A 72,089-nucleotide genomic window follows, 5' to 3' on the forward strand; every position below is an offset into this window, starting at 1 on the left:
ATTTAAATTCCAAAACTTGAGGGCAAGTTTTGAAACCTTTTTCAAAACATTAGGGTTTCAACTATTTAAATTTCAAAACAACAAAACTTTTGGGTTCAAATTTAAACTATAAAACCTAAAGGGGAAAATATGAAACATTTCATAACAACAAGGATCAAATAACAAATAATCTAAATTAACAATTAATCACGTAATTATCCATATTTGATTTATTTAATGATTTCTTGCAAAACAATTTATCAATTTAGTCAAAATAATTAATCAATTATCTTATAAGGAAAAAATTATCTTATTAATTGATAAATATCTTCAATTAGATAAAAATTATAGTCAAATATATCATATAATCAGATTAATATTGATCTAACATGATAAGGTAACTATCCATAAGCAAACACAACAAGAAATCACGAAATACCCTCCATCTGACGAGTTGACTCGTCGAGTCTGCATGGACTCGGCGAGTTCAGCCATGGACTCGGCGATTCCAGCCTCCAGAAACCCAAAAAACGAATTTTCCAGTTATACAATGCATCAATACAATTGAAACCAATCAAGTCTCTGATACCACTGATGGGTTTTGGTCATAAGACATCCTATGTGCTCATACAAACCCTAATGCTTGGATCTAGGTTTCTCTATTGTACATGCTTTGAATCCAAGACTATAAACCCTAATTTTAGCATATGGGAATCAATATTAACATATAATTAGGTTTATGATATTACCTTGATTGTTATGTAGCAATAACAATCCCAATTCCTCCTTGAATTGACTTTGGAAGGCTTAGAGTCACAAGTGTCACTCCTCTAATGGTTCACAAACACCATAAGCAAGATGATGAAGAGGAGAGATGATGGAGGCTGCCCAAAACGTGTTCTAACCCTAGAAAAGAAGTTACCCCACGTTTTTGAGCCTTAAGGGTTCTATATATAGTGAGGCTATTAGGGTTATCTAACAAGCAAACCCTAATTTGGTTGCTTAAGCCCTAAGCAACCCATAGACTCCTTTAATCAAGCCCTTGGACAATTTCCTTATGGGCTTCCCCATAGAATTCGTCCACCCCTTGATTCAAGGCAATCCATGGCCCAAATTGCAATTATCTTATAATTACAATTCCAGTCCCTTAAGTTTAATTAATCTCTTTTAGTCACAAAACTAATTACCAATTAATTATTGACTAATATTAATTTAACAATATGATTTCTCCTTTAATATATTATTCTCATAATATATTAATAAATCATATTTAATCCTTTCTCTCCATAATTCATCCTATCAAGTTGCTTTGGTGAAGGCAACCCAAAAGGACCATGCACCATCGGGTCAAGTACATACCAAAATAGTTATGGACTTAGACACTAATCCAACAGGGGCCTCCATGTAACATCCTGATTTCCCAGGTATATTATTGTATTTTATTATTTTGGAGTTTGTGGAGGAACTCGACGAGTTGGTGCCAAGACTCGCCGAGTAGGGTCGTAGATGTTCATCCGGGTTCACGTCCGGACTTGGCGAGTCCATTAGTGGACTCGGCGAGTCCACGCTGTTTAATGAAACCCTAATCCCCCGGGTTTGGAGCCTATTTAAGGGCACTTATAGCCTCCTATTGTGGCTACCAGTCCCTAGAGAGAACCCTAAGTGAGCCAAATCGTTGTGAGGGAGAATAAGTCACTTTTTGATCCTTGTACCTTTGGTTTAGCAAGAAGAAGGTGAAAAGAGCAAAGAGGAGGTGCGATTCAAGCAGTTCCAGAGTTCGGAGACTTCATTTTGAGGTAACAGTTCGAACCTCCTTCAGTTTTGGTGTTGATCATTAGAGTTAGGGTTTTCTAACCCCTTTGGAGAGTGATTATGTGGAGCAAATGGTCCCTCTTCGAGTTTGTGCCTTGGATCTGGACTCAAAGAGGTCTAGAGACCTTAAACCTTGGAGCTTTAGGGATCAGTTTGGGAATAGAGTTATGTGACAGAGTACTATAGAGTTATATGCCAGTGTATTTGCGTGTTATTTATGTGTTGTGATTTATTCTGATATGTGATATGCATGATTCAGGGTTACAGAGTTGGGCCTTTCGGGTACCTAGAGTTAGGGCCAGAGGGCCCGCAGAGAGTTGGGGCTGGAGGGCCCCACTAAGACACATTGACCAGAGGGTCGACAGAGTTATAGCTCGAGTGGCTATTATAAGTTAGAGTGGTATTTTGGGGAACTCACTAAGCTTATGCTTACAGTGTTACGTGTTATGTGTTTCAGGTACCACTGATGACCGCGGGAAGGCGCTGGCTTGATTCGTACACACACATGGGATTTTATGTATTTTGATCTTGGGAGATATTTTGTGAAACAAAGACATGATACTATGACATTTCATGAATGAATGAGTTTGTAAAAATGTGTTTGAAAATGCGAAAAATTGTTTTAATTTTTACGGTGTTACAAGTTGGTATCAGAGCCTTGGTTTGAGGGATTCGGGTGCACCTTCGGGCGTATCTGAACTCAAATTGAGGATTTGAGGAAATTTTGATCATAAAAAAAGTTTTCAAAAAGAAGAACTTACGAGACAAACAGAGCAGAGTCGTGTGTACGAACAGCAGCGCCCGAACAGTGATTTCCCAAAATACCATTACGATAAGTGTTATAAGATATGATGTGATATGTTATATGATGAGCTATGATATGCATGCTAGAGTAGACTAGGTATTCTTGTTAGGACTAGAGTGGCCTGATATGCGATGCCTGAGTCTAGGAGTCTTGCTGCTAGGAATACATTCAGAGTGTTTAGGTAGCAGCGAGGAGGTTATGAGAGATCTGCTAGCGAGTATCATATGATTAGAGAGAGTAGAGTACATGGGATTTGGGACTCTGGGAGGAGGACTTGGGGTGAATGCTGATGCGGTGTGGACGGTAGTATTGGGCCCGTACTACTGAAGACACCGGGTCAATGCACAGTCCAAGTAAGAATCCTTGGAGTACCAAGGGACAAGTAGGGTGGAGTATTCGAGTGTGAGCATACTCGAGCGAGTCCCTGATATTTATTCTTGTGTTGTATTTCAGAGAGAGGGAGATCATGGTTGGGACGCGCCACACACCAGGGACCAGCGGTACGAGTGATGAGGAGATACGTAGTGACCTCTCCCAGGTCACTGCTCTTTCTGAGGCTGTTGTTGCTGTAGCCACTGTAGCTATAGTTACGACTAGGCCGCAGGGTGGTGATGCGTTGCTGTTCTGAGAATTCAGCAACACAAAACCACCGGAGTTTGACGGGACCCAGAATCTGATTGCGGCGATGAGATGGATTTCAGACATAGAGGGGTGTTTCTTTACTTGCTCATCTCCAGAGCATTTGAGAGTTCGGTTTGCGCTTAACCAGCTTTGCTTGGGAGCGAAGGATTGGTGGAAGTTTGTGACGACACACTATAAGCCTGCTGAGCTTTCTGCAGTGACCTTGGAGAGGTTCACTGCTATGTTCCGAGATGAGTACGTTCCCCAGGTGGAGAGGGAGCGTTTGGCCCAGGAGTTTCTGACCCTCAAGCAGGGTACTGAGTCTGTTACGGTGATTACGAGGATGTTTCATGAGCGTGCGATGTTATGCCTAGAGCACGTGTCCTCCGAGCAGGCACGTATGAGCCAATATCTGAGCATTTTGAGGAGGGATATAAGAGAGTTCGTGGCAAACTCGACGTATCAGACATTTTCTGAGCTTCTGGAAAATGCCCGGAAGAGGGATATAGAGCTGGAGACCCAGGCTAGGGAGGAGGTTGAGTCTTTGGGGAGAGATCGGCGACCGGTACAGTCTGAGCCGGTAGCCAAGCGGGCTAAGCCCGCTGATTCGAGATCAGGGAACCAAAGGGGCTGCACTTGTGGCAAGTGCGGCAAGAGCCACGATGGGGTGTGCAGAGCAGGGTCTTGCTACAAATGTGGCAAGGAGGGCATATGGCCAAGGATTGCCCCAAGGGGTTTGCAGTATGTTTTCACTGCAACCAGAGCGAACATCGGAAGGTGGAGTGTCCGCAGCTACGGGGATCAGCACTGGGAGCATCTCAGGGATCTGCCCCTGCTGCCATCAGAGCTACTGAGAGCCGGGCAGTGAAGGCCGAGGCACCGAAGGCACGAGGGAGAGCCTTTCAGTTGACCGCGGAGGAGGTCCGCGTAGCGCCCGATGTCGTGATTGGTATGTATTCTTTCGTGTATTTATTTTGATGTTGAGATATTGTGCTTATATTATGTTATGCGTAGGTACTTTTCTATTGAATCGGGTGCGATTCGGTCTTTTGTATCTTTGGCTTTTAGTCAGCACATCAGTGTTAGTCGTGAGGCGTTAAGTCGACCTCTGAGGGTTTCCATAGCTGACGAGAGGGCGGTATATGCCACAGAGGTGATCCGAGGGTGTGAGCTCGAGATTTTCGGTGTCGGGTTCCCGGTTGATTTAGTTCCTATTGCGATGGGAGATGTATGTGTCATCGTGGGCATGGACTGGTTGAGCTGATTCAGAGCGGTTATCGACTGCGAGCGACAGCTGGTGACCATACGAGACCCTAGTGGGGGAGTTATTACGGTGTACGTCGAGGGTACACGTTCTGGGTCGGCATTTTGTTCGGCCGCTAGGGCAAGGCAGTGTCTACAGCAGGGCTGTAGGGGTTTTGTAGCGTACGTGATGTATACGTGGGTTGATTCAGAGAGACCGAGGTCAGTTGACGAGGTTCAGATATTGCGTGAGTTCCCAGACGTATTTCCAGAGGAGTTGTCGGGCGTGCCTCCCGTGAGGCAAGTGGAGTTCAGTATCGATTTGGTTCCGGGGGCCGCGCCTATCGCCAAGGTGCCCTATTGCCTAGCACCTCTAGAGATGCAGTTATCCTTGCATCTTCAGGAGTTGCTGGGAAAGGGGTTTATTCGGTCGAGCAGCTCGCCGTGGGGAGCGCCTATTCTTTTTGTCAAGAAGAAGGATGGTTCACACCGGATGTGCATTGATTACCGGGAGTTGAACAAGCTGACGGTCAAGAATTGTTACCCGTTGCCGAGGATCGACGATTTGTTCGATCAGTTGCAGGGAGCATCTTGATTCTCCAAGATCGATTTGAGGTCTGGGTATCATCAGGTAAGGGTGCGAGATGAGGAGATCCAGAAGACATCGTTCAGGACTCGTTATGGGCATTACGAGTTTGTGGTGATGCCCTTCGGACTCACCAATGCCCCGACAGTGTTCATGGATCTCATGAACAAAGTGTGCAAACCGATGTTGGATCGCTCGGTGATCGTATTCATCGACGACATTTTGGTGTATTTGAGATCTAAAGAGCCACATGAGGAGCATTTGAGGGAGATCCTCGGAGTTCTGAGATCGGAGAGGCTTTATGCCAAATTCTCGAAGTGGGATTTCTGGTTGCGAGAGGTCCAGTTCCTAGGGTACCTCGTTAACCAGAAAGGGATATTGGTCGACCTGGCCAAAGTTGATGCAGTGATGAGTTGGGAGGTGCCGAGGTCACCCACCGAGATCAGGAGTTTCTTAGGGCTGGCAGGCTATTATCAGAGATTTATCAGGGATTTCTCCAAGATCGTCGTGCCACTCACCATGTTGACCCGGAAGGGTGTCGCTTTTTTTATGGGGCCCAGAGCAATAGGCCTCCTTCGAGACACTTCTCTAGAGGCTATGCGAAGCCCCGTGTTAGCCCTCCCAGAGGGAATGGAGGACTTTATGGTGTATTGTGATGCGTCGATCTTGGGTTTGGGAGTGGTGCTGATGCAGAGAGGGTGTGTGATAGCATACGCATCGAGGCAACTGAAGCCTCATGAGACGAGGTATCCCACCCATGATCTCGAGTTGGGGGCAGTGGTGTTCGCCCTTAAGATCTGGCGTCACTACCTGTATGGGGTTCGGTGTACCATATACACGGACCACAAGAGCTTGAAGTATTTGATGGATCAGCCCAACCTGAATATGCACCAGAGGAGATGGTTGGATGTGGTAAAAGATTACCACTGCGATATCCTATACCACCCAGGTAAGGCTAATGTTGTAGCCGATGCACTGAGCCGAAGGGTGGAGAGTGCCCCGATGCGAGATGTTTGTTTGAGGTTGATCGTGATGGCTCCAGTGTTGGACACCATTCGTGGGGCCCAGGCTGAGGCCGTGAGATCAGAAAACCAGAAGAGAGAGCGAGTTGTTGGGTTGGTATCAGAGTTCATTACCGATAGCCGGGGGCTTATGACATTTCAGGGTCGTATCTGGGTACCGTTTGTGGGTGGGACGCGTACCATTCTGATGGAAGAGGCTCATCGGTCTAAGTTCTCGATCCATCCTGGGTCCACTAAGATGTATTTAGATCTGAAGAGGGAGTATTGGTGGCCCTGTATGAAGAGGGATGTCGCGTGGTTTGTTGAGAGGTGCTTAACCTGTCGTAGGGTTAAGGCCGAGCACCAGAGACCGCATGGTAAGTTGCAGCCGTTGGAGGTTCTCGAGTGGAAGTGGGAACAAATTACCATGGATTTTATCACCAAATTGCCAAGGATTGCTAGGGGAGTCGATGCAATTTGGGTGATTGTGGACAAGTTAACAAAGAGCGCCCACTTCCTTGCTATCAGTGAGAGCTCTTCCGCATAGAAGTTGGCAGAGATGTACGTCAGGGAAGTGGTATCACGGCATGGAGTGCCGATCTCGATTGTCTCAGACCGAGATGTGCGTTTCACTTCCAGATTCTGGAAGAAATTTCATGAGGAACTTTAGTACCGCATACCACCCCCAGACTGACGGACAGAGCGAGCGGACGATTCAGACGCTCGAGGATATGCTCTGGGCATGTGTGTTGGATTTCGGTGGGAGTTGGGACACATATTTTCCCTTGGAAGAGTTTTCCTACAACAACATCCATCATTTGAGCATTGGTATGCCACCCTTTGAGCTGTTGTATGGGAGAAGGTGTCGGACCCCCATTTGCTGGGGAGAGGTCGGGCAGCGTGTTATGAGTAGAACCGAGATCGTGCTTCAGACGACTGAGCAGATACAGCAGGTTTGGCAGAGGTTATTGACCGCTCAGAGTCGTCAGAAGAGTTATGCGGACAGGCGCCGGTCCGAGCTCGAGTTCCAGGTCGGCGACTTTGTACTCCTGAAGGTCTCTCCTTGGAAAGGGGTGATCCGATTCAGGAAGAGGGGTTAGTTGGGGCCCCGATATATCGGTCCTTTTCGGGTGACCGTTAGGGTAGGCAGGGTAGCCTACCGTTTGGAGCTACCTGCAGAGCTAGGTCAGATTCATGACACTTTCCATGTGTCCCAGTTGCGAAAGTTTATAGCCGATGAGTCGGCAGTAGTGCCATTAGAGGATATTTAGGTGGATGTGGGCCTGAACTACGTTGAGAAACCGGTGGCTATTCGGGATCGAAAGATCAAGGTTCTGAGGAACAAAGAGGTGCCTCTGGTGCAGGTCCAGTGGCAACACCGGAATGGGTCAGAGCTTACTTGGGAGCCGGAGCGCGAGATGCGTGAGCAGCATCCGGAGTTGTTTCAAGAGTGAGACTTCGAGGGCGAAGTCTGATTCTAGTGGGGGAGAATTGTAACATTCTAATTTCCCAGGTATATTATTGTATTTTATTATTTTGGAGTTTGTGGAGGAACTCGGCGAGTTGGAGCCAAGACTCGCCGAGTAGGGTCGCGGATGTTCATCCGGGTTCACGTCCGGACTCGGCGAGTCCATTAGTGGACTCGACGAGTCCACGCTGTTTAATGAAACCCTAATCCCCCGGGTTTGGAGCCTATTTAAGGGCACTTATAGCCTCCCATTCCAGCTACCAGTCCCTAGAGAGAACCCTAAGTGAGCTAAATCGTTGTGAGGGAGAAGAAGTCACTTTTTGATCCTTGTACCTTTGGTTTAGCAAGAAGAAGGTGAGCGATTCAAGCAGTTACAGAGTTCAGAGACTTCATTTTGAGGTAAGAGTTCGAACCTCCTTCAGTTTTGGTGTTGATCATTAGAGTTAGGGTTTTCTAACCCATTCGGAGAGTGATTATGTGGAGCAAATGGTCCCTCTTCGAGTTTGTGACTTGGATCTGGACTCAAAGAGGTCCAGAGACCTTAACCCTTGGAGCTTTAAGGATCAGTTTGGGGTTATTGGACTTAGGTTTCCATTTTTGGGACTAAATCTCCTTTTGATGCCTTGTTGTGGTTATACAAGAATCAAGTTTCGAATTTTATGTGACATTCATGCTTCGGGAGGCAAGATCTATGGTTTGGGGAAACAGATCTGACCTCAGGAGGTCAATAGAGTTTGTGCATGGCATGAACTCGCCGAGTTGTTATTGAGACTCGGCGAGTAGTGTTCGGGTTTCACGTAAATTGCTCAGTGAGTAGACTTGCCGAGTTGGGGGATGACTCAGTGAGTTAGGAGGGGGCTAGAGGACTGGAGTTCAAGGCGGTACTCGCCGAGTTGTTCTTGAGACTCAGTGAGTTGAGTCGGGGTGGCCTCGCGATTCATGCCTGGTAGGACTCGTCGAGCATAGGGAGGGACTCAACGTGTCAAGCGGGACAAAGAGTAAGAGGACATGTGTGAACTCGCCGAGTCACCAGGGTGCACTCAGCGAGTAAGGTCAAAGTGTGACCGTTGACTTTTGTTGACTTTTAGGGTTTGGTCATCAATGGAGTCCTTGTGACAAGAGGGGGGTAAAATAGTCTTTTACCCTTCTGAAAGTGCCAATGGCAGGTTGAGTCTAGTCTCGGGAGTTATATTTATAAGAGTATTTATTTATGTGAATAGGCGGAGGCTAGGCCATATTTTCCATCGAGTCAGAGATTTACCGAGACACCTGAGGTGAGTCTTCTCACTATACTTTACCTAGTGTGGTAACAAAGTTATGTGACAGAGTACTATAGAGTTATATGCCAGTGTATTTGCATGTTATTTATGTGTTGTGATTTATTGTGATATGTGATATGCATGATTCAGGGTTATAGAGTTGGGACTTTCGGGTCCCTAGAGTTAAGGCCAGAGGGCCCACAGAGAGTTGGGGCTGGAGGGCCCCACTGAGATACATTGACCAGAGGGTCGACATAGTTACAGCCTCGAGTGGCTATTATGTGTTAGAGTGGTATTTTGGGGAACTCACTAAGCTTATGCTTACAGTGTTACATGTTATATGTTTCAGGTACCAGTGATGACCGCGGGAAGGCGCCGACTTGATTCATACAAACTCATGGGATTTTATGTATTTTGATCTTGGGAGATATTTTGTGAAACAAAGACATGATACTATGACATTTCATGAATGAATGAGTTTGAAAAAATGTGTTTGAAAATGCGAAAAATTGTTTTAATTTTTACGGTGTTACACTCCAACTCGTCGAGTTCCTATACAAAAATGAATAAATCTAATTTAAAATACATACTTGGAACCGAGCGTTACAAATCTCCCCCACTTATTTTTAGACTTTGTCCTTGAAGTCTGATGCGTCTGGAAACAGCTCTAGGTAGTACTCCCTCATCTCATCCTCAGTCTCCCAAGTCCATTCCGAGCCCTTGCAGTGCTGCCATTGCACCTTCATTAACTTTACCCTCTTGTTCCTCAGATCCTTCGCCTTTTTGTCGAGGATGGCTACCAGTCGCTCGATGTAGTCCAAACTGTCATCTACCTGAATATCCTCTAAAGGCACCACTACGGAGTCATGTACCAAGCACTTACGCAATTGGGAGAAGTGAAAGGTGTTGTGGATCTACCTAGCTCGACTGTCTGATCCAGTCGATACGCAACCCGTGCCACCCGGGCAATTACCCTGAACAGACCAATGTATATGGGGCCCAACTTGCCCTGCTTCCTGAACTGGATGACACCTTTCAAGGGTGACACCTCATCAGGACCATATCTCCTTCCTAAAACTCCAGGTCTGCCCGATGTTTGTCGGCGTAACTCTTCTACCGACTCTGGGCCGTCTGGAGTCTACTCCATACTTTCTGGATCCTCTCTGTCATCTTAAGTACCACTACGGTACTCCCCATGACTCTCTGTCCAAACTCATCCCTAGATACCGGGGTTCTGCACTTCTTCCCGTAGAGCATCTCGAAGGGAGTTCGGTCTATACTGGCGTGGTAGCTATTATTTTAAGAAAACTTTGCTAAGGTAAGGTAGGTATCCAAGCTACCTTTGAAGTCTAAGACACACACCCGCAACATATCCTCATCCTCCAAGGTCTGGATGGTCTGTTCACTCTGACCATCCGTCTGCGGGTGAAAAGTCATGTTAAAGTGTAGACGAGTACCCAACGCGTCATGAAATTTCTTCCAGAATCTGGAAATGAACCGTACATCTCTATCAGAAATCACTAAAACCGACAATCCGTGACGAGCTACTACCTCTATAATGTAGATGTCAGCCAACTTCTTGGCTGAAATGATCTCCTAGATCGAAATGAAATGGGCACTCTTGGTCAACCGATCCATGATGACCCAAATCGAATCCACTCCCCGTGCGGTCATGGGAAGCTTCGTGATGAAATCCATGGTAATTTCCTCCTATTTACACACAAGGATTTCTAACGGCTTCGTCTTGCCGTGAGGTCTCTGGTGCTTGACCTTGACCTTCCTGCAGGTCAGGCACCTCTCAACATACCAGGCTACATCCCACTCCATGCAGGGCCACCAGTAATTAGGGTGAAGATCTCTATACATCTTCATCACCCCGGGATGGATGGAAAATCTGGACTTGTGCACCTGCATATGGAACGCACCCTATGCGGTGAAGTGTCAACATCCCATGACTATCATAGTCGAAGGAGGAAATCTGTCCCACGATATGCTTACTCTTCCAATGTTCCTCCTTCATAGCCTCTTGCTAGGCCTCTCGGATCTGCTCTAGAAGTGGAGTAACTACTATCATCCTCAGACAGATGTCTCTAATCGGGGTTGCGAAGGCCTTGCGGCTAAGTGCATCAGCCACAACATTGGCCTTCCCTAGGTGGTAAAGGATCTCACAGTCGTAATCCTTCACCACATCTAACCACCGACGCTGTCTCATGTTCAGATTCGGCTGATCCATGAGGTACCTAAAACTCTCTTGGTCCGTGTAAATGGTACAACGAAAGCCATAGAGGTAATGCCGCCAAATCTTGAGGGCAAAAAACTGTAGCCCCCTCTCCAAATCGTGCGTAGGGTAGTTCGCCCCGTGAGGCTTCAGGTACCTTGAGGCATTGACGATGGTGTGCCCTCTCTGCATCAACACTGCCCCAAAACCCGAGATGGACGAATCGTAGTATACCATAATATCCTCAACACCCTCTGGCAGGGCTAAGATCGGTGCCTCGCACAACCTCTGCCTTAAGGTCTCGAACGATGGTTGCTGCTCAGGCCCCCAACAAAATACAACGACCTTCTTCGTCATCCGGGTCAGGGGTATTGTGATATTTGCATGATTAGTCATATATTAAGCATACATTTTTATTCATTTTTTTACTAATTATGTGTATAATGTGGACAAAAGGTACTTAATAATGTTTAAATTTTGTTTTCAGTTCAAAAGACATTCTTGGAAGTGAAAGGGAACAAGGAGAAGCAATTAGAGACCAAAGAATGAAGAAAGAGAGACAAAAGAATGGCTACTCGGCGAGTCTGCGAGCTTACTCGGCGAGTACACTAGAATATTCCAGAAGATAAGTCAAGACTCCTGGTATAAGACGGATAACAAGCATCTACTCGGCGAGTTGGGTCTGCTACTCGCCGTGTACACGCTATTTTGTGATAATTATAAATACCAAACCATTATCCGAATGGAAGGGACTTCTGGCATTTTTGGAGCTTCACCTGTGATTGATGAACCCTTGGGAGAGCTGAGAAACCCTAACCTTCAATCCTTTGAAGAATCAAGGCAATTTAGGTTCATTATTCCACTTTACCTTAGGAATTGAGCATGTTTAGCGTAGTTGAATTTGTTTTTGAGTTTGTTTTTGCTATGATTATGAACTAAATTCATTTTGTTTCTGTTGGGGAAGACCAAGTTACTCCTATGGTTTAGTTATACTTTTTGATTGATTGTTATTTGGTGATTTTATTAAATTAAGTTTGTTAAAGAACCTTATGCATTAATGACAACTATTTTCTGTTAATTGGAAGGCAATTAAGCTGCATGAACATCTCTTAGTTGTTAACCTCATATGTTATGTGAACACTTCATCATATGCTTAGGAATAATGAATATGAAACTAGGATTAATTAGAAAATGGGTAAATTAATGTGTAAGCTTGTTTGAGAAACCAACAAACAAGAGGTTAATTGAAACACCAACTTGACTAACCAATTACAAATCTTATTTAATCAAAATAATTGAACTAGGGAATTAATTAGTTTAAACAATTAGCCACTGCTTGAATTGATTAATTATCTAAGGGTTAGGAGTAATAAACTTGAACCTAACCACTATAGTTGGTAACCAATAATAATTAATCTATCATTTAAATAACCATAGGAGTGAATTGGTTGAACCTAAATAGAAACCCTTTGTTAAATTTGGTGAATTCGTCATTTGCTTAAATTGTTTAGTTAGTTAAGTGCTTAAGTGCTGTGTTTAAGTTTCAAGTCTTGTAAAACTAGAGAAAAACCCTTTACTTTTATTACTTGCTTGGTTAAAATTAGTTATTAGATTAAATTTCGTTCCCTGAGTTCGACACCCTACTTATCCAACTATACCACTAAAAGACAGGTTCACTGCCTTTGTGTGCTTAATTTATTAACTAAAAGTAGGATTAAAACTAGCTCATTTGACACACATCAAGTTTTTGGCGCCGTTGCCGGGGAACGGTTCAAATAGTTAATTTTATTTGCTAATTGTTATCATTTTTATTTTATTGATTTTTTATGTAGTTTAATTTTAATTTTAATTTTTTTATTTTATTATGTATTTTCCAAATCTCGATGCTTTTGATGCTTTTCTTGAGGAAATAGTACAAGAAATTGAACAAGAAGATGAGGAGTCTGAATCAGATGAAGATTTGAAGAAATTTGATAGATGGTTAGATAACATCTTGTCTAACGATCAAGAACAATTTGAGTCACAAGAGCTAGATTTACAAGATGAAGAATTTAATCCAAAAAGAGATTTGGAGGAGCTGGAAAGGTTGCTGGCAGAAGGGTCAGATGAAGAACAAGAACACGCTGAATTGCAGGAACCAAGCTGTGGTTTGACCATTACCACGACATGGCCCCCTGTTCTTCCGGTTTGTGTTTCGAAGCATGGGGTGACGATTCCAACTTTGGAGAAAGTTCTGAAGCACGATCCATTTCTGATTAGTATCCAACCGGTCCCAACCCTTGTCAGAATTCTTGGGTTTTATGTATTCAAGCTTGTTTGGCCAATTTTAGAAGAAAAGAGCCAAATTTTACAAATTGGTCCAAAGAAGATATTCAATGCAATGGATGGATTGGCGTTGAGTTTATTGGCAGTTTATTAAGTTGGGAGTCCAGCTCAAGACTCGCACAAAAAGAAGCGCTTGCGGGAGGCAACCCGTCATTAGAGTCTGCTTTTCTTTTTCTTTTAAACTTCTAGTATTTAGGGATAATATAGGAATTTTTATTTTGATGTTTGTTTTCCTTTTTATTACGTGGTTTTGTCTTTGATCTTTTTAGAAGCTAGGGTGATATTAGAGCGAATTCTTAAAGCGTGAGGGAATTAAAGTGAGGGGTCGAGTCGTTTACGAGAAGATTAAAAGATTTTGAGCGATATGTTGAGTCCGATGTTTATATTTGATTAAAAAGAGTCTCGTCCCTGAAGAAAATGAGGAGTTGTATTACCTTGATACTCTGCTTGAACAAAAAATTAAAGTTGAGGCAGAAAGAAGAAAAGACCTGATCATAGTCAAGAACTCGTCGAGTGCATAATACTAATTCGACGAGTCCAAGCAAAAAATCAGGATTTCTGCGAGTATAGCGATTCAACTCGGCGAGTCTCCACAAAAAACTCGGCGAGTTACTCCTTATTTTTATATTTGAGTTGACGATTTGATTCCATTCGACGTTGGCATTGTCTATATTTTTGAAGATCATTTTCCGAGCGTTTCCAAGATGCTTTTTCCCTCATATTTAGAGTTGTCAACCACACGAGATTTGACGCCCAAGGCATGGATGCGCTGTTCCCATGCCAAAGTCAGCTGAAGTTGGAGCTTTACATGAAGAAGATCAACCTCACAACTACTATCCCAAGGGAGTTTGTTCTAATTCCCTATTTACTTTGTTATTTTCTTTATCATGCATAATATGCAATGGGGACATTGCATAATTTAAGTGTGGGGTAGGGGGTTGGTTACATTAGTTAAAATTTTAGTTAAATTTTGAAAATTTTGCATTAAAATGGATCATGCTAGTATTATATTTGATGATTCTATGAAGACCCAAATGTTTAGTTGAGCCTATATACGTTCTAGTGCATTTGTGGCTTCCTTATTCTAGTGAAATCATGGGACAAAAACACGACCTCGCTCAGCCTGAGGGATGCAATATGTTTAGCATCGTGTACCAGAAATGTATCCAGGAAAATTGTTATCTGTAACTAATAAAGGTTGAAGTTGAGCGCCACTGCTTAAGCATGCAGGGTTTTGAGTGAAAAAAGTGAGGTACATGTAAAAAAAAGAAGAAAAAAGAAAAAAAAGAGAGAAAATTACAAGAAAAGTTTGAAGAATTTTTGGAGCATCAAAATCAAATATGAAATTAGAAGATCAAAAATTCCAAAGAAGTGCAAAAAGTCGAAGATACCAAAAATCAAACAATAAAGTGGTAAATTCAAAGAGATCAAAGATCAAATGCCAAATAAATGAAGAATTCCAAAGAGCTCCAATGTGGTATCATAAATTGTAATTATCTAGATTAGGTATGCTTGGGTTGCTCAACCAAAAATACTTGAGGTTAAGAGGTTTTCTGAGGATGGATTCAGAGGGATGCATAAAATGAGCATAGTTCGGGGTGAGTGGGCGAAAGTTTATGAGGATTGTGAGTATTTAGAGTATGAGGGTATTTAGGAACATTTTAGACACAAATGCATGCGTTGCGGTCTTGGCATAATGGCTGGGTTAGATTGGAGTTGTCATATGTGGTTCTAATGTGTTAAAATTCAGTTTTGCTTGGGGGCAAGCAAAAGTCAAGTGTGGGGTATTTTGATATTTGCATAATTAGTCATATATTAAGCATACATTTTTATTCATTTTTAGCTAATTATGTGTATAATGTGGACAAAAGGTACTTAATAATGTTTAAATTTTGTTTTCAGTTCAAAAGACATGCTTGGAAGTGAAAGGGAACAAGGAAAAGCAATTAGAGACCAAAGAATGAAGAAAGAGGGACAAAAGAATGGCTACTCGGCGAGTCTGCGAGCTTACTCGGTGAGTACACTAGAATATTCCAGAAGATAAGTCAAGACTCCTGGTATAAGACGGATAACAAGCATCTACTCGGCGAGTTGGGTCTGCTACTTGCCGAGTACACCCTGTTTTGTGATAATTATAAATACCAAACCATTATCCGAATGGAAGGGACTTCTGGCATTTTTGGAGCTTCACCTGTGATTGAAGAACCCTTGGGAGAGCTGAGAAACCCTAACCTTCAATCCTTTAAAGAATCAAGGCAATTTAGGTTAATCATTCCACTTTACCTTAGGAATTGAGCATGTTTCGCTTAGTTGAATTTGTTTTTGAGTTTGTTTTTGCTATGACTATGAACTAAATTCATTTTGTTTCTGTTGGGGAAGACCAAGTTACTCCTATGGTTTAATTATACTTTTTGATTGATTGTTATTTGGTGATTTTATTAAATTAAGTTTGTTAAAGAACCTTATGCATTAATGACAACTATTTTCTGTTAATTGGAAGGCAATTAAGCTGCATGAACATCTCTTAGTTGTTAACCTCATATGTTATGTGAACACTTCATCATATGCTTAGGAATAATGGATATGAAACTAAAATTTATTAGAAAATGGGTAAATTAATGTGTAAGCTTGTTTGAGAAACCAACAAACAAGAGGTTAATTGAAACACCAACTTGATTAAGCAATTACAAATCTTATTTAATCCAAATAATTGAACTAGGGAATTAATTAGTTTAAACAATTGGCCACTGCTTGAATTGATTAATTATCTAAGGGTTAGGAGTAATGAACATGTACCTAACCACTATAGTTGGTAACCAATAATAATTAATCTATCATTTAAATAACCATAGGAGTGAATTGGTTGAACCTAAACAGAAACCCTTTATTAAATTTGGTGAATTTGACATTTGCTTAAATTGTTTAGTTAGTTTAGTGCTTAAGTGCTATGTTTAAGTTTCTAGTCTTGTAAAATTAGAGAAAAACCCTTTACTTTTATTACTTGCTTAGTTAAAATTAGTTATTACCCTAAGTTTGACACCCTACTTATCCAACTATACCACTATAAGACAGGTTCACTGCCTTTGTGTGCTTAATTTATTAACTATAAGTAGGATTAAAACTAGCTCATTTGACACACATCATACCGCTATCTTTGAAAAATCCTGAATGAATCTCCGTTAATAGCCTGCTAACCTGAGGAAACTCCAAATCTCGAATGGAGACTTCAGAACCTCCCATCTCATCACGACCTCCACTTTGGCCGGGTCAACCAAAATATTGTTATGGTTGACAAGGTGCCCCAGAAACTGCACCTCACGCAACCAGAACTCACACTTGGAGAACTTGGCGTACAAGCTCTCCAACCTTAGGGTATCCAACACCTCTTTCAAGTGCTCTTCATGCTGATCATTCGTCTTGGAGTAAACCAAGATGTCCTCAATAAAGACTATCGCAGAACGATCCAGTATTTATCTGCATACGTGGTTCATGAGGTCCATGAACGGGTCAGGGACATTGGTGAGACCGAAGGGCATCACTACGAACTCATAGTGGCCATAACGAGTCCACAAACCAGTCTTCTGTACATCCTCATCTCTGACTCGCATCTAGTGATAGCCTGAACACAAATCTATCTTGGAAAACCAAGATGCCTCCTAAAGCTAGTCGAAGAGGTCGTTAATCCTTGGTAGTGGGTAATGGTTCTTCACCGTTACCTTGTTCACCTCCTGGTATTCTATACACATCCGATACAACCCGTCCTTCTTCTTCACAAACAGGATCGGGGCTCCCCAAGACGAACTGCTCGGCTTGATAAATCCCTTGTCTAACAGCTCTTGCAACTGTGTAGACAACTCTTGCATCTCGGGAGGAGCCAACCGATATGGTGCCTTGGCTATCGGAGCCGCACCCGGGACTAGGTCAATCCTGAAATCCACCTGCCTCTCCGGCGGTATCCCAAGCAACTCCTCTGGAAACACGTCCGGTTACTCTCGCACAACTGGCACATCACTCACGGTCGCCATACCCACCTCTTGGGTATCCATAACATAGGCGACATAACCTGCACAACCCTGCTGAAGGTAGCGCCTAACTCTCTCCGCTGAACACAAATCTGGCCCACACTGCAGCCTCTCGCACTGAATCACCATCTCTCTCCCACTTGGGGTCCTGGCACAAACCAACTGCTGCTCACAATCGATCACCGCCCCATTAGGGCTCAACCAATGAATGCCTATGATGACCTTATTCCAACACATAGGAATGGGAAGCAAATCCACGAGGTAACGCTCGTCATACATCCTCAAGACACAATCTATGTTGACCTCAGATGCCTGGACGGACCGGTCGTTAGCAATCTCGAAATCTAAAGAACAATCCAACATGCCTGAAGACTCAACAAACTTCTTGTTGAGTGTAAGAGATACGAATGATCGGGTAGCCCCCGAGTCAAATAACACTTGTACTAGGATACCGTTCACATGGAACAATCTCGTCACCACATCCGATGCAGCACGCGCCTCCTCGGGGGTCAGCTGGATGGCTCAGCTCCTCACCACTAGAGCATCTGACTTGCCCTGTCGGCCATCCGTGATCCGCACGGTCGCTGGAGCTGGCGCCACCACTGGCGCCCCTGATGTCAATCTCGGGAAGTTGGCCTTTTTATGGCCCATATGATTGTAATGAAAGCAAATTAGGTTTGATGTCTGAATAGTGGGGGTAGGGGTTGTAATCGTTGCTAAAATGCCCTATCTTGCGGAACTTGTAACAATCCAATCCCCCAGCCCTGCAAACTCCCCCATGTGGCCTGTCGCATTTCCCATAACGGCTCTGGCCCTACTGGCCCTTTGACCTAGATTCGAATCCCTTAGTTTTCTTCCACGAAACCCCAGTCCTCTGCCCAGTCTCGGCCGTCCTCTTACTGAGGTGTTCTATATCAATCTCCCTCTCCTTCTCCCTGGATATCATATCCTCCAAGGTCGTACATGCTAAGTAGCTGGCATGTTTTCGAATGTCAGCTCTCCACATATCATGGTACCGGGCCTTCATCATCTCCTCATCACCTCTCCCTGAACTTGGCGGTAATCTACGCCACTGACTCTATCGTCTGTCTCATATCAAGAAACTCCCTGTCTGACTGCTAAATCTCTACATCTGGTGCGAAATTAGCTCGAAATCAGGTCACAAAGTCCGACCAGGTCATAGCCTCAATGGTTGGGGCACCCAACGTGTCACTGACTGCGTCCCACCAGTCTCTGGCCCTCTCTCTCAAGCAACCGGTAGTATACCTGACCTTCGATCCCTCAGGGCAGAAGCTCGTCAACTGTACAGAGTTGATGGATGCAATCCATCGCTAAGCCACAACGGGGTCTTTAACCCCTCTGAAGTTTGACGCTCCACGTCCCCTAAAATCCTTGAAGGAGAGTGTGCGAATCCCTGAATGGCCAGATGCCATGTCGCTCCGGAATGCCCTAAGTCGATCCTCCATCAGCTCGATAATCCTTCCTTGATCGACCCAAAAGTCACTGTGGTCGCAGCAAGGATGCCTCTCGTAATCTCAGATGCGATGAACTCGCACAATCCATCATCAACCGACTCGGAACCTGTACCTGAGCCTGACCTTGACCCTGAAGCTCCTGCTCCGGTACGTGTCGCCACCATTCTGAAACATAATCGTCAGGGTCATATATAACCTCAAGAGGTTTCACACACTACAAGTTCCCTAGCTTAATCTCAGCTCTCCTTGATTCGAGTACGAATCCTCTGCTTTTAGTAGTACGAGCCTATACTACCTTCCACATCTATCCACACTTTCCTCAAGAATTGCCTTGAATCCACCAAGTTCCTTTCACTACTACTGCTCACTGCACTAATCTCATCCTAGGCTTACCCTAGATTAATCTCCGTCACACTCTCCACCATCAGCTGCATAAGAAGTCCCTGCTATCTCTCCCTAGCTAGCTCGCTAATACCATTAAATATTACTAAGACTAGATAATTCTTCGAATGAGAGGTCCTACCCTACACCGGTTTTTTTCTCAGACAAGAGTTGTGAAATAGGGCTAAACCTAACCTTCTGAAATTATTTTGTCCTTGTAATATGTAACTTAACGTATTCATTTACTAGCTAATTAAAGATAACTAGGACTCCTAAAAGCACAAAGCAAGCAACATTAGAGCTTTGAGTAACTAAAACCAAGCATCTCCTAATCAGGCTATCATATCACTGACTAATCAATACTATCATGCAGTTCAATAAGCACATATAATAGGAACATAAGACATCTTCCTAGATCCTTATCCCTAATCTAACATGCAATTCTCATACACATACAATAGGCATATAAAGCATCCTTCATAGATCCTTATCCCTAATCTAGCATGCAGTTCTCATAATCATAATGTATATCATAGCAAACTTGTATGGGTATCTTGGGGGAAACTTACTTGAGCTCGGCCGGTTGCACGCATCACACACTTTTTCTTTCTCAAAAATATAAATTTTAATTTTTGAAAAATTGTTTTCCTTGTAAAAATTTTACAAACCCTCGATTTGAGTCCAGAAACCCCCGAAGGTGTGTCTGAATCCCTCAAACCAAGGCTCTAATACCTACCTATAACATCCCAAAAATACTGTCCAAAAATTTCATTTTTATTATACTAATTATAAAACCATTTGTCTTAAAACAACCATAGTAAAAAAATCAAAGTATCAATAGTCAAAACATATCATGATAAGACAATATCATAGTGTAAATCCCAACGATCTCATGTGCGGAAATGTTGGTGTGATGCTCTGCAATCATGCCGACTCCTTTCCTTTCGAAGAGGAAGTACCTGAAACCAAAACTGAAAACCGTAAGCACAAAGCTTAGTGAGTTCCACCATCATACCACATACCATACAATAAACATAATGCCAGACATATATGGGTGCTCAACTTACCCTTTTTAGGCATACCGAGGTGCCCGACCTACCCCTGTCAAGCATATCTGGGTGCTCGACCTACCCTGCCAGGCATATCTGGGTGCCCGACCTACCCTCTGGTTTATATCAACCAGTTATGGGGACTATTTCACCCCTACCACTACCACGTAATAACATAACATAACATACTGTCAGGCATATCTAGGTGCCCAACCTACCCCTCGGTTTATCTCAACCGGCTACGGGGTCTAACCTACCCTTCCTACCACTATCACATAATATCATTGCATACTAGCACATAAAGCATAACATATAGTGGTATACCAGATAATTATCACAAAGACAATCATCTCAACTATAATCAACCACTAGTGGGCCAGCATTGGCGCCTTCGACTCACTTCTACTGGAAGGTAACTCACCTCGATAACTGGGAATAGCTGCAAAGACTCCTGTTCTGAATTCAATTCTCCTCAGACTCCTACACATAAACATTTCCTTTAATTATCCTTCCGTACTTATGACCCCTTATGAGTCAACTTTGGTGAAAGTCAAAGTCAAATTCAACATCATGGTCAAAGTCATCATCCTGGTTTACTGAACTGGCCGAGTTGTGGCCTCCAACTCGTCAAGTTCCTGTACAAAAATGTATAAATCCGATTTAAATACATACCAGGAACCGGGCGTTACATCCATCCTGTCCAATTTGTCGATGTACAACTTCATTTTCAGAACGTGCGCCCACACAGAATTTCCATCTTCATGTTTACATGCCAAAAGGACTTGAGTTGTTTCATATCTTTCAACTTGTGATGTTGGGAGAGTCACACGAGGAGGAGGTGAAGGAGTTGAAGAGAGATGATGTCTAGTTTCATCATTTCCTAAGGAAGGGAATATATTTTCAACTTGGCTCGAAAGTGGAAGATCATTGTTAGGTGCATTTTATGCACCTTTTTTTTCACACCTTTTAGTCCCTTTAGAACAACCGTATTTGCACGCTTTTATGGTCTTTTCAGGTAAACCGGAGGTTGAAACGCGCTTCGATCGGGAGGTGTCGGGAAGCACTGGTGAAGATTCCTGGATGATTGGATGCAAAATGGAAAAGTTGGAAAATTGAAGATTTGGCTTGGAAGCAGGAGCATACACGGGGTGTGTTTGATTTGCACTGAAAAACAGACATGAGGCGTGTTTGACCAAAAAGGATCTGTTGACCATGCTGAACACGACCCGTGTAAATTTAGCCTATTTTGACACGGGCCATGTTGACCATGCTGAAAACGACCTGTGTCAGTTTGGCCTATTTTGACACTGATCGTGTTCGACCCAAAAACTGTATTTTGATAGTTTTTCTTATCTTTCATATTACGGGATTAGGTTCCTTTTTACACACACACACATCATATCAAAGCACTATGGGTGAGAGGATTTTGAAGACTTTTGCAAGGATTTGATCATTTATCATTTGGAAACATTATTTCTCTTATTTGTAAGCTGTAATTGCATACTATTTCCATCTTTTCGACTTGTGATCTTGTTCTTGTCATGTGTGGCTAGAACCCTAGTTTCTCCAACTTCATGTTTTGACCTCTTAGTTGTGATTTCAATCATATGACTTGATGTTTGCTTTTAATTTCTATCTGGTGAATTTGATTTTTCTTTAATCAAATGTTTGATTCTAGTTGTGATTCTTATTTGTCATTTGAATTAGGTTTAGGTCATTCAAGTTATCTAATCACAAAATCCATAATTGCTTTCTGAATTGGACTATGTAACAAGCAGTAAATTGATTTCCATTGAACGAAGTTAGGGTAAATCTTATTCACACTCTTACACTCCCGATCTTGTGAGGAGTATTGGGTGTTGTTGGGAACATTCAAATAAAGTTTAATGCAATCTTTTAATCTAATTCTAAGAGCTTATTTAGTTTAGGTTAGTAATGTTAGGGTTAATCAAAGAGCTTGTTTTGGTTACTTAATGTAGTGAATGGGAAGTGCTAGAGCTTGTTAACACTTTCAAGTACCAACTTAAATAGAATTGAGCAAGTATCTAGTCATCTTTCAAGTGCATTGCTAAGTTGTCATACATAGAGTTGGAGTCCTTACAATTTCAGAATTTAATTCACTCGTTTAGTCGATTACTTGTTTCTTTAATTATTTGTTCTAATCATTGCATTCAAAACCCCCATCTTTATTGTTGGTGACCAGAGTACCTTGCGCAAAGAGGTATAAACCGATTGTCCCGTGTCTTTGTGGATCGACCCTACTTGCCCTGTACTGCCTTTTAGTGTAAAGACAAGCCTAACAAATTGGCGTTGTTGGCCACTGTGTTACTAATGCGTCAGCCCAAGCCATACATATATGACAGCTCAAGGTTGTGTCAGGTCTATTTCTCCCCCGAGTTTATTTCAACTCATGGGTCAGCCCAAGCCGTACCAGGTCTATTTCACTCCCGAATCTTTTTCAACTCATATGTCAACACAAGGCTGTACCAGGTCTATTTCACCCTACGTATATATAGCAAACAGTCACACATGCATATAACACATATAGCAGGAGTCACAAAGACTACAAGAACATAACATATACTAGTGTCCTACAGTATAGTGAGCAAACTCACCTTAGTTTGCCGACAGTCGAACAAATGATCGGGTTGCTGAACCAGAAATCCCCAATAAATCACAAGTAAAGAAACCCTAATTAGAAATTACGTCAATAATCAATCCCGTGAGTACAAACCCTAAATCTCGTCCTTAAGGGAAAAAGTTACGAATTCTTTTCCTTATTGAGCCTAGTCCATCAAGGCCCAAATGCTACTAACCATGAAGCCCAAAAGATAATCTATAATCCAAAATGGGCCCAAGCCACAAAGGCCCATCATAGAAAAGCTTACAGCCTAAGATGGGCCCAAAGTCCCTAAATCCCACACATGGCTTGAAACAAGCCAAAGACCCAATCTGATGAGTACGCTTAGCGTACCAACCAATACGCTGACATACTCTCAACCTTCTCATCATTGGACTTCAGACGCGTACGCGTAGCGTACCTCAAGGTACACCCAGTGTACATTGTAGTTGGCCAAAACCTCATTCCAAGGTCTTTATCAGTTAATACCCAACGTCCAATTTTAGATCTAGGATTATTAAAGTGCATTAAGCCATAAAGTTGCCAACTTTATGCTTTTACATGTCTTAATCGGGAAAATCTTGGATTTAACAACATTATTTTCATGAAACCACCTTCAATCCTTGCATAATTGAACTTAATCCATCAAGACTCCATTTTTAAACTCAAGGGACGTTAGAAACACTAGGATTTAACATTATAACCTTTTAGAGTAGCTCATACTCTCAAGAATACCTTAAGTAATCCCTAAAATAACAACTAGCACATGGAGTCGTCAAGGTAGAATCTTTTTTTTTATCTTTAATAAGCTAGAAATGATGAGAAACCTCTTGATCTACAAGCTCTTTATGATCCAATGCTTCCTCATAACTCTTATTCTTCTTTTCTAAGCACCACACACACCCAAAACACACACAAGCTCAAAATTTAGGGAAAATGGATCAGGGTTTCGAGATATGACTCAACAGGAAAAGGAGGCTGATAAGGTGATAAAAATGAAGGACTTAATGAGCTTAAATAGGGTGAAAATCCTATAAATTAGGGTTTCCCTCTGGCTTGAGTACGCCCTACCTACGCATGTGTATGCCCAATGTACGTAGGGGTTATCCCTGATGCGCACATGCAAAGGAATGTACGCCCAACATACTCAAGGTTTTGTCCTTGATTAATTGAAATAATAGTTAAAGCTTATACCTAGCGACTCGGGCACTAAAATTCTCCCCCACTTGAACCAGACTTCATCCTCAAAGTCCGCTGCCAGAGATAACTGTTGTTAATGCTCTCTTATCTTCTCCTCAGGCTCCCAAGTCCACTCCGAACCCTTCCAGTGCTATCACTGCACCTTCACCAATTCAACAACCTTGTTCCTCAAGGTTTTCGTCTTCCTGTCAAGAATCGCTACCACACTCTCAATGTAGTTTAGGTGGTCATCCACATGTATATCCTCCAATGGAACCACTAAGGAATCATCAACCAAATACTTCCGCAACTGAGAGACATGAAAAGTACTATGAATCTAACTGAGTTCCTCCAGGAGATCCAAACGGTACTCTATCTTGCCTACTCGGGCTACAACCATGAAAAGACCAATATACCTGGGGCCTAACTTTCCTCGCTTCCTGAATCGATGACACCTTTCCAAGGTGACACCTTTTGGAGAACCATATCCCCAACTGAGAACTCCACATCTGATCGGCGCTTGTTGGCATAGCTCTTTTGCCGACTCTGAGATGTCAAAAGTCTTCAACAAACCTGCTGAATCATCTAGGTCATCTTGAGTACCACCTCGGTACTCCCCATGACTTACTGACCGAACTCACTCCAACATATCGGGGTCCTACACTTACTCCCACAGAGCATCTCAAAAGGAGGTCGATCGAAGCTAGCATGATAACTGTTGTTATACGAAAATTCAGCTAATGGAAGATATGTATCCCAACTGCCGCCGAAATCCAAAACACATCCCCGTAGCATATCCTCCAATATCTTGATGGTCCGCTCCCTCTGGCTATCCGTCTGCGGGTGAAAAGTCATGCTGAAGTGCATATGAGTACCCAACTCTTTGTGGAATTTCTTCCACATGGTAACTAGTAACTGGGACGGAGATCTCTATACATCTTTGTCATTCCAGGATGAATAGAGAATATCGGCTAATGCGCCTCTTCCATCAAAATATGCCGCACTCTACCCCAGTAAGGAACCTACACCCTCCGATGGAGATTTAATAACCCTTGGTTATCATAATCCAAGGAACACTCACTCTTTCGGTGCTCTTTCTTTATAGCCCCAACCTGAGCCTCTCGTATCTGCTACAAGAGTGGAGTAATCACCGTCTTCCTAAACACATATCCCTGATTGGAGCCGCGCCCACCTTGTGGCTGAGAGCATCGGCTACCACATTGGCCTTCCCTAGATGGTAAAGGATCTTAAAATCATAATGTTTCACCCCGTCCAACCACCTACGTTGTAGCATGTTTAGGTTCGGATGATCCATCAAATACCTCAGGCTTTTTTGATATGTGTAGATACTACAAAGGACCCCATAGAGGTAATGCTGTTGTAACGACCAAAAAATCACGATGTAAATTTTTTGTTTTTAAATTAATAAATTGTCAATACAGATTGTTTCCATAAAACTAGAGTAATCAATATTTAGCAAAACATCCTTTAACCAGAGTAATTCACAAAATGCGGAACCATGTGGTGTGTGCACTGCAATCATCCTAAGCTCTTTTAATTGGAAACCACAATACCCGAGACATAAACTAAAAACCGTAACCACAAAGCCTAGTGAGTTCTCCAAAATACCATACCACATACAATCACAGATTATCATGCACATACATAGAGATGCCATGGGCTCCCCCATGGTCTTTACTTATATTGCCATGAGCTCCCCCATGGTATTTACCTTGAATACCATGGGATTTTCCCCATGGTCTGACATCCAATTGCAACGGGCTCCCACTAGGGTCTTCCATGAAAGTATCATAGAGACAATTAGCATACCACATAACACATAATGGGTCGGCATTGGTGCCTTTGACCCATGGATATAGTGAGAAGACTCACCTCACACTGCTGAAACATATAGAAAACCTCTAGTTGCTTGCTGACAGATGTCGAACTACCAATAACAAAACAAAACCCAATTAACAATTGGGTTCTAATCCATAACCATAGCTCCATACCTGGGGTAAAACGACCATTTTACCCCTAACCTAGCCTTGTCTAAAACTATGGCCCAAACTATAATCTGCAAGGCCAAAAGGCTAATTAAGAGACCAATGACCCAATTTTCCAAATTGATCCCACGCCTCTACATGGGCCTTACCTTAAAGCCCAACCATCTTTCTAGTCCAAAACATTTGGCATTCCGATGGCCCATTAGCCATAATCATCCAAAGCCTAATAATGGCCTAATTTTCCAAATTGGGCCCAAACGTCTCTAATGGCCTTATCCTAAAGCCAAATAATTTAATTGGTCCAAAAACCTATTTCCAGATGGTCCACGATGGCCCACAACAACTAAGTGCAAGGAATGGCCGAACCCAAGGCCTACAATTATGAAGTCTAATCTGAGTGAGTACGTAGGGCGTACTCAGCTGAATGTTGCACGTACTCACATAATGGATTGTATGTTGCGTGTACATGCTTGTACACCCAACGTACTCCCCTTTTAATCTGACTTTTTCCATTTAGCACTTAATGCTTAGCCCATTGATCCAAACCACAAATCTGAGTCCTAAACAACGTCTAGACCCATAAAGTCACTAATTTGGTGACTTTCCATGCCCTAAATGGACCCAACCTCAAAATATAACACTCTACTATCATGAAAATTGTCGTAACTCATGCATGGATGGATTTAAACCCCAAATATGGAAACTTTATAACTCAAGGAACAAAATAACACTAAGAGTGGCAACTCTAAGCTTTAGAAATGCGTAAGATCTCATTAATGGAACCAAAAAGGTTCATAAACCCAAACCAAAAGAGATCTAAGCTAAGAAGCATCAAGTTCAAGACTTTATACCTTAAATGAGTGCCAAATGTTGATGGGTTTCTGGATCTATAAGCCTTCACTCCTCTAGTGAAACTTCAAGGATGAACACCTTCCTTCAAAGCACCAAAATCCATCTTACAACGATCTTCTAAGATAAAAACACACAAGCATGGAATTAGGGTTCGAGTGTAGGATAAGGAGGAAATGGAGGATCGTAAAATGAGGGATTCAAGTCCATAAGAATGCTTAAATAGTAGCCAACCCCGAATATTAGGGTTTCAAGCTCTGACTATACGCCCCATGTACACTTTTATACGCCCAACATACATATCCGAATCCCCGATAAAACACCCTCGCATGATTACACTAAGCGTACCACTTGGTACGCCCCACGTACTCGCTTTACTGCTTGTACGCTAAGTGTACCTCGTTGTACGCCCCGCGTACTTCTCAACCCTTAACCCTAAATACTCCGAAGATCATTACTCATTTGTTATAAACCCGATTCGGACAATCCTTATATCCATATAAAGGTACCGAGATACTAAATACTGATATCCATTCATACTCACCGTAGATATCCCGAACGAACATTCGCTTTCCATAAAACCCGAGCTGACAAATTACCAAAATGCCCCTTTGATTCCGAAACACAAACCGAATACCCGAACTATCCAAAATACCTTAACCACTGCAACTGAGTGCAGAACCCAACTTCCCGAGGGTCCAAAGCCTGTTAATACCTAGTCCTTTGATCACCAACATAAAATGGAAACAATGCAAAACAGGATGTTACAACTCCCCACCACTTAAATTAGATTTCGTCCTCGAAATCCGTCGTTACCTTTCCATGCACATCCAACAATCTGGTCATCACCACCACAACCCGAGAATACTACAGCCTTCTCAAGGCAACCGTACCCAGCCTCATCAGAACTTACCAAACCTGAAAAAGGAACGAACCTTAAACCCCTTGCAAGAACCACCTCTATCCTTCCTAAAACCTGAAACGTCATATTGATCTGTCTTCCAGACAACCACCTACACTGAACCACTATCATACCATTCCTCATGAATACTAGACTAAACAAATTACTTCCATCCCTGATTATATTGATTCTCCCAATGGAACAAAACGAATGATCATATATAGCTTTAGAATACTTACACTTGACAAGAGGATTAGATAATCCTTCAGGAGATGATTCCTCCGTGCAATGGTAAGACTCATACGAGAGCTGCGCAACAGGGTCCAATCAACTACTATCCTGATTCCAAACACGATGAGGCCCACTCGCAGACATAACCAACCCAAGACACAACCCAACAACTTTATTGCTATCAAAACTAAACTCATATATTACCCTTGAACCCTACGAATGATGCCCTTGGCATATAGATACCCCAATTCTTATTCCACTGAACCGAAATCATGTGCAGATCTCGCACAATACCCGACATAGAGTTCTTACCCAAAACCAATTTAATACACCATTCATAACCTAAGATTCCCAAATCTACAGTTGCATTTAACACCACCACCTTCCGAATCCCAATGAACCCTTACCTGACCGATAAATAACTACCCCCAAACCATTTCTAAGACCGTCAATCTCGCACCTAGTCCAACCACCAGGTTCCCAAGAGTCCAAACAGCAAGGCTACCTAGCCTAAAACCCCTCTTCGTCACACACTGATCCCCCACAAGATCCTGGAACTCAAGATCCGATACCTTGACCCAACGGTCTCTACTAGAACCAACCTGATTTATCATAATCACATGGGTCTCGCCCATGGTTCCTACTCAACTAAAGCTACATAGACCCAAATCTGACGCGGACACCAACAGTCTATTGGGTTTCGAGCTATCTAACACTTCCTAAGTGTGCATGCAACCCTAATAAACCTTGGATCTATGTTTGTCTAAATACATGCAAAATATTAATTTTCCAAGGTTTATAACCTATCTAACATGGCATGGGGTACTTTTAAACATAAAAGAATTAGATGAGATTACATACCTTTTGATAATGAGTTCAATTCCTAAGGAGTTTGAGGGCCAAGCACCAATAGTGTGAATGCCTCAAATGGAATCACAAAACACCACAAACTCTTGGAAAACTTTGAGAGAGAATACACACTTGTATTTTCGGGCACACACAAGCACACACACACTAGCTCACTAGTTACCCTTAGGGGCCATTTCATGCAACATAAGCATGCTTATATAGTGTACATGATTAGGGTGAAACCCTAATAACCCATGTGTTTTGCTTTCCAAGGATCCATGGGTTAAAAGCTCCATGGAGCATCCATGGACTTCCATATAAGCCTAGCCCATTAACAAATGAGTGTTAGCCCACACCATATAAAACCAATAGCCCATAATCTAATTAGTTTTCCTTTTAATCTCTAAATTAATTCATAATTAATTTAAGACTAAGACTAATTAAATAACATGACTTCATATTAATATATTATAACTTATAATATATTAATAAACATATGTGTATAACTCTCATAAAATTATCCATAAGTAGTTTGGATGAGATGCAACCCAAATGGACCATGTCGGGTCATGTCAAGTATATACCAAATAAGTTATGGACTTAGACACCTTATCCAACAGACTCCCACTTGGATAAGTCTAATAACTGTATTTGCCTATATAACTTCAGGAACCAACCAGCAATCGTAGCTCTCGAAAACTCCATTGAACTATGAAGAAAACTCTGTTGAACTATGAAGCGCCATTTTAGATAAGTGATCATATAATCCTCTGTTCTCATGATATTAGCCGGACAAATACATGGAACAATGTCGTACTTATTGTCCAACAGTTTGTTTCCCGATTTTCGATTTGTTTGACAAAGAACTTAATCGAACACATCAATTTAGTTCTGACCGGCCGGTACATAGGTCACAACAAAATCATCGAGGGGCCCAGATATCGCTTCTATTTATAGAAGGAACAGATAAACTTCGACTCATATGCTTGTTCTACTACTTGTTGAATTGTACACAAAGGCACGTTTTACAACATCAAGTTACTGATGCGTTTACGTGCAATCAATGCACAACCAACTCATAGGTAACAACTCATATCTCTAGGCTTGAAGATTTATATGATATTACCGTCTCACGATCACTCGAGATAAATTCCATGAAGTGATACAAGTGAGCGTGGGTTTAATCTAATACTCATAACTTATGAGCACTCATGAATGTTGTAGCAACCATTGCTATGACTAAACCCATTTAGCCATCTACAAACCCGATTCATGACAGTCTTGATTCATACCTACTTCCAACATATGAACGACTGTTGAGTGTTTAAATAACTTAGTCATTCGGAAAGAATAACCTAGTTATTTTGGAAGTCAAAACATGCAAAGTGAAACACAATAATAATCGAATCCAATATGGTCTCAGAACCCTTTTGAATATAAATAGAACCACCTTTTATTTGTTACCATATTGAGTACACATTATTCATTGTATAATGTTTCAAACCATCAACTTAAGACTTGAATAAAAACAACAGTCGTCCCATGCTCCTAGCATGTACACTTTGTTTTCTAAACAATAGTTATGCCATACTCCAAGTATGCACACTATGTTTGTCGATGATCCTTACATTGTGATGTAGATCAATTGAACATGATTCCAATGATACTCATTTCACAATCCCAAATCCTTATTGTAATTGTGAGAATCCCCGATTCCTATCATTTACCAAAAAAATCTGTTAGATTTTCAACTTTTATGCAATGTTCCTCTTGTAATGATTATGCACAAAGTCACCAAAACCTTGTCACTAGTCATTACATAGTATTCCAAAGAAGGTCAACTTCTATGGAACGGAAGTCTCATATTCAAAGTACATTGCTTTGAACATCCTTCTTGCATTAAGGTTTTTCTAATCTTACATAGATTGAATAACTTCCACCTATGGAGACATTTCCATAGTCCCATTTTGACTATCACTTCCGAACAAGAGTCACTTCTTTTTAGAACATGTCAATACGGTCCTTTCCGACAACTTACATCCAACTTTCCATGAGTAACCAATCTTTGGCGAACCTCAGATTGTCCTCGACAATTGCTTAATCACTTTAGTCATATCCAGTTCTAGACTTTTCCCTTCTCAATGCCTTAAGCATTTGGAAAATTTAGAAAAGATGAATATTATAGCACATGCAATCGATCCTATATCCGAAGCATATGGGACACGATTCATGATGTTTGACATAAAGACATGATACTAGACCAGTCTTTTGCTACAATATTTTTTATTTGCCATGTTTTCGGAATTTTACTATGAAGGGGGATGCCGTAGTCATAATTGAATTTTGAGAACGCAATATATATAGAATTTCCTTAAGTCGAACTATTCAGACATAAAATTCATATATATGTCCTTGACTAAAGATGATTAAAATCTCAATCTAAGCTTCTAGAATTGAAATGAAGTATAATTTCCTCTCCCTTAATTATAGCAAAATGACTTTTTCAACCCCTGCAACTTCATGAATTGGAACTTTTTTTTTTCTATAATTAACATTGCTAGCTTGCAACACTAAACGTAATAATCATGCTCCCACTAACATGATGATTATCAACATAATTAACATTGCTAGCTTGCAACAATTTCAACTTTCTTTCACTATTTTGCATCAAGTATCAAACAAGCAAGCCTAGGCTCTGATGCCACTTTTGGGTTTCGAGCAATCTAACACTTCCTAAGTGTGCATGCAACCCTAATAAACCTTGGATCTATCTTTGTCTAAATACATGCAAAATAATAATTTTCCAAGGTTTATAACCTATCTAACATCGCATGGGGTACTTTTAAACATAAAAGAATTAGATGAGATTACATACCTTTTGATGATGAGTTCAATTGCTAAGGAGTTTGAGGGCCAAGCACCAATAGTGTGAATGCCTCAAATGGAATCACAAAACACCACAAACTCTTGAAAAACTTTGAGAGAGAATACACACTTGTATTTTCGGCCACACACAAGCACACACACACACTAGTTCACTAGTTACCCTTAGGGGCCATTTCATGCAACATAAGCATGCTTATATAGTGTACATGATTAGGATGAAACCCTAATAACCCATGTCTTTTCCTTTCCAAGGATCCATGGGTTAAAAGCTCCATGGATCATCCATGGACTTCCATATAAGCCTAGCCCATTAACAAATGAGTGTTAGCCCACACCATATAAAACCAATAGCCCATAATCTAACTAGTTTTCCTTTTAATCTCTAAATTAATTCATAATTAATTTAAGACTAAGTCTAATTAAATAACATGACTTCATATTAATATATTATAACTTATAATATATTAATAAACATATGTGTATAACTCTCATAAAATTATCCATAAATAGTTTGGATGAGATGCAACCCAAATGGACCATGCCGGGTCGGGTCAAGTATATACCAAATAAGTTATGGACTTAGACACCTTATCCAACACAGTCCTCAACCCAAAACAGAGACTACTCCTCGACAATCCTGACTGACATGCCCAAGGCACGAACTAATTCCCCATCACACTCGACCATTTCTAATAATAGTTTAGCTTGAAATAGTGAATGCTACGATCCCATCGCAGTCTTACAACACCTCCAACCAACTCTGGTTACTACTCATGGTTGAACCATCACAATACAGTACATCCTGAGCCGAATCAGGTGTTCGGGTCATGCATTCGAGTCCCACGACATATTATAAATAACAATGGAGATGCCAACTTGCGGTTGGGAGTTTCCGGAAGCCCCACTAAATCAACCTCAATCAGAACGACCACTTAACTCTCCCCCACTTGAACTCGACGAAGGTCTCTCACCTTTTAATCCTTATAGATCTCTGACTCATCTCCCTTCAACATAATGAACAGCCCTGATCCTACGCTAAACAATACTAGCGTTCCATTGCTGGATAACTCCATGATCACCCCACTCTTGCAACCCTGATGGATACCCTTTAAATCTCAATCCACCTGATAATCCATATCTCCTCCCACGATACCAAACCAATTTCCCGATTTCTTAAGCTGGCGGCTAAAAAACTATTACCCTTGCCTTGAACGGACGGGTCTTTATCCCACTTCCAACTTCAAGGAATTTATGGATTCCTACTGATTGCAACCCATGAAAATATAAAATTCATCTGGCACTTCTGATGACCGAACAACCCATACAACTGCCACTATACTTCACCCACAATTCCCCCGAACCGATCTCGACCAAACCCAAATTATCAATCGAACACATTGGAGCCTACTACACGAGATACAACCCCCTCGATAGCCCAATACATCATTATCCAATCCCAAGCAACATGAAAACTGATAATAAACGAAAAGAACACAAAAGATAACATGCCCACAGAATCACCCAACGGAGCATGGACCTCTCTCCTGACTGACATCGCAAGGATCATCTTTTCTCTGCTGGAGCTCTTTCCCTACGATCACGACTTTCAGAGATCCGCAAATATAATCGGAGCATGCCCACTCACTACTTTTCCCCTTCTCCTCAGACAGACAACCCTCTGGTGGCCTACTTATTCATAGAGAAAACATAACTGGCTTGCTCCTGAGGACAACCCTTAATGACATGATCAATCCTGCTACACTTAAAGCAACTCATACCCCTAGAACGACAACCCCATCATGTAGTTTCTTGCACATGCTACACTAACCCCAGCCCTACTAGCCTCTCAACCCCTATTAGAAGTCTTGGGTCTCTTCCCGAGACCCTCCACTATATGTACCAGACCTGATCGAGAAATCAACCCCTGATATAGGATCAACAACATCATCACCCACTTCACAACCAATCTCTTTCCAAAAATTCGCGCCCTGACCTCCAATAGGCAGGAAGCATATCTGACCTTCGCCTCCTCGAGTAGACACTCGTCCTGAACACGTTAGCCATACCCGCTAACCACCTCCTACTTGCAATGGGTTCCCTCTCCCCGTAGAATGCAGAAGCTTCACTGGCACGAAACTCACTAAAAGAAAGAGTGCGTGCTCCAACGATAACCATAACCTCAACATGGAACGCTCCCAAACGCTCATCCAATATCTCCAAAACCCCTCCTTCCCTGAAGTTCATCACCAAACTGAAATACGATCATGCATAAGATGAAAACACACTTAAGAATCCTCTTCCCCAAGCTTCTTAGATTCTCCAATACTCTCCCTGATTCGAGTATGGATCCTATGCTTTCAGTAGTACGGTCCCAATACCGCCTTCCACACCTATCAATACTTTCCTCTAGAATCATCATGAATCATCTCATTCAGCCAATCTAGAGATGCACAAAAGCTCACTAAACAACGCAACATAACCTATTGAAGCAATCCCTAGGCTCTCTTAGGTTCCCCACCTCATCCTGCCATCAGCTGTTGAGGAACTCCTCATAATGCCATTCATACACCTCATGAATACCATCATATTCACTTAGTGGCTGACTCCCATCATCTAAGAGTTCCACAAAGCACAAACCACGCAACATTCATGCAGTAACGCTCCAATCCATAAAACTATCGAATAACGATCAACCCACTCGCCACCACTTATGCTAGAAATTCCACTCTTACTGTCGGTTGCAATATGCATGAAAATTATACACGGAACAGGATTAAATAGAACGTCGAATAACAGACTCTACCCCAGAACCACAACCAGACAAGGAACAGGAAATAAGGCCAAATCAATTATTCTAGGGCTATAAGATCCTAACCGTGCATAATTTTTAAAGCATACATTTAGCAATTACTGATTCCCATAGATATTCTTATTGCAGCATATCATCCAATTCGCTCAACGGAACAAGGTATCACATATCAAGTCAAACTACCACTAACTATTCAGCACTAGCATCCAAGTCTATGAGCTCATACAATATACATACACGACATCTCTCCTAGCATCTTATCATGCAAAAACTTAGCAGATCCTTTGCCCTAACTAGCATACGATTCACAGATTCAAATCATAACAGATAATATGTATGGGTAATTTGGGAGAAACTTACTTGAGCTCGGCCGATTGCATGCACCACACCCTTATCTTTTCTTAGAAAACACTTTTCTTGAAAATAATTTTCTTTTGAAAACCTTACCAATCCTGAGCTTGAGTTCAGACACACCCGATAGTATGTCCGAATCTCTTAAACCAAGGCTCTGATACCAACTTGTAATGAACTGAAAATAACCAAAATAATTTTTTTTGTTTTTAAATTAATAAAATGTCACTACAGATTGTTTCTCTAAAACCAGAGTATTCAATATTTAGCAAAACATCCTTTAACCAGAGTAATTCACAAAATGCGGAACCATGTGGTGTGTGCGCTGCAATCATCTCGAACTCTTTCATTTGAAAATCGGAGTACCTGAAACATAAAATGAAAATCGTAAGTACAACGCTTATTGAGTTCCCCAAAATACCATACCATATACAATCACATATTATCCTGCACATAAATATAGATGCCATGGGTTCCCCCCATGGTCTTTACCTGGAATGCTATAGGCTTTCCCCCATGGTCTGACATCCAATTGTCACGGGCTTCCCCTGGGGTCTTCCATGCAAGTATCACAGAGACAACTAGCATAGCACATAACACATAATTGGCCTGCATTGGTGCCTTCGACCCATGGATATAGTGAGAAGACTCACCTCGCACTGCTGAAACATACAGAAAACCCCTGGCTGCTGGTTGACAGATCCTCGAACTACCAATAACAAAACAATACCCAATTAACAATTAGGTTTTAATCCATAACGATAACTCCATACCTGGATTAAAAATACCATTTTTGCGCTAACCTAGCCTTATCCAAAACTATGGCCCAAACTATAATCTGCAAGGCCCAATGGCCAATTAATCGTCCAATGGCCCAATTTTCCAAATTGGGCCCAAGCCTCTACATGGGCCTTACCTTTCTAAAATATTTGGCATTCCGATGGCCCATTAGCCTGTAATCATCCAAAGCCCAATAATGGCCAACTTATGGCATGCTTTTCCAAATTTGACCTAAACCTATCCAATGACCTGATCCTAAAACACAATAATTTCCTTGGTCTAAAAACCTGTTTCCAGATGGTCCACGAAGGCCCGTAGCAACTAAGTCCAATCTAACTGAGTATGCAGGGCGTACTCAGTTGTACGCTGTGCATACTCACATAATTGCTTTTATACTGCCCATACTCGCATAATGGCTTGTACAGTGAGCATACAGGCTTGTACGCCCATCGTACTCCCCTCTTAATCCCACTTTTGACATTAAGTACTTAATGCTTAGCCCATAGGACCAAACCACATATCTGAGTCCTAAACAACGTCTAGACCCATAAAGTCATTGACTTGGTGACTTTGCATGCCCCAAATGGACCCAACCTCAAAATATAACACTCTACTATCATGAAAATGCTCCTAACTCATGCATGGATGGATTTAAACCCCAAAGATGGCAACTTTACGACTGATGGACCAAAATAACACCAAGAGTGGAAACTCTAAGCTTTAGAAAAGAAATGAACTCATAAGATCTCATCAATGGAACCAAAAAGGTTCATAAACCCAAACCAAAAGATATCTAAGCTAAGAAGCATCAACTTCAAGACTTTATACCTTAAATGAGTGCCAAATGCTGATGGGATTCTAGATCTATAAGTCTTTACTCCTCCAGTGAAACTTTAAGGATGACCACCTTCCTTCAAAGTACCAAAATCCATCTTATAATGATCTTCTAAGCCCAAAACACACAAGCATGGAATTAGGGTTCTAGTGTCGGGTAAGAAGGACAAGGAGGCTGACAAAATTAGGGTTTCAAGTCCATAAGAATGCTTAAATAGTGGCCAAACCCGAAAATTAGGTATTTCAAGATTTGACCATACGCCCTGCGTACACTTATTTACGCCCATCGTACATATTCGGATCCCTGATAAAACAACCTCGCATAAGTACGCTAAATGTACCAATTGGTATGTCCTGCCTACTTCTCAAACCTTAACCCAAAATACTTCGAAGATCATAACTCCTTTGTTAGAAACCTGATTCTAAAGATCCTTATATCCATATAAAGGTACCGAGACGCTCAATATTGATATCCATTCATACTCACCACATATATCCCGAATGAACATCCACTTTCCTTAAAAACCCGACCTGAAAAATTACTAAAATGCCCAATTTGATTCCGAAAGACAAACCAAATACCCGAACTATCTGAAATACCTTAACCACTCCAACTGAGTCCAGAACCCAATTTCATGAGGGTCTGAGGCCTGTTAATACCCAATCCTTTGGTCACCAACTCAAAATGGAAACAATGTGAAACATAATGTTACAAGTGCCAAATCTTTAGGACAAACATCACTACCTCCAGCTGCAAATGATGCGTAGGATAGTTTGCCTCATGAGGCTTCAGCTGCTTCGAAGCATCATCGATAACGCGACCCCTCTATATCAGAACTACACCCAAACCCGTGATAGACGCATCACAATAAACCTTAAAATCCTCGATAGCCTCAGGCAGGGTCAAAATCAGTGCCTGACACAATCTTTGCCTCAGGGTCTCAAAATTTGCATGTTGCTCAGGCTCCCAACAAAAAGTGGCAGTCTTCTCCATCAATCAAGTCAAAGGAACCGTTATCTTGGAGAAATTGTAAATGAATCTCCGGTAGTAACCTGCCAAACCAAGGAAACTTTGAATCTCAAATGGAGACCCCGGAATTTCCCAGCTCATCAGTTCCTTGACATTGGCCGCATCGACCAAAATATTGTTCTGGTTGACAAGATGTCCCAAAAACTGCACCTCTTGCAACCAAAACTCGCACTTGTAGAACTTCACATACAAAATCTCCCTCCTCAGAGTCTCCAATACCTCCCTCAGATGCTCCTCATGCTTCTCCTCAGTCTTGGAATAAACCTGGATATTATCAATAAACACAATCACAGACCGATCCAATGTGGGTCTACATACAAGATTCATGAGATCTTTGATTGCAGCTGGAGCATTAGTGAGCCCAAAGGGCATCACCACAAACTCGTAATGACCATAATGAATCCGAAAGGCCGTCTTCTTCACATTATCTTCTTTGAACCTCATCTGATGATATCCTGAATGCAAACCGATCTTGGAAAACCAGGATGCATCTTGAAGCTGGTCAAACAAATCGTCAATCCTCGGGAGTGGATAACAGTTCTTCATAGTTAGCTTATTCAGCTCCCGATAATCGATACACATCCGATATGACCCATCTTTCTTCTTTATAAACAAGATCAGTGCTCCCTAAGGCGAACTACTCAGCCGCATGAATCGTTTTTCCAACAGCTCCTATACCTGTGTAGACAACTCCTGCATATCTGGAGGTGCTATCCGATAAGGTGCTTTGGCTATCGGAGCCGCACCGGGAACTAGGTTAATCCAAAACTCCACTTGCCTCTCTGGAGGCACTCTAGGCAAATCATCTGGGAACACATCCGGATATTCTCGATCAACCAGCACATGATCCACAATCACCTTGCCCTTCTCCCGGGTATCCATAACATAGGCGATAAATCCAAAACAACCCTGCTGAAGATAGCGTCTGGACCTAGATGCTAAACATAAAACCGGCCAGCGCTAAACACCCTCACCCTAAATCACTATCTCTCCTGTGTAAGGGGTTCGTATACTCATCAAATGTGGCTCACAATAAACCATTTCCCCATAGGGGCTCAACCAATCTATGCACACAATACCCTTGCTCCCACGAAGGGGAATAACAACCAAATCAACCAGATACTGCTCCCTGAACAACTCCACGACATAACCCCGATGAACCCTATGTAATCGCACAGGTCGATCATCAACAGTCTCAACCTCTAATGGAAAATCATGCTCCCCTGGAGCATCGATAAACCTCTTGTTGAGCGCAAGAGATATAAACGATCGGGTAGCCCTCGAATAAAACAATACCAAGACAGTGATACGGTTGACAAGGAACGATCCTAAAATAAAACACACAAATATAAGCAGAAAGTCAACATAAATAAAGAGATAAGGAGAAAATACATACCCGTCACCACATCTGCTGCTGCACGAGCCTCTTCAACTGTCAGCTGAAAAGACATGTTCCTCACAAAAGGCGCGTCTGTATTGCCTTGGCAGCCATCTGTAATCCTCAAAGTCACCGGAAGCAGGAGCTGGAACCGGTCCTACCGCTTCTAGACTCGGAAAATCGGCCTTTTTATGGCCCCTCTGATTGCAATGGAAGCAAATCAGGCTCAATCTCTGAATAGTGGCTGTGCAATCCTGAGTAAAATGCCCAATATTTCCACCCTGATAACAGCCTGAACCACCACCACCCCTACAAGCTCCATCGTGTGTCTTGCCGCACTTGCTACAGTGGCCTCGACTCTGCTGGCCTCTCGGTCTCGAATCAAATATCGTTGGCCTCTTGCCTGAACCCTATGAACCCTGAACCTGACCCGACTTCCTCTTCCACTCCATATCCTAGTGAATCTCCGTATCCCTGGCACATGCCCTACATACACATGGGTACGTCCAATGTACTTATGGGTCATCCTCGATGCTCGCATGCAAAGGAGTACACTATGCGTACCTAGTGTACGCCAAACATACTCAAGGTTTGGTCCTTAATTAATTAAAATAATAGTTAAAGCTTATACCTGGCGACACAGGTGTTACATTTTCACAAACAAGATTCTCATTGTTAATTAAGGTAAAACACAATTTTCATAAAACCCATGTTAAGAAAACTCATTTGTTCCAAAATACATTACTTGAAAATCAGAGTAATATAATAAATGCGAAATTTCGAAAGTTATTGATGAGTGTGTACAGTCATGCATTCGCTTTCCCACGGTCATCATTTGTACCTGAAAAATATTTAACCGACAACTTTATGCCAAATCTTAGTGTATTCACCCACATTTAACAAAAACCGATCCCATAAAACATTTATGATTAAAACATTGGGTGTTGGCATTAAGCATCATACAAACTTCTTTTTATTTCTTGTCTCTTACTTATGAACACACAACCACTTTTAATAAACCTCTTGCTTTGTGCAATAGATATAAATGATCGGGTAGCCCTCGAATTAAACAATACCAAGGAAGAGATACCATTCACAAGGAACAATTCTAAAATAAAACACACAAATATAAGTAGAAAATCAATATAAAAATAGAGATAAGGAGAAGATACACACCCGTCACCACATCTGGTGCTGCACGAGCCATTCGGCTGTCAGCTGAAAAGACATGTTCCTCACAAAAGGCGCATCCGCCTTGCCTTGGAGGCCATCTGTAATCCTCAAGGTCACCAGAAGCGGGAGCTGGAACCAATCCTACCACTTTTAGAATCAGACTCGGCCTTTTTATGGCCCCTCTAATTGCAGTGGAAGCAAATCAGGTTCAATCCCTGAATAGTGGCTGTGCAATCCTGAGTAAAATGCCCAGTATTTCCGCACTGATAACAGCCTGAACCACCACCACCCCTACAAGCTCCATCGTGTGTCTTGCCGCACTTGCTATAGTGGCCTCGACCCTGCTGGCCTCTCGGTCTCAAATCAAATACCGTTGGCCTCTTGCCTGAACCCTCTGAACCCTGAACCTGATTCGGCTTCCTCTTCCTCTTTATCTCCTAGTTAATCTCCCTCTCCCTGACGCACACCCTACATATGGATGGGTACGCCCAATGTACGTATGGGTCGTCCTTGATGCTCGCATGCAAAGGAGTACACTGTGTGTACCTAGTGTATGCCCAACATACTCAAGGTCTAGTCCTTGATTAATTAAAATAATAGTTAAAGATTATACCTTGCGACTCGGGCGTTACATTTTCACAAACAAGATTCTCATTTTTATGTAAGGTAAAACACAATTTTCATAAAACCCATGTTAAGAAAACTCGTTTGTTCCAAAATACATTACTTGAAAATCGGAGTAATATAATAAATACAAAATTTCCAATGCTATTGATGAGTGTGTACAATCACGCATTCTCCTTCCCACGATCATCATTGGTACCTGAAAAACATTTAACCCACAACTTTAAGCCAAAGCTTAGTGTATTCACCCACATTTAACAAAAACCGATCCCATAAAACATTTATGATTAAAACATTGGGTGTTGGCATTAAGCATCATACAAACTTCTTTTTATTTCTTGTCCCTTCCTTATGAACACAGAACCACTTTTAATCAACTAATTTCCACATTCTTTGGTCACAGTTGAGTGACTCGTAAGGATTTGTGTCAAAGTTCTACCTACTATATGAACTCATAGCAGAAGATCTCATTATCTTAGGCCTACCCACTTTTGTTCGGTTGTCAAAAAATATACTTAAACCTAGTACTCAATTGTACTTGAGTATGCTAAGTCCGGGTCATCATTTTACACAGCATGGAAGCTTTAAATCTTGCATCCTTGGTTCGTTCGTGTCACTCATAATTTTGAGCACCAAGTGTTTTTCTTACTCAATATGTAGGATGCCATGAGCTATTGTAAATCACATCATCATACTTTCGTATCCTTCATACCATCTACCCCTTATAAGAAATGAGGGAATTTCTTTTAAGGTCTAAATCACCCTATGATTCTCACACGGTAAGAGTTAGTCTCTAAGACTCATTTATGGGAATTTCAAAAATTTCCTTTTCTCATCATCCCCTTCTTGGAAACCCTTTTCAACGAGCTTCTAGTGTTTATTATTGCCCATACCTTTTTAGAACTATAAGATCTTTGATTTTCAGATTGAGTTCTTCAATATTCCATCGTGGGAAGAGGTCTTCCTCCTTGATCATTCATAAAACATCTTCCAAATATTGCTCCTTCATGATCACATTATCATATCTTGAAGTCTGATTTCTTCTGACACCATCATTATGTTTTCCACGTATTCTTAACTTTTCATCACCAATCACAAAACATGTAAGTAGAGCTTATAAAGTTACTTATGTATAACTATTCATCATGGCGGTCTAGCATCTTACGATGAGGTACTCTCATGGACTCATTATCATCACTTTTTAGTTCTCATTATTTTTATAATTCAAGATGGTCTTCATAATGCTTGAATTCTTTTAGGTTAAACAAATACCTTTAGGTATCTTTCACTACCCTTTTTTACTTGTGATGACTTCACTTGCTAATGTAGTGCATTAGTTTAATGCACCATCACTCATCTTTTACTAATGTCCCGATGTCACGAGGATACCTTTCTTCCACATCTACTGTCATGCTTGACCCTTGATAATGTTGTCATCTGGTTGCCAACTCCTTAGGATCCCAAAAGATCTTTTCGATTCAACAGTATCATGCTTCTTCCCAAACTATCTTGGTTATGCTTTTTTATGTTATCTCACTCTCATCATCATATCACCATTTCACTAATTATGTTATTAGCTGAACTTCCACTGTCATCAATCACATCCAAACATTTACTTTCATCTAAAGATGGAATTCATGATTCCATTCCATTTGTTTCTCATTCAACTTGCTTGTAATTTGAATTTGTCACTCCTATGTAGTAACATAAGCTTGTCCTAAATAACCAACTTCAATTAGTTTCTTAATCATAAATTTGGAATTCCAATTCTTGTCCCATTTTAGACATTCACCAAAAGTCAGTTATATGTTTTTGTAGCTAATTGATTTCCAAAAAAATTATATAGCTCAATTTGCTTCAGTCCTTGGTGTTTCTAACTCACGACCAATAGTACTAAAAGATTACAAACTTCATTTTGAACATCTATGATAAGTATACCAAATAATTTTCATTTTTATACTAGTTGTTTGACTTTGACAAAAAAAAAAACAAAGTTTTTAAAATTTTCCATCGTCCATTAACATACTTTAAGTTCTTTCATGATTCCTATTTGACACAAGGTATGTGCTCATTAAGTCCATAAATCACTCAAATCTTTATCACATTTAAAAAAAACCCTTTCATGGTTCTACCGAGTTCGTGTATGTATTATGTGTTTATACTAGTACATGTCCTATACTATTATATCCACATCATATATACATAACCTTGACTTCACCACTTAGGAGATTTGATCCATTTGTTTAGACTTTCCATACACTAGTCATACATGATGGGTTTTACATGTAATAGCGTGGATAAATCCTTATACACTTTAAGGGTACATCCAACCTATTAGATCTAGTCATGACACTATTGAAGTAACATTCTATTGAACATCAAGAACCCTATAACCCTAGCTAATTTCAAAATTCATAGAAGAAGATTACATACCTTTGATTATTGTAGTAAACAATCAAACAATCCTTCTTGAGAACTCTTGGAAGCTAGCACCAGAAATCTCGTGCCTCTGATGGTTCACAACCAAAGTCTAGCAACTAGGAAACTTGAAGAGAAGAGAGAAGAGGGAAATTTTTTTGGCTACGATCTTATCTAAAGGAGTGGCAGAAAATTATAGGGTGGAATGCCTTATTTATAGCCAACAAAGAAACCCTGGATAACTCTCACTTGATTAAAATAATAATATCTTAAATCAGGTAATTATATGGTTTCCTAATTATCTTCAACTGATATTCTAGAACCCTAAGGAAGCCTATAATTTTCGGTCTAACTTGGACTATTTTAGAATCCCTCTTTGGTTCAACTATTGAATAATTACAACTTAGGTCCTTCCACTTTTAATTAATTAAATTAATCCCAAAATTAATTGTAATTAACTTCTGATTAATTCTTAATTAAATAATACCATTTATAATTAATATATTATTCTCTTAATATATTAATAAAGCATTTATTGCTATTTATTAATTATATAATAAATCAATAAACCAGTCTCTCTCTAAAAACATCCTATTTAATTACCAGGTTTGGGGGAAACCCAGAAGGACTTTGTTAATAATTCAAGTATATACCAATTTAGTTAATGGTTTAAACACCTAATCCAACAGTCTCCCCTTTGGATAAGTCTAAAACTACAATTGTCATTATAACTTCTAAATTATCAGCAAACGCTGCTTTCAAAAGCAACTTCAGTCTCTGATATGATTATACATTAGTCCTAAGATAAGTGATCAAATATTCCTTTATTCTACAAGATATCGTATGGACACGAGACATGGATTAGAATCAATCTCATTCTCTAAAATTTTGTTTCCCGATTTCCTGATATGTGATGACCTCATAAGATTTCTAATTGGACACATCAATGTAGTCCTTGTTAGGCCCATCACTATAAGTCAACACCAAATCACCGAGGAGCCCAAAGATATCGCCTTTCCCGATAGGGAAAAAAAGGAACGAATAAACTTTGACTCATATGCATGTATCATTTACTATCCAAATCACACATGACATTACGTTTTATAACACCAAGTTACTGATTCATTTTCGCAATACCAATGTACAACCCGTTTGTAAATTACAACTAATATATCTCTATTTCAAGAATATAAGATATTATCATTTCAGAATTACATGTGATAGAATCTATGAAGTAATTCTCTGAGCGTGGATTTATCCAATACTAAAAATCTCCATTTTTATAAGTACTCATGAACGTTGTAGCAACACAATTGCTATATCTAAACTCCTTAGACAATCTATAATCCAATTCATGACGGTCTTCATTCAGTACTTACTTCCTAATGTATGAGCAACTGTGTAGCTTTGAATAATCAAATTATTCAGGAAGTAAAACATTCCAAACAAAACACAAGAATAAATAATTGACAAAGGATGTAATCAAACTCATAAATAATCTCTATTATCTAGTCACCAAAATTAATTACATTTATTCTGCTAAAAGTTTCAAACTAATCATGTAACCACTAAAACTAATATCATCTCACAAACCAATGCTCTTAGTGTATTGATTATGCTTACTCATAGCCTCCGTGAGAGGATCTGCAGGATTGTCTTCTGAAGACACTCTCTTAACTATGAGATGACCTTCTTCAACTCTATATATGATATTATGGTACTTTGGTCAAAGCAATTGCTCCTTCATTATCGCAGAAAAGTTCCATTGGCTCTTGAATGCTCGGAGCTACTCTGAGGTCGCCGATGAAGTTCTTCGTCCAAGTAGCATCCTTTGATGCTTCACTCGCTGCTATGTAATCTGATTCACAAGTAGAATCAACCACTGTGTCTTGCTTGGAACTTTTCCAAGTAACTGCTCCTCCATTTAACAGAAACACCCAACCAAATTGAGAACGAAGATCGTCTCTATCTGCTTGAAATTTGGATTCACTATTCCCATTTACTCTCAATGTATCTCTGCCACCAAGGACTAGAATTAGATCGTTTCTCCTTCGCAAATACTTGAGAATGTTCTTCACTGCTGTCTAATGAGCTCTGCCAAGATTTCCCTAAAAGCGACTTACCATGCTTAATGCAAAAGACACATCAGGGCGAGTACATCTCATAGCGTACATGATTGATCCTACAACCGACGCATATGCGACTTGACTCATTTATGCTATCTCTTCATCTATACTAGGGATTTGAGTCTTACTCAACTTGGCATTACTATGAATACGTAGCTCTCTTTTCTTGGAGTTTTCCATACTAAAACGTTTTAGTACCTTATCCAGGTACTTACTTTGACTAAGACCAGTTAGTCTTTTCTTTTTATACCTTAAGATTCTTATCCCAAGAACATAGGCTGCCTTTCCTAGATCTTTCATAGCAAAACACTTTCCAAGCCAAGACTTTACTTCTTGCAAAGTTGGAATGTCGTTTCTTATAAGGAGTATGTCATCAATATACACTAGCCTTGATATACATACATGACACATGACTCATCTTCACTCCTAGAGAAACCAAATTCTTTGACTTCTCATGGAAGCAAAGATTCCAGCTGCGAGACACTTGTTTCAATCCATAAAGGGATATCTCAAGCTTACACACTCTATTATGATACATTGCATCTACAAAACCCTCTGGCTAACTCATGTAATCATCTTCAGCCAACCTCCCATTAAGGAAAGAAATTTTGACATCCATCTGCCATATTTTATAATCATGAAAGGGAGCTAAGGTGAGAATTATCCTAATAGACTTTATCTTGGTAACTAGTGAGAAGGTCTCATCATATTCAAACCCTGGGGTTTGAGTAAAGCCCTTCATAACCAGTCGTGCCTTGAAAGTGTGTAACTTTCTATCCATGCCGATCTTCTTCTTGAAGATATATTTGCAGACAATTGTCTTTCGACCAATTTCTAGATCGACTAAATTCCAAACTTGGTTATCAAACATGGACCTGATGTCGCTATCCATTGCCTCTTTCCATTTGGTAGGCTCAAGGCCTACAATCGCTTCCTTCTAGCTAGCTGGTTCATCCAAATTTACTAGTGTACAATCACTAATAAACATATCACCATCTGACGTTATATGGAAACCACATAATGTTGGTGTAATTGCTAACTCTACTGGAACGTCTAACAGGTAGCAAATCTTCAATGGGTTCAATAGGAGTTTCATCCTCTGGTTGAGCACTAATATCTTTTAAGGTTCCTTTATTGCTTGATTCTTGAATTTCTTCATGGTCCATTATGCTCCTACTGTCGTCTTTGCATATGAGCTCTCTCACACGAAATACTCCTCTTCATGCTATAAAGACCACGTTCTCACTAGGTTTGTAGAAAAAATATCCAAAAGACTTTTGTTAGTAACCAATGAAATTACATCTTTCACTTCTAGGTTCTAGCTTGTCATGATTTTCTCGTCTAATGGAAGCTTCACAACCCCAGACCTTGATATGTGCTAACGAGGGAACTTTCACTATCCACATCTCGTGAGGTGTTTTGGCAACCTTCTTGGTAGGGAAAATATTTAGGATATGGGCGGCTGTCTCTCGGGAATACCCATAGAAAGAAATGTGAAGAGAAGCTCGACTCATCATGGAATGAACCATGTCGAACAAGGTCCGATTGTGCCTCTCAGCCATACCATTATGTTGTGGTGTCCTAGGAGGAGTCAATTGTGAAACCAGTCCACATTCCTTGAGATATTCGTGGAAATCGATACTAAGATACTCTCTACCTTTGTCAGATCGGAGCATCTTTATCTTCCTGCCTAATTGATTCTTGACTTCATGTTTAAACTCTTTTAACTTTTCAAAGGTTTCTGATTTTTTCTTAGTTAAATAGATATATACCCATATCTGCTATAAGCATCTGTAAATGTTATATGAAATCGACTAGCATCCCTTGTGGTGGATATGAAGGGTCCACACACATCTGTGTGTATGAGATCCAACAAACCTTCACCTCTTTCATAAGATCCAGTGAAAGGTGATTTTGTCATCTTCTCCAAAAGACAAGATTCGCATTCATCGTCTGTCCTTAAGTCAGATGATTCCAACACTCCATCATTTTGGATTTGGGCGATGTGTTTCTTATTAATGTGCCTAAGACGACAATGGCACAATCATGCTTTGTCGAAACCATTAGACAAATCAATATAAAATACACTATTACCTAAGTTATTAATACAAATCACAGTTTCATCACACCATTACAAGGTAAAGCTTCCAACATAAAAATGCCATATTTATAAACCAAAATCGATCCAATTATGTCATTAAACGAATATTGAAAAACTTGTCTAAAAAATACACGAAAAGAAATAATGTTTTGCACCATTTCTAACGAATAACAACAATTGACTAAATCTAATCTAATCAAACATCTCTGTGTATGTGATCAAACAAACCTTCACCTCTTTCATAAGATCCAGTGAAAGGTGATTTTGTCATCTTCTCCAAAAGAAAAGATTCGCATTCATCATCTGTCCTTAAGTCAAATGATTCCAACACTCCATCATTTTGGAGTTGGGCGATGCGTTTCTTGTTAATGTGCGTAAGACGACAATGCCACAATCATGCTTTGTCTAAACCATTAGGCGTATCTATATGAAATACACTATTACCTAATCTATCAATACAAATCACAGTTTCACACACACCATTACAAGGTAAAGCTTCAAAAATAAAAGTGCCATCTTTATAAACCAAAATCGATGCAATCATGTCATTAAACGAATATTAAAAACCTTGTCTAAAAAGTGCACGAAAATAAATACTTTTTTACGTCATTTTTAAGGAATAGCAACAATTAACTAAATCTAATCTAACATCACTACTAAGCATAAGGCTATAAGTTCCAATATTGGTAACAAGAGAATATCGCCTATTGCCCATGATTAGATTCATTCTTCCATGCTCCACTTCTTCACTTTCTCTTTGTCCTTTCAAATCAGATCAAATATGAAAACCACATCCTATATCAAGAATCACAGAACGGTTAGGTTGTGATTTATTAGTTTGAATAATGTAAATACATGCCTACGATGGCTTCACTTTTCCATTCTTGATGTCTTGCAAGTACTTGGGGTGGCTTCATTTCTAATGGACCTTATCATTGCAATAGAAGTAAATGGCCTCTTTGGGATCACTAACAGAAGGAATATCAGAACTGGGTTTCGACTTTGGGCCATTTCTAGACGACCTAGCATGGGTCTTTCCTTTCCAGTTCTGCTTAGGACCACCTTTCCTTGTCTTTCCTTTGTTTTGACCAATGGCAAGGACAAGAACATTTATAGAGGTAAGAGTTTGATTCTTCTTCATTCTTGACTCAGCTGTTTGCAACTGGTTGTGGATATGGGACAATATGGTTTCTATGTTGTTCAAGTGATAAGCCGAAACGAACTGATCATAACAAGGTGACAAAGACTTAAGGACTATGTCTATGGCGAAATCCTCATTGAGATTCATATTTAGCCTTTCAAGGCGCTCCACGTATCTCTGCCTTATTTGCATGTGGCTGCAAAAAGGCTCTTCTTCCTTCAATTTACAAGCCATTAATGTTTTGACGACCTCATACTTATCTTGACGAGGTCATTTTTAAAACTTTTCCATAAGATCCAAGTTCATCTCATATGGCCAATAGTCCTCATAGAAATTTTGCAACTCAGGAATCATGGTGGCAACCATGATGCAAGCAACCTTTGTCGCGTTGTCATTGTTTTCTTGTAGGAGGTTATTTCTTCAGGAGTAGTAGTGGCCTCATCGATCTCAACAAGTTGTCTTTCAAGGACATACTCTCTGTCCTCGTATCGAAGAGCCATATTGATGTTGCACATTTAATCATTGTAGTTGGTGCCATCTAACGTCACATTGGACACGATCGAGAGAAGCAAAAAGTGATGGGAATAGTTTTGAGGGGAAGAAGCATCACCAGAAGCAAAAATCTTTAGAGAAAAAGAAGTTTTAGTTAGATGACAATAATCCTTAATATTTTAACCCATAATTAATATTTAAGGCTCGGATACAAAATAACAATTAACAACCAAGAAGAGGGATGTTGTAATCTTATCACAAATTTATGAAGGTAGGTAAAAGCAATTCACAGATTTCGAACTATGAAACTCCTAGATCTTTTGAGATTCATTGATTCTTATCAATGACATGTTTAGTCTCAGATTATGCTCTTGTATTTGTGACGGGGATGCCGATGATCACAAACAAGATGTGAATAACCATACAAATATGCTTGGCATTATCGATGTCATTTATCATCTCTAATTAATATTCTTTTTAACCACACATGCTCCATTAACAATGATAATTTTCAAGATGGCCATTATTTCTCTTTATAGTCACTATTAGTGTGTTGGTTAACCACATGCGCTCCACTAACTACATATAAAGTATAATGTGCAATTTTATGGACTAGCATACTTTTCACATTTTTCCTAAAGTAACTAAGAGTAGGATTTTTCAAAACAGTTTAGTTACTTTATATCAATTTACTTATTATTGAGATTATGTCCTATCAATTCCATTAGGATAACGATCCTCCACCATACAAGAGAGTGGTAGGTAAGAGGGAATACCCAATGACGGCCATTTTATAGGCCACTTCGTTAAACTCCCCTTGTAGTATGACTTCGTGAATAGGGCGTACAAACGATTTGACTAACTTGACTTCTACATATAATACATATTAAACTTTGAAGTATACATATAGTATAAGGTGTATTTTAAAACTTTTCTAGAATACTAGGTTTAATTTTACAATTTTGAAATTAATGTAAGAATTATTTTAATTTAAAAGTAAACCTATTTTTATTTAATCGTTATCTTTTAATTAAAAATTAACTAAATTAATTAAATCTTATGGATAATTCACAAATTTAAGATATAGGTTATCTAATTACAAAGATAAATATTAAGTTTTACAGAATTAAAAAACACTATCTAAAGTAAATATCCTAATAAATTTTGAATTAAGCATAAAACAATTTCACTGATTAGAAGGTTCACCACATCGTGGCAATCAACTGCCATGTCGTGGCATAACAAAAAAAAACATAGATATGAAGATCCCCACGACATGGCATAAGAGGACCATGACATTGTGCTGCGACAGAATGATGATTTTGTTGAATCTCCAAGTTGGGTTTTGTTCAACTTCAAGTAATGTATGATCAATTGTTAGACAACCGTACGCTTTGATACCACTAATTGGTTTTACATGCAATAATGCAGATAAATCCTTATACACGTAAGGGTACATGCAACCTATTAGATCTAGTCATGACACTATTGAAGTAACATTCTATTGAACAACAAGAACCCTATAACCCTAGCTAATTTCAAAATTCATAGAAGAAGATTACATAACTTTGATTATTGTAGTAAACAATTAAAAAAATCCTTCTTGAAAACTCTTGGAAGCTAGCACCAGAAATCTCATGCCTCTGATGGTTCACACCCAAACCCTAGCAACTAAAAAACTTGAAGATAAGAGAGACGAGGGACAAAATTTCGGCTAACCTCTTAGCTAAAGGAGTGGCCGGAAATTGTAGGGTGGAATGCCCTATTTATAGCTGACAAAGAAACCCTAGATAACCCTTACTTGATTAAAATAATAATATCTTAAATCAGATAATTATCTGGTTTCCTAATTATCTTCAAGAGATATTCTAGAACCCTAAGGAAGCCTCTAATTTGTGGCCTACCTTGGACTTTTCTAGAATCACTCTTTTGTTCAACTATTGAACAATTACAACTTAGGTCCTTCCACTTTTAACTAATCAAATTAATCCCAAAATTAGATTTCTAATTGGATTTCTGATTAATTCGTAATTAAATAATAATATTTATAATTAATACATTATTCTCATAATATATTAATAAATCATTTATTTCTATTTATATTAATCATATAATAAATCAATAAACCAATCTCTGTCTCTCTAAAAAAATATCATATTTAATTACCAAGTTTAAGGGTAACCCAAAAGGACTTTGTCAATGAGTCAAGTATATATCAATTTAGTTTTGGCTTAGACACATAATCCAACAGTCTCCCGCTTGGACAAGTCTATAACAATAATTGCCAGTATAACTTCTAAATTATGAGCAAATGGTGCTTCCAAAAGCAACTCCAGTCTCTGATCTTATCAGACATTAATCCTAAGATAAGTGATCAAATATTCCTTCGTTCTACAAGATAACGTATGGATACGAGAGATGGATTAGAATCAATCTCATTGTCCAAAATAATGTTTCCTGACTTTCTAATTTTTGATGACCTCATAAGACTTCCAATTGAACACATCAATTTAGTCTTGGCTAGGCCCATCACTATAAGTCAAAACGAAATCACCGAGTGGCCTAAAGATATATCTTTTCCCGTTAGGGCACAAAGAACGAATAAAAATTCGACTCATATGCGTGTACCCTTCACTCACCAAATCATACATGGCACTACATTTGGATCCTAAATTAAGCTTAAGTTCATATTTGCTTGTAAAGAATTGATACTTCTTTATATAATAAGTATAATTGTGGGTTGTGACAATTTTACATTTTTGTTAAGCAAATTCGGACAAGGGTAAAGGTTTTGGCTTCCCCCAATGAGTGGCTTGTATTTCTTCAGACTTGGACAAATAATAAGGAAACTTTTCATGTTGGGGTTTTCGGGCTTTTAGGGAATCGGTTTCCTCCTCTTCGGGTTTAGTTTCATCCCCATCAAATTTAGTGAAACTCTTAAAATGTTCAACTATTTGTCCCTGTGGAATTATATTACCATCATCAACTAACAACATTAGTTTTGCCTCATCATTTGCAAATTCATCATCATCAAATGCTGGAGAACCATCATCAACAACCTTACCTTTATACCTAAAATCACCCACATATCTAGGGTCATTATAAGAAGGATCATGATTGATTGTTATAGGTAATAATTTACAAATTTTATTACTTCCAGCACTGGAAGACCCATTTCCACTTGAACGATTATTCCTGGGAAATCGTTGAATACCACTTTCTATAATGCTATTAACAACAAACAGTTGTATTGTGTTAGGAGACATACTACTAACAAAACTAAGAAAGTATTTGAATTCACTATCGTCAAGAATCCGCATAACTATATTTGATCATGGACATTGAAAAGATAGACGTATTTGGTTAGTACATAATCTGGACTTGGAAGCAACCAATGTGATCAAACCGACAAGGTTGATATCATTGGTTATATCTACACTAAAACATATGTAGTTTGGAGCGATATACTACATAGATCCCTCGATATGCTGCGTCGACTAGAAACTAGCACTCGGAAAAAACATGTATACATACTCATTCTTTTAGAATATGAAAACTATCAAAGAACACTACTTCTTGATGAATTTGGGAACAGATATATATATATATATATATATATATATATATATATATATATATATATATATATATATATATATATATATATATATATATATATTGCATATGGCTTGTGGATGAACAAAGAATACACAAATATCCTTATTTTACCTCTTCAGAACAGAAGTCAGGAATGGTCGTACATTCCGGAGTACAATCTGAAATAAACTTTATAATTCTGGAACGTACGAGTTTTAGATTCTGGCACAAAATCCTACCAACCACCACTAACTCTGGAATTAACATAAATATTCAAGAATATCGTATTCCATAATATTTAGTTCGGAACATACGATTGTTAGATTCCTGACACGATACATACCAATCACTTATCTCCAGAACGACACTAACTACTCTAAAATACAATATTCCGGATAAATTAGTCATTTTATAAAATTTATAATAAGTTGGTTATTATTATCAAATTATTCGTTTATATAGATTAGTTTACTCAATTTTCCTTTATTATTTGATTATGTTGGTGATTGACACTATGGTTCATGAGATATACAAATTTAATTTGAAATATAATCGGTTCTTGACTTAACTTAAAAGAACTAGGTTTCATAGACTAGATAAAACACAAGACTTTTGCAAAAGAATCTTCTAAAAAAGATCCAGACGCGGTTGGTATAGAATTATATTCATATTTATCATCAAAAGAGTTCAAGAAAAATGATTGTAGTGAGAAACGTGTGTGGAATGTGAAAGCAATTGATGATGCAACAGGTATACTATGTCTTGAATGTTGTGACAATTAAGTTTTGAGTTTGATTATTTTATTTCACAATTAAATTTTGAGTTGAATATTTTACTAACATTATATTTTGGAATCAAACATTAAGAAAGCTATATCCTACAATCTTTATTTTGCATTCTTTTCATTATGTGTTTTGGAGTATCATTTTATTTATTGCTTAATTTTTTACTCAATCTTTCAAGCGTTGTAATATTCCATTTGCACCATTTATGTCTTGAACGTTGTGAAAATTATATTTTGACTTTGAATATTTGACTCATATTAGACTTTGTAAACAAAAAACTTATAGTCTAATAGTCTAACGACATCAAGTGCTGCCCTCACTCATTGAGATTTAGAGTTCAAGTCTAGTCTAGAAGAAAAGTGGAATCTAGAGTAATTTAAAAATAAATTAGTACATTGGATTATGGATAAAAAAAGTCTTTAGAACAAATCATTAATAAGACTATATCCTATAATCTTCATTCTCTATTATTTTCATTAGACCATCCGTTGTATACATCACTTACCACATATGTGGTGGGTGCCACATTAGCACCATATTCTCTACCACTAACCAAGTGATACCTATCACTAAACACATCACTTCATCTTATTTTTTTATTTAAATTTAATTTAAAAATACATTAAAATCATTGTTTTAATACTAGTTTTCCATTAAAAAGACCAAATTACATTAAATAAAACTACATTAATTGAAATAAAAAAAATAAAAATAACAATAAAAATAAAAATTGCAGTACTTAAAATAAAAAAAACAAAAAAAAAAACATTAAAAAAAACTAAAAATTCCAACCATAAATAAAATAAACTGCCCCATACTCTTATGTCGGGTTCGAACCGACTCTTTCATCGTGATGAAAAGTTCCAAGTCTTCGCCCTCGAGGTCGCCCGCTTTCATTTTCAAGATTTCCATATCGATTTTTATTTGGATCGTCGTTTGTGCCTCTTGAAATGATGTTTGTTCTTCAATCATTTTTTGTTCCATCCGAGTCATCACCTCGGCCTTTGTTTCTTGAAGTTGCACATATCGATCAAATTTATCACCAAACATATTCATAACACTAGAATTCGAAGATGTTGAAGCCGCATTTTTTTGCTTTATTTCTTCCAATGGACCGACGAAGAGGTTAGTCGTTTTCAAGATCTAGCGGATCATCGTTGACGTCGATGTGTGTTCGGCCGTACGATTGTTGGGAGGTTCCATCAGGGTTTCTCGAATGCTTTGAACCGGAAGATAGCAAAGTTCCTTCTGTTTGCTCTTTCCATTTTGGAGCGTCTTTCAATTTTAGCCACGGTTTCATATATAGAAAAGCTTTGCGTGTTGGCGTTGTTTTATCAAATTGCTCCATGCCCGCCTTGAAAACATCAAAATCATTCGAGCCGCTTTTGCGTATATTTAGGAGGTTGTTGTGGATTCCTCCAAACTCGATGCATTTTAGTCGAATATCTCGCCATTTTGACGTAATTTGATCGGCATTTCGAGTTTCACTTTCCATTAACTCGTAGAAAATGGCTCGGACTTTCTCCTAAAAACTTATGTATAGCTGACTATCTCCTACAATTGGATCTTCAGAAGTCGCCACCCATGCCTCTGCTAACTTTTCTTCTTCTTCTTTTGTCCATGGGACCCTTTCTTGGGTGGTAGTGGGTCGGACCGTTTTTTTTCCTTTTCTCTTTTTTGGTTAAGGTGGTGGTGAAGGTTTCGTTTCCGCAACAAAATCCAGCGAAAGTGGTTGTTGTTGTTGTTGTGACGATTGTTGTTGGAGTTGTTGTAGTTGTTGGAATTGTTGGTATTATTATGAAATTTGTTGTTATTGGAAAGACGGAAAATGTTGATATTGTTGTATGAAAAGTGGTGTTTGTTGGATTGGGGAACCGGTTTGAAGCAAATTGATAAAACCGCCTTGAAGTGACTCCATAGTCGGGAATTGGCGAGGAGTTGTATCTAACGCAAAAGCGTTATTCGGTTTGCGATTTCTGTAGTTTAGAGGGGTATTTTGGTTGGGATCCATGATTTTTGGTTGTGAAGATGTAGTGTGTAGTTTGTGTATAGAGAAAGAAAAGAATGATGTAATCCTCGCTTCGGGGTTCGAGCTTATCATGAGTCTCGCGTCTCACGAAAGCCTCGCAACCCCAAATCTTGATGTGGTCTAGTTTAGGTACTTTACCAGTCCACATCTCGTGAGGAGTTTTGGCAACTTTCTTTGTAGGGACCAGATTAAGAATATGGGCGGCAGTCTCTAAGGCATACCCCCAGAATGAGATTGGTAGCGTAGCTCGACTCATCATGGAACGAACCATATCTAACAAGGTTCGATTACGCCTCTCAGCTACACCATTCAACTGTGGTGTCCTGGGAGGTGTCAATTGTGAGACAATCCCACATTCCCTAAGATAGTCAAGGAACTCTGAACTAAGATACTCACCACCACGATCGGATCGAAGCATCTTAATGTTCCTGCCCAATTGATTCTCGACTTCCTGTTTAAATTCCTTAAACTTCTCGAAAGTCTCTGACTTATGCTTGATTAGGTAGACATATCCATATCTACTGTAATCATCAGTAAAAGTCAAATAATAACGATTAGCATCCCTTGTGGCATGTTTGAATGGTCCACACACATCCATGTGTACAAGATCCAACAAACCTTCACCCCTCTCACACGAGCCTGTGAAGGGTGACTTTGTCATTTTTCCAAGTAAGCATGATTCGCAACTATCATCTGACTTTAGGTCAAATGACTCCAAGACTCCATCCTTTTGGAGTTGGCCTATGCGTTTCTTGCTTATATGTCCAAGGCGACAATGCCATAATGATGCTTTATCCAAGTTATTATTATTAACAGAATCAATACACAAAACATTATTTCCTAATTTATCTACAACAGATACAACTTCATACACACCATCACAAGGTAATGCTTTAAAATAAAGAACATTATTAAAGAAAGCATCAATAGAACCAACTTCATTATTAAACGAAAAGGTAAACCCTTGTTTGTACAAAGCATGAAAGGAAATAATATTTCTCGCCATTCCTGGCGAATAACAACATTTATTCAAATCTAAATTAAACCCACTACTTAGCGATAAAGTATAAACTCCAATCTTGGTGACAGGTGAAGCTTTCCTATTCCCCATGATCAAGTTTATTCTTCCTTGTTCCACATTCTCACTTCTTCTTAGTCCCTGCAAGTCACAACAAATATGAATACCGCAACCGGTATCAAGGACCGAAGATTTAGAATGGGGTGAGTTATTAGATAAGATAGTGTAAATACCTACATGGTTGGGTTTAACTTTCCCATCCTTTACATCCTGCTGGTACTTTGGGCAGTTCCGCTTCCAATGAGCTTTTTCATGGCAATAGAAGCATTCAGCCTCTTTTGGGTCAGAAAAAGGAGTGATGAAACCTTTCTTGGTTCCACTTGAAGAAGAGCCATCAAGGGTCCGACCCTTGGTACCCTTCGAAGATCTCTTTCTTTTCTTCCCTCGACTTTTCCCGATTGCCAAAACCGGAGTAGAGTTTGGAGTAGGAGTGTTAACAACCGACTTCCCCTTAAGACCTGTTTCTGCGGTCTTGAGAAGTCCCTGAAGTTTGCTGAGTGTGACCTCTTCCTTATTCATGTGATATGTCATGCAGAATTGATCATAGCACGATGGTAAGGAGTGCAAAATGATATCTATTGCAAGATCCTCAGGGAAGTTCACATTAAGCTTCAGCAAACGATCCACATACCTTTGCATTTTCTGCATGTGGCTCGTGACGGATTCCCCATCCTTCATCATGGCTGTTATCATGGAGCAGATGATTTAATACCTCTCTTGTCGTGCACTTAGATGGTATCTTTCCATCAAATCTTGGTGCATTTCATAAGGGTAGAAATCCTCATAAGACTTTTGGAGTTCCGCTGTCATTATGGCCATCATGATGCAAGCCACTTTTGTAGCATCCCTTTCATGTGCCCGAAAGTCAACGATCTCCTGAGGAGTCGCAGTGGTCTCATCAATCTCCTTAAGCTCCTTGTCAAGGACATATTCTTTGTCCTCGTAGCGGGTAATCATCCTGATGTTTCTGATCCACTCATTGAAGTTGGATCCATCAATGGTGACTTTCCCACACAAGTTCATAAGGGTAAACGAACCATTAGGATTAGAGCCAGAAGCAGCATTGTTAGAAGATATCTGAAAGAAGAGAACAAGATTAGTTTAGATATTAAGAGAGTCCTTAATAAAACACCCAAATGTAATATTAAGGCTAGGATCCAATCACAATATATTATAACTTAGAAGAGGTATGTCGTAATCCAAGCTATAACATATTCGAAAGGTAGGTGAATGACGATTCACCAATTTCCACCAAGAAAACCGAGACATTTAAATATTAGGTTTTTTTGATTGGTTCTTAGAAATTACTAGATTCTTTGAGATTCAATGAACTTTTCAAAGGCATGTTTCAATCTCGAGTGTGCCCTCCAACTTTTGTGACTGAGATGCCGAGGATCACAAAACGAGGTGTGAAGTAACCATGCAAATCACTTGGTACCCTTAAAGTTTATTACTCAATCGATGTGCCGGTAAAGCACACACGCTCCATCGATACTATAATAAACCTTAAGTCACCCCTTACCTACCTTGTTAAGTCCAAGTTGGTGTGCCGGTTAACCACACACGCTCCACCAACGACTTAAGCAAAGTGAAAAGTGTAATTTCATGGATTAGCACCTTATTCACATTTTTCCTAAAGTTACTAAGATTGGGAATTTAATAAAACATTTAGTTACTTTATAATATTCATCATACTTTTAATGAGAATTTATAAGTCCTTGTCTTACCCGTTCGGCTAACGACCCTCCACCGATCAAGCAAGCGGTGGGTGAGAGTGGACACCCATTAAGTTGCCATTTTATAGGCAACAACCTTATACCCACCTTATAGACCGGTTTCGTGAATGAGGCGTACTAGCGGTAAGACGACTTTGTTCTTATACATACATACATACATATATATATATATATATATATATATATATATATATATATATATAAAATTAAATCATAATAATATAAGTATAAGGGTTGAATTTTAACTTTTTAAAATTCTAAGGGTTGGAACTAAGGTTTAACTTGACTTTACTTGTTCCAAAACTTGAGGGCAAGTTTTGTAAACTTTCATAACTTTTCATTTCTTGTAACTTATGAGTTTAATAGAGTAATAAAATGAAGACTCTTCATTTTTCTAACTCTTGTGTTCTTTTAATGGTTTGTAACTCAAGTGACTTTTGGTTTGTAACTCGGCGAGTCTGAGCGGGATCCGGGTCGAGGAGTAAGTGACCGACTCGGCGAGTCGGCTAAGGGGACTCGGCGAGTCTGGTCTGAACGAGGAAAACCCTAATCCAGGGAGTTGTATTCTATATAAAGGGTGTTTTGTCCCTCCCTCAGCCTCCATATCATCCTAGAGAACCTGTAAACCCTAGATTTCGTGTGAGCTTCCATCATTTGAGAGAAATAGCTTTGGAGGAAGGAAACTTTGGAAAGGAACTTGAAGATCAAGAAGGTTTTTTCAAAGGAGAGGTGTAGATCCGAGATCTACTTCAGTTTGTGTTCGTCTTGGTGGTAATAAGCTGCTATTTTCCCTCCTTTGCATCTAGATCTATTTTTGTTATGAGATTTGGGGGTTTTATGGTTGTTTGAGACCCAATTCGAGTTTGGGGCTTAGATATGTTGTTGCCACTTCAGATCTAGTGTTGGGATGGTCCAATATGTCGTAAAGCATCAGAAGATGAGTAGTTGGTGAAGCCTTTTTGTCCTTAAACCTAGCCCTAGAGTGTTTTGAGCCTAGATCTCTTTAGTTATATGTAAAGTTTGCAACTTTACGTGAGGATTGAGCTTTGGAACTATTAATCTATGATTTGGAGCCCCTGCATGGCTTGAAAAGCCACTATATGGATTAAGAACTGGAGCGACTCGGCGAGTCACATGGGTGGACTCGGCGAGTTGGATGAAGTTGGGCAGGAACTCGGCGAGTTGGAAGAACAACTCGGCGAGTCTGTTGAAGATTGCCTTGGACTCGGCGAGTCAAGTCGCGAAATCCCAAACCCTTCGAGTTGAGACTCGAATCAGTGAGTCGAGTGGAGGCTCGGTGAGTTGGACAGGTCAGGACTCGGAAATCGGTAGACTCGGCGAGTCATAGACTGACTCGGCGAGTCGAGTCGCGAATGGAACGACTCTGAGCACATGAAATCGGTGAGTCAGTAGGCAGACTCGACGAGTAGGGTTGACCTGGAAGGTCGACTTTGACCCGAGTTGAAATAGTGGACTTTCGGGGGACAGTTAGACTAAGTGTTGCATTGATATTGGTAGCTCGGGGAGCTAGTGGAGCAGGAGTTCAGAGAGTTGCCGGGCAACAACTAGAGGGGCTATCAGCAAGTTCAGAAAGTGAAGGTGAGTTTCCCTTTGTGTGAATGGGTCTAAGGCTACAGTGTCGGCCCATGTAGTTATGAGTAGAAGACCTGGGGGTTAGCCCTAGGTATAGTATGCTAGTATGATATTCAGGACGAGGTCCAATGATAGCTGGTGGGTTCCCAAGGAATGATTTATATGATAGTTTACACTTGTTGTCTGTGTGATACTTGTATGTGCCTGGTAGGGAGGTGAGTGTGGGCGAGGCCCCATAAATCACCAATAGCAGAGTGTGGATGGTGTTCCACATCTCATTAGGAGCAGATCAGGGGCGAGGCCCAAGTTAGGGAATGAGTGAGTGTAGGCTAGGCCCGTATCTCACTATTAGTAGGAGCATGGACGGGGTTCCATGACTCATCAGTAGCAGGACAAGGGCGCGGCCCAGGATAGCCGAGGCCTTAGGACAGGATCCGTTAGTATATGTTTAGCTTATTTGATGTGATATGTTTATGTGCTATTATATGTTAGCGGGCGAGGCCTAGTGACAGGCGAGGCCTAAGTGAAATAGATTTGTATCCGAGCGGGGCTCGAAGCCGGGCGAGGCCTGGAGCGACGGGGCCATTGTAGCGGGCGAGGCCCAGAATAGTGGGCATTGCCCAGTATGTGTAGTATGTGGTTATGTATGGTATGTGGTAGGGTGGAGAACTCACTAAGCTTCGTGCTTACGGTTTTCAGTTTTGCTTTCAGGTACTTCCGGTAGCGGAGGGAAGAGCTCGGGGTGATCGCATGGTACACACCATAGATTAGATAGCCTGGGAATGTTTTACTCTGATAACGAACATGTGTTTTTGGAAATTAATACTCTGATTATGTTTTGGATTGATGATTTTGCTTTAAGTAATGTTTTATTAAAAGAAATTTTTAGTCTTGAATTTTGGGATGTTACAAGTTGTATCAGAGCCTTAGTTTGAGGGATTCGGACGTACTCTCGGGTGCATCTGAACTTAAACTAAGGAATTGGTATGGAAGTTTTCAAAATGCAAATACAGTTTTGTAAAAAGAGTTTGAGAAACAAAAACAGTTTTAGCAAAGCAAAAAGAATTCAGAAAGAAAAGAAGTTTGAAAAGAAAAAAAGGGTGTGGTGCATGCAATCAGCCGAGCTCAAGTAAGTACCCTAAAATACCCATACAAGTTTATGTTATGATTATCAGTTAGTTGAACAGCATGCTAGATTAGGACTAAGGATGCCTTATGTGCCTATTATATGTGCTTGAGCTGCATGATAGTGCTAATTAGACAGTAGTAAGACAGCCTGTTTAGGTTATGCCTGAGTTTTTGAGTTTGTGTTGCGTGCTAGTACAGATTCTTGCTATGTCGATATGATTGCTTGAGTATGTTATGGTTAGATTTTCCCTTGTCTGAATGCAGCTTGCTTTGTGCATTGTGGGATTCTAAGTGATGTGAGTTAGCCATTAGTTGAATACGCCACGTCACATGTAATCAGGTTGAATAATCTCAGAGTACTGGATTTGGCCCTATTATGCAACTCTTGTCTGAGTCCAACCATGGTTGGGACGAGTCTTTTACTCGAAGGATTATCCAAGCCTCGTCACATGTGATGGTATTCAGGTGATGGATAATTGGCATCACAAGGAGGCCTTCAGCAGCTGAGGACTGGTTTGAGTTGAGTCGGACGTTCCCTAGGGTAAGCCTAGGATGAGGTAGTACTGGGATAAGTAGTAGTGGAGAAGGGACCTGGTGGAGTCGAAGCAATTCTTAGGGAAATTACGGATAGATGTGGAAGGTAGTATAGGCACGTACTACTGAAAGCAGAGGATCCGTACTCGATTCGGGAAAGGCCGAGACAAGATCGGGAACCTGGTAGTGCGTGTGTTTGGTCTCGTAGCAATGATAAGTATTCCGATAGTGGTTGTGGCATATTTCCAGCATGGTGACGTTGCGAGAGAGGCCAGTGGGCGGATCAGGCACCAGAGAGGGATGATGCTTGTGTTCAGGGGCCGAGCAGCTCGAGGAGCGAATGAGGGAGTTGATATTAGTGGAGGTTACGCGTAGTATTCTAGATCAGGCTCCTGTGATCTTTGGCACGGTCAAGGAGGGTATACTAGAAATTTTGGATGAGAGGCTGGGAGCCTTCCGTACCGAGATGATGGCTTTGATGGGAGTGCATACCTTGAGATTTCGAGAGTTCAGGGCTTGCGGGGCACCAGATTAGCATGGGGCTAGGGACCCCATCGCTAGTAGCAGATGGTTGGCTGATGTTGCCAATGCATTCCGTACGAGCCAGTGTCCTGAGGAGGACAAGGTCAGACTCGCCTCCTGTCTTCTGAAGGACAGAGCGAGGGATTGGTGGGAGGAGATGGGTCATGCTTTGGGGATGATGCCGCATTGGACGCGATGACATGGAGCGATTTCTCGACCAGGTTCAGGGCGGAGTTTTCGCCGATTATTGAGATGCAGCAATTGGCATGGGAGTTTCAGGATTTGACGTAGACCACTGAGACTGTGGCAGAGATCATCGCCGAGTTCAGGGAGAGGGCTCTTCTTGTACCGCAGTACGTCGCGGATAAGGATATGAAGAAGGCCCGATACCATGAGATGTTGAGGGATGACATCAGGCAGTTTGTGAGCAGGTCCAACTGCAAAACGTTGGAGGATATGATCGCGCGAGCTAGAGAGAGAGACTGATTTGGAGAAGATCCGGAAGAGGAAGCCGGATGAGGTTTAGGCAGCCACGGGCTCGGGTAAAAGGCCCAAGGGGTCGAATTCGAGATCGAGGGATTATCTGGACCGCAGCCGGTGCGGGAAGTGTGGCAGGATGCATGGGTGCGTGTGCAGGAGTGGTAGCGGTCGTGAGTCTGGCTGCTTCAAGTGTGGTCGGACTGGTCATTTTAGCAGAGATTGTACTGTTACCACCACATAGGGATCAGGCTTGATATGTTTTCACTGCAATCAGCGGGGCCACAAGAAGGCCCAGTGCCCCAGTTTGCTTCCGGCAGGACGGGTGATGGCACCTGCCCCTACAACCTTGAGGATCACAGACAGCCGTCAGGGCCGTGTAGAGGCGCCTGCGGTAGGAGGCATGGCTTTTCAGATGACTACCTTGGTCTCGCAAGCAGCATCGGACGTTGCAGGTGTGCGACTCCCGTTTTCAGTTCTTTTATTTATGCATGATTGTATTGTTATGGTTCTGCATCATTATCGGTATGATTATTTTATTTTTGTACGGCTTGATTATGTTCTAGTTATATGCCATCTGCATACCTTGGATATTTGAATGGTAGTTAAGGGATGGGCTCTATTGGAGAAGATTACTTAGGATGTAGTTGATGGGTTTTGAGCATTCTAACACTTCCTAAGTGTACATGCAACCCTAATAACCTTGGTTCTATGTTTGTCTAATTATCATGAAAAGTTGAATTCCAAGGTTATATTCCTATTTAGCATACATGGGGAACAATTTTTAACTTGAATGAAAGATAGAATAACTTACCTTGTTGTTGCTTATGTTCCTTGAAACCTTGTGAGCCTAGCACCCCAAGTGTGATGCCTCAAATGCTTCACACAACACCAAATGCTCTTGGAAAGACTTTTGAGAGAATACACACTTCTTGAAATCAGCCTAGCCCTCTTGTTTCATATGTGTAGCCGATTTTGGTGGAGAATGGGATTCTTATATAGTGTTGACACACCTAGGGTTACACCATGTAAACCCTAATGTGTCATGACTCTTCATTTCCATGACCCATGGGTTTGTAACTCCCATGGAGCATCCATGGAGCATCCTATGGGTGAAACCCAACTTGATAATCCATGAAGCCTGTTAGCCCACTATACAAGATACGAATAATTTACATAATCAACCCATATATTTAATTAGTTATCTTTTGATCACTTAATTAATTCTAAATTAATTCTTGATCAAACTAATTAAATAATATTATTAATATATTAGAACTTATAATATATTAATAATCTCCAAGTGTTATTTCTCTCATTTAGTCTATCCAATTGCATGGTGCCATGCAACCCAAATGGACCATGCCGGGTCGGGTCAAGTACTGACCAGAAATAGTTATGGATTTAGACACCATATCCAACAGTCTCCCACTTGGATAAGTCTAATAACTATAACTCCAATTCTTCAGGAACCGGCCAGCAATCGTAGCTCTTTCAAGGTATCTCGTACTGAGAAGATGTTGATACGCCATTTAAGATAAGTGATCATATAATCCTCTGTTCTAGATATCAGTCGGACAAATAAATGGAACAATGTCTTACTGATTGTCCAGCAGTTTGTTTCCCGATTTCCGATTTGTTTAACAAAGAACTTAATTGAACACATCAACTTAGTTCTGACCGGTCCCGGTACATAGGTCAAAACAAAATCATCGAGGGGCCCAGATATCAGCTTCTAATCCAAGAAGGAACAGATAAACTTCGACTCATATGTTTGTTCTACCACTCATTGAATTATACACAAAAGCACTTTTTATAACATCGAGTTACCAATGCGTTTTCGTACAATCAATGCATAACCAACTTGTAAGTAACAAATCATATCTCTAGGTTTGAAGACTTATATGATATTACCGTCTCACAATCACTCGAGATAAATTCCATGAAGTGATTCCAGTGAGCGTGGGTTGAGTCCAATGCTCAGAACTTATGAGCACTCATGATTGTTGTAGCCTTGTCCAACACCGTAGACCTCTGTAACCAATCATGACAGTCATGATTCATACCTACTTCCGACATATGACCGACCGTGGAGGTTTGAATAATATGTTATACCAAACAAAATTATTCTGGAAGTCAAAACATGCAAAAGAAATATAGTAAACGATCGACAAGAGATAGCAAAACTTTACTCATAAATAAAACACCTTTTATTCATCATCTAATGTCAATTACACTTTACAAATTTCGAGGTTATCTAACTACTAAATCTAATATCATCCTTTAGCCCAATGCTCCGAGCATGCTGGAGATGCTTAACCCGAGTCAGTCCCTTCATGAGGGGATCTGCTGGGTTCTCATCCGATGATACCCTCTTTGCCATGAGGAGTCCTTCTTCTATCCGATGTCTGATAAAATGGTATTTTCTGTCGATGTGTCTGGATCTCCCGTGATCCATTGGTTCCTTGGCTAAGGCAACAATGCTTTCACTATCATAGAAAATTTCCATTGGCTCATTAATAGCTGGTACAACTCCAAGGTCTCCAATGAAGTTCTTCAGCCATATCGCCTCCTTTGCCACCTCGCTAGCTGCAATATACTCTGATTCACAAGTTGAATCAGCCACTGTCTCTTGCTTGGAACTCTTCCAAGAAATTGCTCCTCCATTAGGGTAAAGACACAGCCTGACTGAGAGCGGAAACTATCCCTATCAGTCTGGAAGCTAGCATCACTATACCCTACAACTCTCAAGTCATCACTCCCACCGAGGGTAAGGACCTAGTCCTTAGTCCTCCGTAGGTACTTGAGGATATTCTTTACCGCAGTCTAGTGTGCCTTGCCAGGGTTCCCCTGATACCTGCTAACCATGCTTAGGGCAAAGGCTACATCAGGTCGAGTACACATCATAGCATACAAGATCGATCCTACAGCCGTAGCATAAGGTATTCGACTCATTTCTGCTATCTCAGCCTCAGTGCTAGGGCTTTGTGTCTTTCTCAATCTGGTGTTACTCTGGATGGGTAACTCTCCTTTCTTGGAGTCCTGCATGCTGAATCTCTTCAACACCTTATCCAAGTAGGTACTCTGACTAAGTCCAATTAGTCTTTTACTCCGATCTCTCAAGATCCTTATCCCTAGAATATAGGCAGCTTCTCCTAGGTCCTTCATAAAGAAACACTTCCCAAGCCAGGACTTAACTTCCTGCAGAGTTGGGATGTCATTTCCTATGAGTAGTATGTCATCCACATACAATACCAAAAAGCTAACTATACTCCCACTAGCCTTGACATACACGCAAGACTCATCTTCACTCCTAGAAAAGCCAAATTCCTTGACCTTTTCATCAAAGCAAAGATTCCATCTGCGAGGTGCTTGCTTCAATCCACAAATGGATTTCTCAAGCTTACATACTCTATTAGGGTACTCGTTGCTGACAAAACCTTCAGGCTGACTCATGTAAACATCTTCAGCTAACTTTCCATTAAGGAAAGCGGTTTTGACATCCATTTGCCATATTTCATAGTCATGAATTGCAGCTATGGCTAACAGAACCCTAATAGACTTAATCTTGGCTACTGGAGAAAAGGTCTCATCATAGTCCACTCCAGGAATTTGAGAGAATCCCTTTGCAACCAGTCGAGCCTTATAAGTGTGTACTTTACCATCCATGTCGGTCTTCTTCTTGAAGATCCATTTGCACCCTACCATCTTACGACCTGGTACATTCTCAACCAAGTTCCAAACTTGATTGTCATACATGGACTGTATTTCGCTGTCCATTGCCTCTTTCCACTTGGCTGGCTCAGGGCTTGCCATGGCTTCCGTGTAACTGTTAGGTTCATCCAGACCTATCAGTGTCTCATCACTGCTAAGTATATCACTTCTGCAGTAATATGGAATCCATAGTAATGCTCAGGAGCATTCCTAACCCTTGTGGACTACCTCAGAGGTACAAACTTGTCAATTGGCTCAACAGGAGTTTCCTCCTCAAGTTGAGTGCTAGGGTTTGAAGTTCATTCACCGCTTGACTCTTTAATTTCTTCAAGATCAACTTGCCTCCCACTGTTTCCTAGGCTTATGAACTCTCTCTCTCTCTCTCTCTCTCTCTCTCTCTCTCTAAAGAAATCCCTCCTAGCTACAAAGACCACATTTTCACTAGGTCTGTAGAAGAGGTAACCAAAGGATTGTTGTGGGTAGCCGATGAAAATACACCTTTCGCTTCGAGGTTTGAGCTTATCATGAGTCTCGCGTCTCACGAAAGCCTCGTAACCCCAAATATTGATGTGGTCTAGTTTAGGTACTTTACCAGTCCACATCTCGTGAGGAGTTTTGGTAACTTTCTTTGTAGGGACTAGATTAAGGATATGGGCGGCAGTCTGTAAGGCATACCCCAAAATGAGATTGGTAGCTAAGCTCGACTCATCATGGAATGAACCATATCCAACAAGGTTCTATTACGCCTCTCAGCCACACCATTCAACTGTGGTGTCCTGGGAGGTATCAATTGTGAAACAATCCCACATTCCCTTAGATAGTCAAGGAACCCTAAACTAAGATACTCACCACTACGATTGGATCAAAGCATCTTAATGTTCCTGCCTAATTGATTCTTGATTTCCTGTTTAAATTCCTTAAACCTTTCGAAAGTCTCTGACTTATGCTTGATCAAGTAGACATATCCATATCTACTGTAATCATCAGTAAAAGTCAAATAATAACGATTAGCATCCCTTGTGGCATGTTTGAATGGTCCACACACATCCGTGTGTACAAGGTCCAACAAACCTTCACCCCTCTCACATGAGCCTGTGAAGGGTGACTTTGTCATTTTTCCAAGTAAGCATGATTTGCAACTATCATCTGACTTTAGGTTAAACGATTCCAAGACTCCATCCTTTTGAAGTTGGCCTATGCGTTTCTTGCTTATATGTCCAAGACGACAATGCCATAATGATGCTTTATCCAACTTATTATTGTTAATAGAATCAATACACATCACATTATTTCCTAAGTTATCTACAACATACACAACTTCATACACACCATCACAAGGTAATGCTTTAAAATAAAGAACATTATTAAAGAAAGCATCAATAGAACCAACTTCATTATTAAATGAAAAGGTAAACCCTTGTTTGTACAATGCATGAAAGGAAATAATGTTTCTTGCCATTTCTGGCGAATAACAACATTTATTCAAATCTAAATTTAACCCACTCCTTAGCGACAAAGTATAAACTCCAATCTTGGTGACATGTGTAACTTTCCTATTCCCCATGATTAAGTTTATTCTTCCTTGCTCCACATTCTCACTTCTTCTTAGTCCCTGCAAGTCACAACAAATATGAATACCACAACCGGTATCAAGGACCCAAGATTTAGAATGGGGTGAGTTATTAGAAATGATAGTGTAAATACCTGCACGATTGGGTTTAACTTTTCCATCCTTCACATCTTGCTGGTATTTTGGGCTGTTCTGCTTCCAATGTGATTTTTCATGGCAATAGAAGCATTCAACCTCTTTTGGGTCAGAAGAAGGAGTGACGAAACCTTTCTTGGTTCCACTTGAAGAAGAGCCATCAAGGGTCCGAGCCTTGGTACCCTTTGAAGAGCTCTTTCTCTTCTTCCCTCGACTTTTCCCGATTGCCAAAACCGGAGTGGAGTTTGGAGTAGGAGTGTTAATAACCGACTTCCCCTTAAGACCTGTTCCAGCGGTCTTGAGAAGTCCCTGAGGTTTGCTGAGTGTGACCTCTTCCTTATTCATGTGATATGTCATGCGGAATTGATCATAGCACAATGGTAAGGAGTGCAAAATGATATCTATTGCAAGCTCCTCAGGGAAGTTCACATTAAGCTTCAGCAATCGATCCACATACCTTGGCATTTTCTGCATGTGGCTCGTGACGGATTCCCCGTCCTTCATCATGGCTGTTATCATGGAGCAGATGATTTCATACCTCTCTTGTCGTGCACTTTGATGGTATCTTTCCATCAGATCTTGGTGCATTTCATAAGGGTAGAAATCCTCATAGGACTTTTGGAGTTTCACTGTCATCGTGGCCATCATGATGCATGCCACTTTGGTAGCATCCCTTTGATGTGCCTGAAAGTCAGCGATCTCCTGGGGAGTTGCAGTGGTCTCATCAATCTCCTTAAGCGCCTTGTCAAGGACATATTCTTTGTCCTTATAGCGGGTAATCATCCCGATGTTTCTGATCCACTCATTGAAGTTGGATCCATCAAAAGTGACTTTCCCACACAAGTTCATAAGGGTAAAGGAGCCATTAGGATTAGAGCCAGGAGCAGCATTGTTTGAAGACATCTGAAGGAAGGGGACAAGATTAGTTTAGATATTATGAGAGTCCTAATAAAACACCCAAATATAATATTAAGGCTAGGATCCAATCACAATATATTATAACTTAGAAGAGGTATGCCGTAATCCAAGCTATAACATATTTGAAAGGTAGGTGAACGACGATTCACCAATTTCCACCACGAAAACCGAAATATTAAATATTAGGTTTTGATTGGTTCTTAGATATTCCTTGATTCTTTGAGATTCAATGAACTTTTCAAAGGCATGTTTCAATCTCGAGTGTGCCCTCCAAGTTTTGTGACTGGGATACCAAGGATCAGAAAACGAGGTGTGAAGTAACCATGCAAATCATTTGGTACCCTTAAAGTTTATCACTCAATCGATGTGCCGGTAAACCACACACGCTCCACCGATACTATAATAAACCTTAAGTCACCCTTTACCTACCTTGTTAAGTCCAAGTTAGTGTGCCGGTTAACCACACACACTCCACCAACGACTTAAACAAAGTGTAAAGCGTAATTTCATGGATTAGCACCTTATTTACATTTTTCCTAAAGTAACTAAGATGGGAATTTAATAAAACATTTAGTTACTTTATAATATTCATCATACTTTTAATGAGAATTTATAAGTCCTTGTCCTACCCGTTCGGCTAACGACCCTCCACCAGTCAAGCGAGTGGTGGGTGAGAGTGGACACCCATTAAGTTGCCATTTTATAGGCAACAACCTTATACCCACCTTATAGACCGCCTTCGTGAATGAGGCGTACTAGCGGTAAGACGACTTTAATCTTATACATACATATATATATATATATATATATATATATATATATATATATATATATATATTAACATATAATATTATAAGTATAAGGGTTGAATTTTAACTTTTAAATTTCTAAGGGCTAGAACTAAAGTTTTAATCAAGACTTTACTTGTTCCAAAACTTGAGGGAAAGTTTTGTAAACTTTCAAAACTTTTCATTTCTTGTAACTTATGAGTTTAATAGAGTAATAAAAATGAAGACTCTTCATTTTTGTAACTCTTGTGTTCTTTTAATGGTTATAATTCAAGTGAATTTTGGTTTTCCATAAATTGAGGACAAGTTATGGACTCCATTAAAACACATTATGATCAAGAATTAAACTACCACATAGGTTACAAATAATTCCTATGATCATCTAAACATCATAAGATCAAGAACATGAACATGAACACTATCATGAATCAAAATTACACTTAAAACTTTGTAACTTTGATAACTAGTTGTTGTAAATGGATTAGGAAAGACATTACTCCATCTAAAATCAGTTTTCAAATACCAAAATAGTTTAGGGTAATGTTTCTAATCCATTTCCAGCAACTAAAGTCGAAAATCTGCACTCTGTGGCTCCTTCTCGCCGAGTGCATGAACCTACTCGGCGAGTAGGTTGAAGATATAAGTGAACTCAACGAGTCTCCCCATGGACTCGGCGAGTTCATCAGGCAGACAGCAAGCTTTTCGACTGTTTTCAACTTTTAAGCACAAATAACAAACAAACAAGCCTAGGCTCTGATACCACTGATGGGTTTTGAGCATTCTAACACTTCCTAAGTGTACATGCAACCCTAATAACCTTGGATCTATGTTTGTCTAATTATCATGCAAAGTTGAATTCCAAGGTTATATTCCTATCTAGCATACATGGGGAAGAATTTTTAACTTGAATGAAAGATAGAATAACTTACCTTGTTGTTGCTTATGTTCCTTGAAACCTTGTGAGCCTAGCACCCCAAGTGTGATGCCTCAAATGCTTAACACAACACCAAATGCTCTTGGAAAGACTTTTGAGAGAATACACACTTCTTGAAATCGGCGTAGCCCTCTTGTTTCATATGTGTAGCCGATTTTGGTGGAGAATGGGATTCTTATATAGTGTTGACACATCTAGGGTTACACCATGTAAACCCTAATGTGTCATGACTCTTCTTTTCCATGACCCATGGGTTTGTAACTCCCATGGAGCATCCTATGGGTGGAACCCAACTTGATAATGCATGAAGCCTCTTAGCCCACTATACAAGATATGAATAATTTACATAATCAAACCATATATTTAATTAGTTATCTTTTGATCACTTAATTAATTCTAAATTAATTCTTGATCAAACTAATTAAATAATATTATTAATATATTAGAACTTATAATATATTAATAATCTCAAAGTGTTATTTCTCTCATTTAGTCTATCCAGTTGTATGGTGTCATGCAACCCAAATGGACCATGCCGGGTCGGGTCAAGTACTGACCAGAAATAGTTATGGATTTAGACACCTTATCCAACAGTAGTAACTATAGCATGCCTGGGAAAGACTTCGTATGTCACTCTAGTTCGGAACTGTATAGTTTTAGAAATGGACTGGTTAGATCCCTAGCTATGGTAAGCTTGGGATTCCTTAGCAGAGTGATTATGGAATCGTAGCAAGGATTGGGATTTTCTTTTCGAGCATAGATCAACGAGGTGTAAGCAGGATCGAAGTGGGGGAGAATCCTCCGAGTGTACAAGGGTAAGAGCACACAGATCCAGATTGAGTACGTGATCTTTGAGAAGGAAAAGAAGTAGTACAACGTTTGATGGATTGAGGAGTTCAGGGGTGGGACTTTGGGAAACTCCCCATCAGTTAGTGCATGTAATGGTGATGGTTAGTACGTGGTTGGGAATTCAGGTTGGAGGATCGCCTGTAGGACTCGAGTGAGCCGGAATGAAGATCTAGAGGACAGATAGCATGGGATGCTTTCGTGTTAGTAGTCAGTGGCAGAGGCAACATGTAGAGCATGGTAGAGTGGTGGGAGAGTCGCAGCTTTCTCCAGCAACAGTCAGTGGTAGAAGGTGTTGTAAGACTACGGGACAGCCATAGCATTCACTAGCAGTTAGAGATGGAAGGTGATGTAAGACTGCGGGTAAGTGTAGGGTCCATTATGTGTTGCGTCTTGGGCTCGGTCCATAGTCCAATTTTGTATCCGGATTGGGCCTGTCCATCCGTGATTTTATTATTAGGGTTTAGTATTTATAGATTCTTTCATGCATCTTTGTACGCAAGATTTTGGAGTCGATCATTCATAACGAATACCTTTTATCGATTGTAACCCTAAAAAGCCTCTATAACGGAAGTTCTTTGTAGAGCTCTACTAAGGCGTGAATCTATTGAATCATTCAGCTTATTTTGATTCATTCTCTTGTTTGATATTTGTGTTTGCATTATTCTGATTAACTTGTGTAAG

The sequence above is a fragment of the Lactuca sativa genome, chromosome 8 (assembly GCF_002870075.4).
Source record: "Lactuca sativa cultivar Salinas chromosome 8, Lsat_Salinas_v11, whole genome shotgun sequence".
Lineage (NCBI taxonomy): Eukaryota > Viridiplantae > Streptophyta > Magnoliopsida > Asterales > Asteraceae > Lactuca > Lactuca sativa.